At 44.5% G+C, this 71,460-nt stretch overlaps 2 protein-coding genes across 2 annotated transcripts in view; one reads left to right on the top strand and one right to left on the bottom strand.

The window, feature by feature from the left end:
• The first annotated feature begins 14,823 nt into the window (after positions 1–14,823).
• On the top strand, positions 14,824–53,331 carry JAG1 (jagged canonical Notch ligand 1). Its single transcript, XM_007956422.2, has 26 exons — positions 14,824–14,904; positions 15,320–15,625; positions 24,531–24,582; positions 30,954–31,208; positions 32,827–32,887; positions 36,730–36,860; positions 37,192–37,311; positions 37,740–37,853; positions 39,699–39,812; positions 40,360–40,473; positions 40,905–40,951; positions 41,286–41,459; positions 41,914–42,064; positions 42,907–43,071; positions 43,579–43,692; positions 44,234–44,347; positions 44,458–44,571; positions 44,718–44,834; positions 45,318–45,345; positions 45,823–45,908; positions 49,932–50,045; positions 50,897–51,006; positions 51,098–51,331; positions 51,562–51,693; positions 51,879–52,029; positions 52,874–53,331. Exons 1-26 carry the CDS (start codon positions 14,824–14,826, stop codon positions 53,329–53,331), a joined length of 3,657 nt encoding a protein of 1,218 aa, XP_007954613.1.
• Positions 53,332–70,209: 16,878 nt separating this feature from the next.
• LOC103210510 (SLX4 interacting protein) overlaps positions 70,210–71,460 on the bottom strand; it is a 109,517-nt gene continuing 108,266 nt past the window's right edge. Inside the window, 3 exon segments of the mRNA XM_007956427.1 lie at positions 70,210–70,258; positions 70,303–70,675; positions 70,678–70,979. Coding sequence (XP_007954618.1) covers positions 70,210–70,258; positions 70,303–70,675; positions 70,678–70,979 — 724 coding nt within the window.

The raw sequence follows: 71,460 nt of genomic DNA on the forward strand, positions 1-71,460 counted from the left end.
TCTGTACTGATGTCAGTATTGCTGAGAGCCTCACTCCTCCAAGCATCATCAAGGACCAGGCACATCAGCAACACCTGGAAGCTGGTAGGAAATGCTGAATCTCAGGCCTGCCCCAGACCTGTAGAATAAGGATCTGCATTATAAAAAGATGTTCAGGAGAGTCATATACACAATAAAATCTAAGGAACCCTGCTTTAGAGTCACATGGTACTTTAGATCCCCACTAGTCATCCTTGAAAGAGCACGGACTTTGCTCTTGGTGTGACCCTATCTAGACAATAGTTATAAAAGTATGTAACCTTTCTGAATCACAGTTTTCTTATCCATAATATGGTGATCATAATATCAAATTTATAGCATTGCTGTGGGGGTTAAATTGTGTAATATAGGAAAGCATCACTATTGTGTCTGGCACCAAGCATAGGCTTATATTATCTCACTCCTCAACGTACTCTGCCAACTCAATCTTATTGCCAGAACACTGAAGTCAAATCCCAGATAAGAAGAGACATGTGAAGACATTAAATGGGGCTGGGGTTGTACAGGTACGGGAAGAGAAATGTAACTTTAATTGCTTATTTTGGGGTTATTCTTGGTCAGTGATTCTCAAAATTTGGATCCTTGGACTAGCATTAGCTAAGAATTTGTTAGAAATACAAATTCTAGGGTCTGACTTCCAGATTTCCTGAATCCAAAACTCCTGGGTGAAGCCCTTCAGGTGATTCTGATACATGCTAATAACAACAAAATGCTGCATGTTAGACCTTTATTGAAGGCCTGGTCTAAAGAAGTGTTATTTAGAGAGCTTTGTTGGAAAGCTAAATCATTCTGCCAGCTTCTAGATTAGTGATTTTCAAACTCAGTATTGACATACTGACTCTTGAAAACAGGTCTGGTATTGTTTGTGATGTATATTGCCAGTAATTTGCAACTAATTCAACAAATTCTCAAGCACTGGAGTAAAACCTTCTTGAGTGATGCTATCATGACCAGTAATTGGCTGGTTAATTAAAAATGTCAGCTAAAGATGGGAATCATAAAAATATGATATATATATATATATGTTTGGCAGATGATATTTCTATATATGTATTTGAATGTGCTGTAAGAATGTCCATATATATAATAGAGCTAATGGGGCAAGTTATAACTTCTTAGCCATGGCAAAAACCCTGAGGGAGTGAGTCACTGGGCCCACGGGCTGAGGACCATGGTCATGAGGTTTATCAAGCTCAACTGGCATAACATACTACACAAAAACATTGTTCTACATCCTACTTTGGTAGGTAGTTACTGGGACCTTAAAAGCTTGAAAGCAGCCATCTAAGATGCAACAATTGGTCTCTTCCCCCTTCAGAGCAAAGAAGAATAAAGAAAACCAAAGATACATAGAAACAGTTATTCCAAGAGACTAGTGGACCATGCAAACCTCAGCCTACATGGCCCTGAGACCAGAACTAGATGGTTCTTGGCTACTACCATCAACCACTCAGAAAGGGATCAAAATAGGAGTTCTTAGATAAATTGTGGAGGAAAAATGTGGAACAAAATTCAAAATCATAGAAAAGACCAAGCTTACTGGTCTGATAGAGATTGATGAAACCCCCAAGAGTATGGACCCTAGTCACCCTGCAAGCTAGAATTGAACTCACTCCCATGGCTTCCAGCCAAATAATAGACAGGCATATAAGGTGAACATTTACACCAGGTAGGTACACTCCTTAGAACAATCAACCACGGGAGATCAGAAGGGAAGTATTTGCACTGGGAAATAGCTTAGAGGGCAGGAATGCATAGTAAAGAAGGACACAGGGAAAAGGTAAACAAAGAGTAGAAGTGGGAAGAGACTTGTTAAATCATGGAGATTGCAGTCAATGTCATGAAACAGAATGTGTATGAACTGTTGTATGGAAAATGAATTTGTTCTGTAAACTTTCACCCAAATCATGATTACAAAAAAAAAAAAAAAGACACAAATGTTTTAAGATAAAACATGTATGTAGGTATTTATTTGTCTATCTTTTGACAAATAGGACATAGGACTACATCTTTTTCTTTGAGTCATGAGCTTTGCGTTCTATTACATGCATAATACATCATTTATACTTTTCAGTTTGGGTTTTCTTTAAATTTGATGATAGAAGTCACTTGAAAAGGAATCTGAAGACAAATTTTTCAGATATTTTTTTCTCTTCTCTTTAAGTTGTCTTGCTCACATTCATCCTACAAGAATTCGTTTTTACATAAGAGATCAAAAGGACAGAATTAGCACCAGGGTAAAGATCAGAAGGCAGGAATGGATAGGAAAGAAGGACAAAGGGAAAGGATAACCACAGAGAGGAAGTGGGAAGAATGCTGTTACACTGTGGGAATTGCAATTCAATGTCACAAAACAAAATGCATATGAACTTTTGAGTGGAAAACCTATTTCACTTGAATCACAATAAAAAGTTAATTTTTAAAAATTGATTTTAGTTAATCACATTTATCTCTTGAAGTTCTATTCAATTTAGTTTCATAGAAGTAACATCTTTCTTTTAGCATTCATATTTCATCACTTTGTGTCATGTTGAATTTAATGATGAAATTACAATAACAAGTATAACCAGCATGTATAGATTTGGGAACCCATGCAACTGAATATTGAGAATCATCACACACACACACTGTGCAGCAGAATTACACAGGGATATGAGAACCAGGGCTTTGAGCCAGTTGATTAGGTTCAACCTCCTGATGCGAATTTTCATTTCTACCCTAGGTGTACGGATTCTTATGTGTACAGGTGATTCTTATAATATTATAATATTCATAAGAATCACCAGGGGATCTTGTTAAACTGTCAGTTCTGATTCAGTATACCTAGTATGGAAATGCAGGTTCTCAGCAGAGAGTGGAACCAGAACGAACCAGTTTGATGAGAACATAGACTATCAGCTATGAGGGTTCTCCACTCTGTGTGTAGTAGTTAATATTCATAAAAGAAGGGATGGGAAATATTGGTCAATCGAGTGATTAGGTTAAGTACCCAAACCAAACCCACTGGTGTAGAGTCTATTCCGACTCATACTGACACTGTGGGACAGAGTAGGACTACCATATAGGGTTTCCAAGGCTGTAAATCTTTACGGAAGCAGACGCCACATCTTCCTCTCAGAGCAGCTGGTGCGTTGGAAAGTCCGACCTTTCAGTTAGCAGCCGAGCGCTTAAACCAGTTCACCACCAGAGCTCCTTGATTAGGTTAAGTAGAGGTTGTTAAAAAAAAAAAAAAAAACCTCATCATGATAATTTTAGGAGTCTACAAATAGTTTACCTTTCTAAGATAATTTGAAGGAGACATAATATTATTCCTACAATAATGCCACTTTCACTCACACTTCAGCTTACTTTCTAATCAAGTGAAGGTTGTTGAGTTAAGACTAGCCACCAGGCTGTGCTTACGTCACAGAAGTTTACTAGCAGCAATTATCACGCACAGAATGTCTGTGAGCTGTCATTTCGTGATGTTTTAAAATTTCACTCATGGATACTGTCTAAGTTTTCTACTGCCATGATAGTGCTGCATAACAAACCAGCCCCAAAGAACCAGTTGTTATTTCTCACGAGTCTGTGAGTAGGCTGGGAGGTTCTGCTGATCTGGGTCAATCAGGCTGATCTTGGATGATCTTCCTCATGTGTCTGCAGTCAGCTAGTGGGTCAGATGAGGTGGCTGGTCTAGAATGATGTCAGCTGGGACCACTCACTTCTCTCCTACATAATCTCTTATTCTCTAGCAGGTTAGCTCAGCTTGTTCCAGGGCAACAGCAGAACCGTAAAACTAGAGGATGGAAGTGCCTAAGATCACAAGGGGCCTAGCCTTAGAACAGCAGCACCTTCATTTTTTCATTCTGTTGGCCAAAGCAAATCAAGAAGCCAGCCTAGATTCAAGACGTGTGGAAACCAATTCCACCTCTTGATAAGAGATGCAAAGACACATTGCGGAGGGGTGTGGGTATAGGAGTGAGAGGTGAGAAATTGGGGCCAGTTTTGCAATTAATCAACCACCAAAAAGCCAAAACCCACCAGCTACTCCTCAGAAGGATGATTAGACAATCTTCTTCCATAGTGATACCGTCTCGGAAACCCAAGGAGGGGTCGCTATGAGTCGGCTCCAACTCAATGGCAGATATATTCTAATTAGGGAAACAATAAAGGATAGGAGAAGAAAGCTTGAGAAGTAAATTGAAACTCCCTGAAACTAAGCTTATAACCTTATGACTATTATCTATGGAGGGAAGACCTAGGAGAGATCAAGACATTTAAAAAAATGAAGTCCTCTATGCGTTTGATATTCGAGAGCTGTATTAGCAATTCTTCTCATAAAATTTATAGTTATGGGACAGCTAACTGGCTGATTTCACTACTTATGTGCTTGTAAAAGGCTTTGTATAAGTGCCCCACCCCACAAAAATAGGGGCTTATCTGCCATTAGTTTTACTTCCTAGGAAAGGTTTATTGAGTTTCATTAAAATCTGCACGTTTACATGAGAGTCGATTTCAAATGGGAAAAAGAAATTATAATCCTCTGTACTACTGTCCTGGCTAAGTACAACGTGTGAATTGATTTATAGCTACTTCATAGAAGAATGATGGGCTCAGAGAAGCTGTGTTACTAAGCCATATTAGGTTGACCTTAGGGCTGGGCAATATGTACATGGGTTTTTTTGTTTGTTTGTTTGTTTTTTGTACAATAACACCTCTTGTTTAGGAAGTAGTTAAGTTTCTATTTACAGTGATGGAAAATTTGGCAATGATTACTGATGATGGCAGCAAACATGATTAATGTAATTAATATCACTAGATTATACATGCGAAAATTGTTGAACAGGCAAATGTTTTATATATAATCTTCCAATAATTGAGGAAAAAAAAACAACACCCTTTACTGGGAATTTAATCTATGATCAATGTCTGAGTCCCTGAGAGGCAGAAATGGTTACCTATTCACTGAAAGGTCAGTGATTCGAACTCATCCAGAGGCTCAGAAAGGTCTGGTGATGTGCTTCAGAGAGGTCACAGCTTTGAAAACCTATGGAATAGTACACACAGAAATGACTTCATGGCAACTAACAACAACAGTTAATAAAAACAAACTAAAGAACACCCTGAAACTATTGCCCTGAGATTATCTTTAAACCTTGAAACAAAAATACCTCTGAAATCTTAAAACCAAACCATTGCTTAACTAGTGGGGAAAAAAAAAAACATCTGCCTTGAGCATGATGCTCCTTTCAGAACTATCTACATGGTTCTAAATTGATGGCAGCAACTCGAAAGATTCGATAGGAACCTTAAGGGCAGTGAGTTCATGTTCATGGGGGAGGAACAACTCAAGGGGAGGGAGAGAATGGTTCACAACTTGAAGAATGTAGTCAATGTCACTAGATTGTATGTGAAGAAACTGTTGAACTCCTGTATGTTTTGCTTTGTATATTCTCAACAACAAAAAAGTAAATAAAATTTAAAGAAAAAAAAAAAAAAAAAAAACAGAAAAAGGTAAGTAATGGAAAAAAACTCAATTTGTCTTTCTACTCAGTCATAATCAACTTCCTTGTAACCTTACCCACTGAGTCTAGGTCTGCTACTTACAGCATTTCAAGTTGCCTCCTCCTTGCACAAGTCATCCCCTCCAATATCTGTAGACAGTTGCTGTCTCCTTGCCCCTCTTCTCCACATCAGATTCTATCAAGTCCTCCAATTGCTGTGCTTCAAGTTCTGCCTTTTTAGACCTTTCATCACCCTCTCCACCCTCTTCTGGGCATGTCCCAGTTGATCATAAACACTGTTATCAAGTCGATTCCCACTCATAGCAGCCACCATTGGGTTTCTGAGGTGGTAAATCTTTATAGAAGAAGATTGCCCCACCTTCCTTCCATAGAATGGCTGATGGGATTGAGCTGCCAACCTTCTGGTTAGCAATCAAATGCTTTAGGAACTGCACCACCAGAGATCTTTAGTTGATTGATAAAAAACAAACAAACTCAACATTAATATGCGAAATAGCACCACCAATAGATCAAGTACTTTTGAGAAGTGACGCTCTGGGTGATCGGATATTTGATACTTTTCTGCAATTTTGTCAGCATAAGGAGTATAAGGAAGCTGGTTGGTTGGTCCTACTTACACTAGACAAAGTGGTGAAAGAGCGAGATGAGCTCAGAGCTGCTGAGTCTCAGCTTAAGTGCTGTATAAAAGACCTCAGTGCTTCCGGTTGTGCTCTGAAAAAATGCCTTATATCTTCTAGTAACAGAACTGATATTGCTGAAAACCACACCCAGAGTCTTATTGTAAGGGTGGCTGAATTACAATGCCAATTAAATTGCCAACCCAGAATGGTGTCTGATGATGCGATTCACCAATAGGGACCTGCCGAAGACTCCAAACAGCATCTCTATCTACTACAGACACTTCAAGCACCATTGGATCAGCCGGATCATATGGCCCAAGTGGCAGATTGGGCACTCAGCAGTGGCGGTAGCCAAATCAGCCTTGGTCAGTGGGAGTCCATGTTGCTGAGCCCATGCATAACCTCCATCCCTGCCCATGGCCACTTTGTTCATGAGCCCGTTGAGCAATGACAGGAGTAGCTGAGGAAAAAGGATGGCTGGTTTCCACTGAAAGTGTCATCCTATCCACCTGATTGTTAAAGTCCTCCTCTGCTGAGGTCACTTTTGGTGGGCATTCACATGAGACACAAATACCTTCACTCCTTTGGCCCATTCAGAGAGATCTATCCACACACCTCTTCCCCATACATCCTTATCACCAATCTTCCAATCATGCTCCTTCTAAGTCCCAGACCCTTGGGGTTGTGGAGCAAAGCCCTGCCATCCTCTGCAGATAACTACTCTCCTTTTGAGAAACAGCTTTTGGTTTGTTATTGGGCTTTGGTAGAGACTGAATGCTTAACCATGGGCCACCAAGTCACCATGAGCCCTGAGCTGCCCATCATGAACTGGATGTCGTCTGACCCACAGAGTCATAAAGTTGGACGTGCACAGCAGAGCTCCATCATTAAATGGAAGTGGTATATCAGAGATCGGGCTCAAGCAGGACCTGAAGGCACAAGTAAGTTGCATGAGGAAGTGGCCCAAATGCCTATGGTCTCCACTCCAGTCATATTACCTTCCCTGTCCCACTCTGCACCTATGGCCTCATGGGGAGTTCCTTATGATCAGCTGACTGAGGAAGAGAAAACTCGTGCCTGGTTTACAGATGGTTCTGCGTGATATGCAGGCACCACTCGAAAGTGGACAGCAGCAGCACTGCAGCCCCTTTCTGGGACTTCCTTAAAGGACAGTGGTGAAGGGAAATCCTCCTAATGGGCAGAACTTCGAGCCGTGCATATGACTGTTCACTTTGCATGGAATAAGAAATAGCCACATGTGCGATTATATACAGATTCATGGGCTGTGGCTAATGGCTTAGATGGATGGTCTGGGACTTGGAAGGAGCATGATTGGAAGATTGGTGATAAGGATGTATGGGGAAGAGGTGTGTGGATAGATCTCTCTGAATGGGCCAAAGGAGTGAAGGTATCTGTGTCTCATGTGAATGCCCACCAAAAGGTGACCTCGGCAGAGGAGGACTTTAACAATCAGGTGGATAGGATGACACTTTCAGTGGAAACCAGCCATCCTTTTTCCCCAGCTACTCCTGTCATTGCTCAACGGGCTCATGAACAAAGTGGCCATGGTGGCAGGAATGGAGGTTATGCATGGGCTCAGCAACATGGACTCCCACTTACCAAGGCTGATTTTGATCCTGACATATAGCGACCCCTCCCTGGGTTTCCAAAGTGGTTTCTCTATGGAAGGAGCTCTGGTAGCATAGTGCCTAAGGCACTTGACTGCTAACCAGAAGACTGGTGTTTCAAACTCACCAGCCACTTCTCAGAAGAAAGGCTGGGCAATCTACTTCTGTAGTGATACTGTCTCGGGAACCCAAGGAGGGGTCGCTATGAGTCAGTTCCGACTCGATGGCACCTAACAACAACAACAACATCTCTACGGAAGTGGATTGCTCAATCTTTTTTCTGAGGAGTGTCTGGTGGGTTTGAACCTCCAGCCTTCTGGTTAGCAATACTCCTCTAAAAATAGTACCTAGAGCTGAAAAATCTTCCAGATGGGTTAAACCATTGGGACTATGATTTTTCCTTGTTCAGCTCCTGTGTTTTTAGTAGTGCAGCCTGAGGCGATGGGCCCTATTCTCCTTCATTGTACTATTAGGGCACATATAACCTGTAGCCTATTAGAACTCCCAACTCCTTTTCACATTAATTACTGTGACAACCTATCCTCAAATAGTGCAATTGACTTCTCTAGTTTTTCTCTTTCAAAAATTACCACTTTGATGAATGCAATAAGCATCTTTTGGAAACTGAGCTTTCTCTTTCACAGTCATTTGAATTTTTCTATGCCTTAGTTTTATTTCCAAAAGAAAAAGAAGAATCTTTGGTACTCTTCTGAAATAATTTCTGAATGATTCTTATGAAAAGCTGGGTAGGAGTAAACTTACGTTAGGACCAATATCTAAGGATCTACAAATGTATAAATAGTACATGTGCCAGCATTTCTGTGCCCAATCCAGCATTTCTTTATTTAGTCATCTTTGAGCACTCTTGGCATAACAATAATGATTAAAAATAAAATTTACCTCCCGAAGGAAAAATTAAACAGAAGCATTGTGATCATCCACTTTTGATGCTCTGAATAGCTTCTAATTCAGAGAAAGTCATCAATTAAAGAAATCATTGGCTTGAGAACAAAAGTGTCAAACACAGACTCAGTCTTATAATTTATTGAGGAACATTAACACAAACATGAAATACTGTGATTTGAAGCCCTATTGCTTTCGTGCTGTTGGCAGGTGTAATCACCTTTCTTTGACTCTCACATTTATATGTTTTGAAATTTTCTTAGATAATTGCATATGTTTAGCTCTTATTTTCTCAAGTTCCAACAATTATACTTTTTTTTTCCCACGCTTTAGAGGCAGATTCGGGTTTGCATTTTTTTTTTTTTTTTTTAAAAAAAAAAAAAGCCAAGCACAAGAGAGATGAAAACGTGCTCACAGAGTGACTTGTTTTGTGGCAGTTTCCAAATGCTGTCTGCTCCTGGAAGTGTAATTTCCAGAGCCTTTTAGGGGATGAAAAGGCTCGTAAGGGCTCAGTTACACTTTGCAATTATAGAAAATACTTAGGTGTATTTAGAACAGTCAACTGTACAAATGGACTCATTTTTTTTTAATGCCACCCCAGAATATCTATTAGTCAAGTCATTCAGATGCCACTCACAGGACAGGCAACTCACTACATCAGCACCGCACAAAAGAGGGCGAGTGAAACATTTATGGTGTTTTGGAGAATGCCAATTTAACAGCAACTGACACCCAGGTGTAAGTTTTATTTTATTTCCAAAGATGATTCCCAGCTCCAAGAAAAGAGTACCTTTTATAAGTGGAATTTTTTTCCCCTGCTCTAATAAAACAATAAAAAGTCATAAAGACTATTTGGATTAATCCTAAGAGTGAAATGATGATTTTAGTGCCTTGGTTCCTAGATTTTCCATTTTGAGTTTTTTGTGCCATTTTCATGGCAAGCACTCGGCTTGTCAAATAAAATGTCATAAATTTGTTCATCCTGATAGGTTTCCAGTTAAGGACTGTGAAACAGGACTGGGACAGGGCAGGCAAAATCATAAATAACTCAAAGCAAACCCAAAGCAATGTTTAAAACTAGGCTCATACAAAATTGCTGTTGATAATGCAAGAAATCCATAGTTTTGGTTTCCAAGTAAAATTAATTCACCTCCCTTGTGTACGTAAAATGAAGCTTTGAAAAAAAATGGCTACATCTACTAAATTTATGCTTGAATCTATGTATTTGTGGCCTGGTTATGGTTGCTTTGGGAACTATAATCTTATCCTGATATTTTAATGTTTAATTTGTTGCCCATAGTGGTTTCTTTCTTCCTTTCTTTCTGTTACTGCAGAATTTCTTGTGACATAGAAAAATGAGAATAATCCATGGGATAGCTGCTTCCTTGAAGAGTTGGCTTAGCAGAGTTTCCAGCAGACAAATGGGGAACATACCTAAGTTTTGGGGACAGTAATGAGGTGGGACAAAAGAAAAGCTTTAGGACACATAAGCATTTATTGGTTTCACTGAAAGGGACAAAAGTACATCGCATATCTGCTTTTCTATGGAATGTCTAAGGCCAAGGGTTCATGAACTTGTGTTAGCTTCTCTGCAATGTTCAGAGCAAAAGAGGAGGAGGAGGAGGAGGAAGAGGAGGAGGAGGTTTTAGAAACATTTTACATGTCTTTTATAATTTGGAACTTTCTTGCTTACTTATTAGGAAAAAAAAAGGAATTAGGGAAAATAGAAATGGGGAAAGGAACTACCTACCTTCCTTTTGTTCACTATTACAATCTACACTATCGTAGTTCCTTACAAAGGTACCCTTCACTCTGTAATGCTTAATTCCAATATTTTGACGTTGTCCGCCATATTCGCCATGTGCCATGGCACTGTGCACCATACCTGGCAAATATAGGTCTTCATTTTTTTCCCCAACATTTTATAATGAAAATTCCAAACATACAGAAATTTAAAAGAATTATACAGTTAATACTAGTATACCGCCAGCTAGATTCTATTAATAGTTCTTACTATTTTTGTTTTGGAGTCCTCAGGTGGTTCAAACAGCTAAACATTCTGCTTCTACCAGAAAAGTTGGAAGTTCAACTCCATATGCCTTGGAAGGCAGACCTGGTAATCTCCTTTCAAAAAATCAGTCATTGAAAACTCTATAGGACACAGTTCTACTTTCACTTACATAGAACCACCATGAGTGGGAATCAAGCTGATAGTGACAGGACTGGATTCTTGTTTTAGCATCTATCCATTCAGCTATCCTCTATCCATTAACCAGATCTTCTAATTTTTTATGAATTTCAAAGTAAGTTGCAAATGACATTTCCCCTTAAGCATTTCAGCACCCATATAATTAGAGTTGGATATTTGTTTATTCCTTCTGTTTTCTCTTTTGAACATATAATGAAATGCACCAATCCTAAATGCACTGTTTAATTAATTTTGGCAAATGTGTGCACCTATGGAACTCAAACCACTATGGAGATGCAGCAGATACAGGATATCACTCACCTTAGAGGAGGCCACAAGCTTCTTCCCAGTCAGTCACCACCCCACCTACCTCCAAGCAATCATTCTTCTGATATTTTTTTCACCACAAATTAGTTTTTCCTGTTCCAGAATGTCATATATGGATTCTTACAGAATGTAATCTTTTATGTCTTTCTTCTTTCACTCAGCATGTTTTTGAGATTGTACTAATGTGTGTAACAGTAGTTCTCAATAAATACTGATTAGTGACTTTTATCATAATGTTGATTAGTGGTTTCTGTTAACTGTTGCTAGTTGCTGTGGAGCTGATGCTGACTTATGGTCACCCCATGCATGCAGAGTAGAACTACTGCATGGGAGTTTCAAGGCTGTGACTTTTCTAAAGCAGATTGCCAGGCCTGTCTTCTGAGGTGCCTCTGGATGGGTTCAAACTGCCAACCTCTCAGCTTATAGTGAAGTGCTTAACCCTTTGTACCAACCAGAGACTCATTTCCTTACCGAAGTGTATTTAAATACAGTTTAAGTTCACCTGAATGCCTTTTGTTAAGCCTTTCTGGGGGTCAGGACTACTGTTGATGACTCAGTAAAGATGGCACAAGAAAAATGAAGTATTATGTTTTTAAAAGTAAAGGAACTTTACGATTTGAGCACGAGACAGGTCAGACAGTCTCTGACAGATCACAAACATCTTCTATCTCTCCAGTGCAGGTGTGTGAAAGCTAAATGAGGCATTTTTCACACAAAAGGTATTTTGGAATGTCCACTTATACTTGGAGGTCAAGGGGACCTCTCCATCTTTGAGTTCTTTTACCAGCAGTTCCCCTTTCTCAGGGAGGTGACTGAGAACTAGCTGCAAGGAAGTAGAGGATAGAGCTTCCACTCTCTGATGGCTTTTTGGGGGAGTACCAATTCATTGGAAGAGCCCCAACCGCAATTTTTTGCAAGAATCCCCTGTAGCCCACAGCTGTCTTCTGGAAGAGTAGGTTCCCAAGCTTAGAAAGGGTGAGGGACACTGTGCTATTTGGCACAAGAATTTTAAATTAGTGATTTATTTGACATTCCTGCTAGCACCAACCAGCTAGTTTCAACTCCTAAGAAATCCATGTTCTGTTGCTTATTAATCAAAGTGGCTAATCACACTAGTAGTAGCGCTCAATGATTCAGTCAGGTGACTAGACCTAAACTCTTCAAAGAATGGCCTGGCTCCATCCTTCTTCTTAAGGGGCACATAAAGGACAGGCCACAGGGGAGAGAATTAAAACAAGTTTGGATGTGGGGAGTTCGGAAGACAATAGTCCATGAATTACGCTTTTTGCTTTTTAACCATTACTTAGCAGTCCAAGTCAGAGAGATTTGAGGTGTTGGATGGAGGCGATGGATTGGAAAGGAGATGGGGAGACTGACTTGTTTGGAAACGTTGGTGGGAAAAGTCTAGAAGGAATTACAATGGACAACCAGATGCCTAGCAATCAGAAAAATTAGGGGGAAGGGAAAGTTAAGGCACATTAAGAGAAAGACTCAGCCTAAGGCAAGCCATCTTAGCTGCCAAAGTGACTGCAAACTTGTTCTACTTTTAGATGTACAGATTCTGCTTGCAAACTATAGATTCTCTCATCCATGATGATCACAATGGGATAGATTACCATTAAAGCCGCGTCTTTTAGGAGCATTTCTTGGGGTGTTAAAATACCAACATCCCTAAACGTCCTTGATGGGGTTGAACAGATTTAAAGAGGTACGTTGCCTTATTTATTTATTTATTCCTCACCATGTTGAAATCTGAAACTGAAAATATTTTCCCTATTGAGCCTTCCACCAAAAGCAGAAGAGAGATTAATCCCTACAAATATCCACCCTTTTTATGCTCTCACAATTCAGCAAGTTGGAATTATTTTCTCTTGACCCGTTGCAGCCAATCGTGCCCCAAAACCCGGGAGGGCTTGAGCCCCTGGTGAATTATGCTTTTCCATAGGACTACCCAAAACAAGGGGCAAAATGGAAACCTGTCTTTCCCTAAAGCGGTCCCCTCAGACCCAGCAGCAAGCCCTCTGGGAAAAGAGCTGGACAAAGTTCGGTCAGCCCGCGGGTTTCCTTTGACCTTAGTTATGACTGGGAGTGTCGCTGTTAATTGTGAAGAATTACCTCAAGGTAGAAAATAGCATCGGTTTTCCCTGCCACCCCAAAGAAGCCAATTCTGCTGCTGGACGGTGGCGACGAGACTACCTAAGTGAGTGTCTCGCCATCGAGAGATGCTCGGAGGCCGCCTACAGGTGAAATCCCGGCACTGCGACCCGGGCTGGCACTAGGAGGGTGTGTGCACAAGCCCACCGGCACTTCTGCCTCCCCAAGCCTAAGAAGGGCCTCTGCGGGCCGCCGCTCTCTTTTCCTGGTTTCCCCGCGGCTCTGCTCTTGCGCAGTTTGGAAAGGAAGCTGGGAGCGCTCCGAGGCTCCGCAGACTTGGTTTGAGAGGGGGTGGGACGGGCTGAGACTTCCCCTCGAATCTGCGGCAAGCTTGGCTCCGGGAAAGTTATGCAAAGTTCCCAGCAGCGCCGGCCCAGGTCGCCTCCGCCGGGCAAGCAGACGGCGGCGAGCGCGCCAGCCTCGCTGCCGCCTCTGCCGCCAACAGCGCTCTCTGGGAGGCCCGTTCGCTCGCGGGAAGCGGGCCCGGCTCCCAGCGGGCAGGCCCTCCTCCTGGGGCAAAAGCCGCAGCTGACGCAGGCGAGTCGGAAGGCGGAAGCAGCCCAGCTCCGACCGTTCGGGGAGGACCGCGACGCCTACACCTGAGGCCCGACGGGCGGGCAGAGGGGCCTGGCTCGGGACGCCCGAAGGGTGTCTACCTGGCCCCGTGCAGCCCTAAGTCACCAGCCCCTTCCAAGTTTCTCCCCGCGCGCCCTCCTTCCCGGCTGCGACCCCTCAGTGGTGCCGGACCCAGAACTCCCGAGAGCAGGGGTCTGTGCGGGGACCCAAGACGTCCACACAGCCCAGAACGTCCCTGATCGCCTTCCAAGTTCCTCCCCGGGATCCCCCAACCAGGGCCCCTCCTCTCCAACACCCCGGGAGGGAAGGGGCGTTTCCTGGACGGGTCCGCCTCTCATGAATATTAATAAGCGCGCATGCGCCCTACCCGCCGCGCTGGGTAGAGGTAGCCAGCCCGGGCCGCGGCTCCCAGACGGGCTCTCCGGGTCCTTCTCTGAGAGCCGGGCGGGCGCGCGTCATTGTGTTACCTGCGGCCGGCCCGCGAGCTGGGCTCGTTTTTTTTTTTTTCCTTCTTCTTACCCTCCCCCTTTTCCATGCAGCTAATCTGAAAGGGAATAAAAGGCTGCGCATAATCATAATAATAAAAGAAGGGGAGCGCGAAAGAGGGAAAGAAAGCCGGGAGGTGGAAGAGGAGGGGGAGCGCCTCAAAGAAGCGATCAGAATAATAAAAGGAGGCCGGGCTCTGCCTTCTGGAACTGGCCGCTCTTGAAAGGGCTTTTGAAAAGTGGTGTTGTTTTCCAGTCGTGCATGCTCCAATCGGAGGAGTATATTAGAGCCGGAACGCGGCGGCCGCAGGGGCAGCGGCGACGGCAGCACCGGCGGGAACACCAGCGCGAGCAGCAGCGGCGGCGTCCCGAGTGTCCGCGGCGCGCGGCGCAGCGATGCGGTCCCCACGGACGCGAACCCGGCCCGGGCGCCCCCTGAGCCTCCTACTCGCCCTGCTCTGCGCTCTACGAGCCAAGGTAGGAGCCCGCCGGGCCTCCTTCTCCCTTTCCTCCCGGCGCCCTAGACTCCTGAGGTTGAGCGCGGCGGTCGGCTCGCGGCCCTCGGGCGGCTGGCTCCGGGGTCAGGCCCTTGCGCCCCAGCGGCCACACCTGGGCTGAGCGCATCCGCTGTCTTTTTGGGCGCCCAGGGTAGTTTTTCCAGGCTGGGCCAGGACTGCGTCCGTATTGCTCCTGCTCCCCGCAGTCGGTCATCTGATTTCTCCCGCACTTGTGCATATTATGCCTGAAATCACGTTAAACCCTTGAACTCCGTTTGGCAAAATTAATTTCACTTGGCGCCGAGGGCTCGTCGGGGCGGGCAGGGAGGGAGTCACCATCCCACCTCGAAGAACACTTTTTCCCTCGCTGACCTGCCTCCCTCCCTCGCCGGCAGGTGTGCGGGGCCTCGGGCCAGTTCGAGTTGGAAATCCTGTCCATGCAGAACGTGAATGGGGAGCTGCAGAACGGGAACTGCTGCGGCGGGGCCCGGAGCCCGGGGGACCGCAAGTGCGCCCGCGACGAGTGTGACACGTACTTCAAAGTGTGCCTCAAGGAATACCAGTCCCGCGTTACTGCCGGGGGGCCCTGCAGCTTCGGCTCTGGGTCCACGCCTGTTATCGGCGGCAACACCTTCAACCTAAAGGCCAGTCGCGGCAACGACCGCAATCGCATCGTGCTGCCTTTCAGTTTCGCCTGGCCGGTGAGTGACCGACGCTGGGGAGGGAGGCCTGGGCAAGGCTTGCCCCAAGCCTGACCGAGTTCTACTTTCCTCGGGAAAGAGCATTTAAAGGGCCTCGGCTGGAAACTCGGTGCTAACTGGCGATGCCTTTAGGAGTTGGGGAGTTAGTGAGCCAAGACTTTACAGTTAGACTTCGGTTGGACCGGACAGGGCAGGCCCCATCTTCGTGGCTCTTTGCTGGGCGCGCAAAAGTGAGAACCCTGGAAGGGGTTGCGCAGCAAATTGCCGGGTAAGGCCGGTTTAAACTTGCAACTTGAAGGCCCCAGAGTAACTCCCGAGCCATGAGGTCATTAGAGGTGGTCTCTTTGCTTAATCAATTAAACCTGGTGCGCTGTGGATGAGACTGCAAGCAATTCTGGCCTTCGAACGCCGTCCAAATTGGCATCCTCCCCTTTTCCGTGAACTGCTGGGAGAGCGGGTGTGTCCTTCCTGGAGGGGGTGGGGGGAGCTCTTTTCCCGCTTCTCCCTGGGAGTTTTTGATGCATGCGGGGGCGCGCTCCGGACTGGGCCCACGAGCCCTGGCGGCTGCCACTGAGAGATCGCGGGGCCCTTGCGGGGGCTGACGGTTGGGGCGCCCCTGCCCCCTGCTGGCCCCTTCCTGCCCCCGCTCGGTGCAGCCCTTTTGGCCTCGCTTCCAGTGGTTCCTGGGCTCTGGAACAGCTGTGTTTGCAAACTTCCCGGGAAGGGCGGGGGTGCGCCCTTGTCGCGCGGGCGCATGGCCCCCACAGGCCTTCAGGGGCGTGCCAAGGGTAAGGAAGGGGCGGCCCACTGGAGATACTGCCTTCGGGTTCAAGTGCACAGACCTTCATCCCCCTCCTCCACTCCCAGAGCTGCTCGAGGCCTGGGCCCAGCTGGACTACCCTTCAGCAAAGAAAGCCCTTGCAACATCCCAAAATGGGTGGAAGGAAGATGGGTGCGATTACAGAAAGGGAGGAAAGGGAAATGTTAGGGGTGTCCTCTGCCCAGCTCCCGCTGTCCAGGAGATGTGACTCATTGCCAGAACTGGGGCTCAGCCCAGCATGGCCGGGGAGGGTGGGGGTTGGGGTAACTGGGGCTGCAGAGGACTGCTCTCGCCACGTGCTCTTATGGGGTGGGTGCACTCTGCTGCCTCCTACCCGTGGGCTCAGTCTGTGATACTCAGATCCTGGAGGGAGGGAAGTGTCCGGCTAGCTCTGCTGAAGCTTGGAGTGGTTCCAAAGGCCCACATTTACAGGAGTTGGCATTGTAGTGTCCTCTGCTGTGTGTGAGATAAGACACTTATCAAAAAATAGTCCATTAAATGGGAAAGGGGCTTATAAAAGCCTGTGGTGTGTGGAATTGTCTGAGATTGAAGGACTGCTTCAGTTAGGGGATTTAACTTTTCAAAGAATGTTTATCTTGTTTGTTAATCCCCAATTAGGGAGAATTTCTAAGCTAAAGAAGTTGGACACTTTTAAATCTGGCTGGGCCCACGTGGAGTGGGAATACTGACCACCCTTGAATGTGTGTTTGGAGCTCATGGAGAAAAGAGGCCTGCAGGTGGTTCCACCATCCGGAGGATCAGTCCGGAGCCCCTCACTTTTCACAAGACCATAAAAGGAATCTTATTGGTGATGTGGAAAAGCAGCAGGCCTGGCTGAAGTTCATTTTGGAAAGAAGGGTCAGAGGATGGTTTGCATGAAAACTGGGAGCCTGGCTTCCTAGACTGGCTCGAGGAAAGTGACCTAGAAGGTGTGTCTGTCCCCTTTTGACACTTAGTAGAGAGGCTTCACGGGGAAAGAATGGAAGAGCGTGCAAGGGCCGGGGAAGCATTTGATTTGCTTGTGTTCTTCTGTGGTTTCAGGCCCCACGGGTCACCGACCATGAAATAGGCTGTCGGCTTTTCTAGAATGGGAGACTGCTGGGGAGACACCGGGTGTGTGGTTTTTTTTGAAGTTGGGCCAGATGTGTGTGTATCACTCATAAACAAGTCTCTACCCCCGCCTCCTCTAAAAAGCCCTCCTTCTAAACATAAACCTCACTTCCCAAGTGAAAGTTAGGAGATTAGGTGTATTGTTTTAGTTTATTTTCCTGAATGTGGTTGGAAAAACACCATATGTGTGTGTGTAGTATGTAACTCTCCAGAATGATTCCAGGGTATGTGTCAACTTAAGTGAAAGCACCCAGGTAGCTGAACAAGGATTAAAGTAGATAGGATAGCTTGCTTCTGTTCGGCAATTAAATACTTATAATTAGTATGTCTTGTAATAACTTGTTTCCTTGATTAGATAATAAAAACTGAACTTGGTGCAGAATTCAAGAGGTGAAAAGAGAAGTATATATTGTTAAAAAGAAATCTCAGAACCAAATTGTACTCTCAGCCACGTAAGGTCCTAACCCATGGGCAGCCATAGTTAGCAGTTTTCACCGGTCCTCCCAGACTCATGTCAGTTGGTAGGGCTGTAGTGTGGGGCAGGTCACTTTAGAAGGTTGTGTGCTTTCTGTCTTTGTTCAGAATTATGACCCCAGTCAAACAACAGCTCCATGTTCTGGAGTGGAAGGGGAAGAAACTATTTGGGCACGTATGAAACACAATCCGTATTGTCTGAATGTGGGAAGCGCTATAGAGGTGGGCCCAGCTTCTGTATCTTACCTGATGACACCAACGTAGTGTCCACTGCCCCAGACCTAGTCTTGTGGTAGTTTTTTATCTGTTGTTTCTACTTCTATCAGAGCTGTTTTTAGGGGCTTTGTCTTGAAGCAACTGGCCTGATTTATGATCTTCAAATTGGGGGATTGAACTGATAAGAACATGGCTGTGAGAGGTAATTGGGCTCAATGGGAAATGATATGGAAACAACCATTTACAAGTCACTGAGATGGTGAAGTTGGCACCTCCCAAAATTGGAACTAAATCCCAGTTGTGCCTGCTTATTAAAAATACATTAGCAAAATTACTACTACCCAACCCTGAAAGCTTTTAGGAACCCTGGTTAGCTGTGCTGAAATTGCTGGCCCTAGAGTGAAAACAATTAAGAAATTTTGGGGAAAACAATTTGGGGTGTCTGATCTCTTCACATCCTATTTAAATACCATTTCTCTTGTGAAAACACTTGCTGAGATTAACTTAATTTTTTTTAGGGAAATCCAATGAAATGTGACTCTTACACACGAGAGGTTATTTCGGCTTGAACCCCTTCACACTTAAACCCTGAATGACTCAACTGCCAGAGATTGGAGTAAATCAATGCCATATTTGCCACAGAATGACTAAGTAATTAGATAAATCTTTGCCTTAATGTTATCTGCTGTCTTTCCCAGTCTCTGTGCCTTGCTAGATGTGGTGTGGACACATGGAAGGCAGAGGGATGGGATTCTCACTTGAGCTGGCTCTTTTCTGCCACCAGCATGTAAGACCCATGTCATCAGCATGTGTGCAAATACATAGCACATGTGTGTGTACATGCTCAGAGCAAGGGACTTTTCTGTGGGTGGAGAAAACTCCCTTTCCTCTAAGAAACCTGTCTGAAACTAAAGCAATGGAATGACATGTCTGCATTGCAAAATGGGGCTTGGAGGAAAGTGGAGCTGTGCTTGCTTTGCAAGGGCTGTACTGTCTGCAGAATGGCTGCTCCCCAAATGGAATCCCTACTCAAGGTAGTCAGTTTGCAATATTTTTTTCTCCTGTAGTTATAACCTTCTGTGTTTTTTTTCCTCGTTGTCGTGTTTCTTAGCAACTTATTCAAACCTCCAGTACTTGGGTGAGTTTGAAGCCTACCAGCTGCACACCCATAATTCTATAGGAACTTAAAACATTTGTAGAAAATGGGGGAAGTTTTTGGTAGGGAGGCTACTGGGGGAGTTGAGCAGGTAAAGAGAGGCAGCAGTTAGTGATGGCAACTTAACTATGCGTGGAACCTCCCAGAAAACTCTCACTCTGAATGCTACCTACAATGCTTTAAGCCAGTAGTGCGTTGGAGACCTTTTGTAAAGAAAGCATATGGAAATTTAGCGTGGAGAAAAAGTTATTCACAAAAACACGGAGCCAAGGCAACAAGAAGTCTTCGTGTTCCTGATCTGAAAGCAGGAATGCAAACGGGGGCCTTAGCTGAATTCATAGGCAACACTGGCCATTGTGGAACTTGGTTCCAGTGTCAGGCTTTCGAGATTAGTTACTAGGTAATGCATAATCTCTGGATGTGCATACAATTAGCATGGTAATCCGTACAGGCAAATACTCTTGATTGTTCCCCCTTGGTAAACTTCTGGATGCATGTGTTATTCCCCGACCCCCCAAGATTAGGTCTTGAGTTTGGAGCTGTTGAGGGAGGTGATGCTTGGTTTGCTTTTATAAAGTTAGAGTGAGAACCAAACTCTGTAACCGTTTCTCCATTTTAGGAAGGTGTGTGAAAGGAAAGTGAGGATCTTTATATTGTCTAGAATGGCAGTGGAGGGTGGGCAGGGCCCTGGGTTCAGAAATGACTGACCTTTATCTTGGTACATAGAACCAAGTGACTGCGATGTGGCTTCCTTGCTGGTTTCTGATCACTTTGTGGACCACAGCAGCCTTTTGACCCTTGTGTTTGTAGTGTTGATGACATTCATCACTGGGATAGTAGTGTGTGTACAGGGAAGAAATTCTGCACATTGGCTCCCAGTGATTCAAAGTGGTACACAAATAGTCAAACACTCAGAGTCCTCTACCAGCTCAGCCCAGTTTTTGTGCACTTTTGTGGTTAATAAGTAGAAAGGCTTCTTGTTCAGGCTTGCTCTATGTGAACTGGACCGTTGTGCTTGGCTGGCTTCTCGGTATTCTATCTATTAACCTCGCCACCCTTTTGTAACTGGTGCATTTAATTATCAGTGGGATGCTTTTCAAACAGGTAAGGGTAATGATGGGAATGGGGTGGGGGCATTTCATTGAGAGTCTCAACTCTGGATCTGAGGTCTGGGGCCGCTCGGTGAGTCTTTGAGGTGGGCTTTCATGAGAAACTCACTCTTTGTAACCAGATCGGACTCTATTGATATGTTAAGCCCTGTAGACTGAATTGCTTTCTACGACTAATGTTGCCTTAGCTTGGACGCTTTCGAGTAGTTGTCCCGTCTTATACTTTACTTACCTTGTCAAAGCCCTGTGATACGTGCATTTTGTGTGTGTGAGTGTGTATGTATGTGCCCACACATGAAATCTCTGGAGACTTTTCAGTTTAATAAATTCTGTGATTGCACTCTGTTATGCTCTGGCCACCCAGATGCAGGCAGGATAATAGTGTGGCCGAATTGACTGAACTGAGGATTATAGAGAATAATGGGGCCTCTCCAAAAATAATGCTAATGTGGGGCAAGCGACAGGAAGCAGCAGTTGAGTCAGCAGTGCACAGGCCTGGACAAACCCGAGTGCCAACTGCCTTCACAATGGTCACGTTGGCACGCCAGGCATTCCCAGGATGTGCGTTAACACTGGTGGGCCTGCCCTGTTGCCGCACAACCTGGGTTTTTGGACACCGCACGCGTGCCGTTTGGATGGTGGTTTGTTTTTGTCCGTCAGCTTGGCAGGAGGGGAGGCAGTCGCTTCTTGGGGCTTGGTTTGGCTGCCACTGTTACCAGGAAAAGGAAGCTCCCAGCTGCCAACACAATTACCTTTGTTTCTTACATTCCCCCCTTCTTAATGTGGCAATTAAGTGCTTACCACTCTGCCTGGTGCCAGGGAAACCACTGTCAAGTGGAACGAGGCACAGAACACAATCCTGGCACAGCTGAATGCGGGCAGGGCAGGGCGGGGGGTGGAGGGGGGCAGCCTTGGCAGGGTAGTGGCTTGCCAGGATACTCCTTTAGGCAAAATTCCATGGAAATCCTCCCCAAAGGTAACTGAAAGAAGCTGACCACTACTCTTTCTTACCACAAAAGAATGGGAACCAGCCCTTGAGTTGACAGATTCCCTTGTGCCTGGAGCTGGAGCTAAGAAGGGGCAGAAATATGATTCCCTTGACAAACCTAAACTGAAAATATGTTAACTACCCATTCTTCTTAGGAGTCTCTGGGTGGTGCACACAGTTAACTTTTTGGCTACTAACCAAAAGGTTGGTGGTTTGAATCCACCCAAGAGGCACTTCAGAAGAAAGGCCTGGTGAATGATTTCCCAAAAAACATCCATTGAAAACCCTATGGAACACAGTTCTTTGACACATGTGGGGTCACCATGAGTTGGAATTAACTGGACAGATAATTCCCCCCCCCCCCATTTTTACATCTCCATCCTGCTTTTCCTCTAGGTTATTCTGGAAAATTTTAAGGAAAATGAAAGACACATGACCTCATAGACTCTTTATATGGATTCCCCGCCCCCCAACCCCATAGCTTGAAACTAAGAAAAACTCAGGTATTTGGTAATTTGGTTTGTTTTGTTTTGGAGGGCAGTGAGCTTACTAAGTTCCAACACCCTATGCAGTCACTTTGCCTGGTACCCCTTTCCAGCCTCCCTCTGAGACTCAGCCTCTGCTGAGGGTTTTTCAACGGCTAATTGGGTGTGACAAGATCATAGAGGATTACTGATTTGTGGCCTGGTACCCTGCTTTGATGGCGCAAGGTGTGCGTGATCTGTGATTTCAGTGTCTGAATGTATATCCAGGGATGTGCAAAGGTCAAGTGTGGGCCTGGGAAAATTAAAGTTCCCTAGCAACTAATAATCATTGCTGAATTATCTTGATTGTCGATCTATAGTATAGAGATGGAGTGGGAGGGTAGGAGTGCCTCCTAATAGGAGCCTTGCAGGGAATCCTTTTCTCTAAAGACTCAGCAGGAATAATCCTCCTGCTGCAGGAGGCGTGTCCCAAAGTCAAATTCATCCTCTGAAGCTTGAGAGTGAGTGAGTCCAGGCTATTGTGGGACTTTTGGCTGATGCTGCAGCCCCCTGTCTCCACCTCTGAGAATCCAGGCGTGTAGAGCTGTGTGTGCTTTGCTTCTCTCCCTGAAGGTGGGGTGGTGTTGGTCAGCACCTTCGAAGGTCTGCCCAATTCTGGGGAGGATGAGCCTGGTAGACAACTTGGCTTTCCAAGTTCTTGTGCAAGACCTACAGATGCCTTCCTCCTTGAGTGTTAACCAGAGTTAATACTGGCATGCCAGCTCAGCCCTGCCTTCCCTTACAGGGGGGTTCTGGGATTATGTGTTTAGTGCTTGTGCAAGTCTGTCAAAACTCGTGGTATCAATGCATTTAATCAGAGGATTAATTACAGCAATATTGTTGAAGTGCGGGACATGGGTCTCCACATTACCAGCAAATGAAGGGCTTAATTATACCAAATCACCCCCACATCTGGCCCCTTTGACTTGGCCGTCACCACAAATCAGGCAAGAAATATTATTTCTTGCTGCTCTTTGGGAAGAACCCTGTAATTTGTAGGAAGTCCTACAGGAAATGTAAAGAGGCTGTAAATAAGGTGTAACTTTCGCTAATAAAATATTAACGAGGACAGCAATGAACTTAGTCTGATGGCCACTACCTAGAGAGGGCTGAGTATGTGCCCTGGCTTGCCCGGTTGTGCTTGCTTTTCTGAGCATTTTCCCACAGTTATCAGTGAACGAAATGGAATCCTCGTCTGCTTTGAGTATGAAACATATTTCGGCTGAATTCCAAGGCACAGTCTATCACAAAATATTTTTATATTCCAAGACGACCTGCAGTGAGGGCGGTGAACTTGCTTTTGAGTTATGAATGAAATTCCCTTTTTTGTTCTCTTTTGGTGGTAGCATGCTTCTGGCGGCGTGGTGTTTAACCAGTAGACACTACTGTTTCCAAGATACTGGTAGCCTATGGTGGCAAAACAAGGATTCGTGGTCTTTTTCTCCTCAGTGCCAAGATAGCAGAATGTGTTTAGCCTTAGAAATCTTACGGGCCAGTTTTACTGTGCCCTACAGAATTGCTATAAGCTGGAACCAACTCCATGGCATTGGGTTTGGTTTTGTTGGTTGTTCTGTGAGACTGACCTCATTTTTAATTGCAGATGAAGATTTGAGTAAAAGTGAGAATTTGCTAATGACTTGGGTTTTGGGGAGAGGTGGAATTCTGCAGTAAGGATGGAAGGTTAAAGAGGCCTTTGGTATAATGGCTGGCATCTTGCCAGTATCTAGGGGATTTGTTTAGTTAGTGGCTTCTGATTATTCCTGGAATGTTAGATCTTATGGACAGATCAGTTCATCAATAAATATAATCCTGAGGTGTGCAGTTATTTCTCCTTTTGTACTTTCTTCCCCAGAGTCTACCCTTCACTTCCCCTCCCACCCAAGTTTGGTTGCCTTCTTTGTCTTACAGAGTCTGTTTGCACCTACCCCCTCCAGCTTCCTAGAGTTACCTGATACTTGTGGGAGCAGTGATGGTCTCACACAGACAGGGCTTTCAAAGGGGTTCTGAAAAGGAAAAGGGGGCCTCCCTGGGGAAAGCCCTAATGAAGCCCAAAGTATAGTCTTAGCAACTCAGTTCTTCTCATTGGATGGGGACACCCCCTTCCCCCACCTGGTACAAATACCTGGTTAGCTTAGACTAAATTCTTTGTGTTTTTCATATGTGCCAGGGTTGGGGTCTGGAAAGTTCTGAAACACTCTATGCTAAGTGTCCACATAGATGATGGAGGTGGCATTTCCTGATAAAAGACTGAGGTGCCCTGAGTGGTGACAGCATTGGGCCTCCAGGTGAAAGGAGTCATTTGGCAACCTGGGAAGGGTACTTAAGAGGGGAGGGGAGTTGGTCTGGATTTAAACAGACAAGAGTCTCAACTCGGTGGCAAATAATGATTTTCACTTTGATTTTATGCTTTTATTTGGCAGAGGGGTGTGCGGGAAAGCCAAGAAAGTATGACATTTGAGAGGGGGGCTTTATTTTGAGTGACTGAATGGTGGTTTATCTGTTTTGCAGAGGTCCTACACTTTGCTTGTGGAGGCATGGGACTCCAGCAATGACACTGTTCGTAAGTATTACCTCAGTGGGCTTTTCTCTGAATGTGTGGAGCTGCATGGCTTGGTTGACAGCACTTTTCAGAGCTGGAACCATCCCTTGCTGCTGGCCCCCCAAGTGGTCTCTGTTCTAGAACTAGCCTAGAATTTTAGCTTGGAATATTAAGTGGCCAGCACAGATGCCCAGCTAACTCAGTCCCTGAATATAGGCCTGAGATTATCTTTAGGATAGAGATCTTAATGGTTTTACAACTTTAAAGCCTTGTAGACTGCTAAAGGATCAAAGTGTAGTGACTTTTTAAAAGTCCATTTAAACTTTAAGTGAGCGTGTAATCTCCCATCAGAAAGATAAAGCCCTTAAAGGTGGTGCTGGGCTCTAAAGACGACCTTGAATTTCACTTAGTGGGCAGGTGAGCTCCAAGCCCTTCCAGGTTTCCCACACTGCACCCGACAAGCCTTCCATTGAAGCCGAATTCCAAAGCTTCACAGCCATTACCTGCCTTGTTCCTCTCTGAAAGATAGCTCTGTTTGCAGCACAGGTTGCTTTTCAGAACTGCTAGGGGTGGCTTTTGGTGGGGCTGCACAGAGGATGTGCATTGAAATAGCAGTAGTCTGGCTTATCAGGTAGTCTTGCTGTTTAATTGGAACTTAAAAGATATATTTTCCCTCACTAGCCAAAACTCTGAGTTCCCTTTTTGCCAGTTGGGCCTATGTGGGTGTCATTGGAAAACTTGATCTAAGGTGAAATGTCATGGTTTGTGTGTGTGTGGAAGAGTGTGAGGGTGGACCGATTTCAGGCTGTGGCTGGCTATTTGGGCTATTGCTGCTCTAGAGCCACTGAATCATTACTGAACCCTAGTGGGTCAGAGTCTCCCAGGCCTTGGGTCATTGCTCTTGCTTTGGTATCTTGGACCCAGCTCTGTGGCCATCATCTTTTCCTGAGGGGAATCTGTGACAGTTGAGAGCCTGAACTTCCCTACCCTGCACACGTCCCTGTCCCACTGTGGCATGTGGAGGGAAGTTACTAGAGGGACATACCAGCCTTGGTTGCAACTGATGCCAGTCAAGGTTAGAGACACCTGTTTGTTCTCCCCTCCCTCTCTCCCTCCACTACACAAACGTTGGGGATTGTGTGAGCGTTATGTCACTGTGACCTAGTACAGCAATAACCGAACATTAGGAAGATAGGGTGTGGGGTAGAAATCAGCTCTTCAAATCATTCTGCTGGTGCAGGTGTGGTTTCTCCTTCCCCTCCCTTTTGAATATTAAAACAATCCATCTGAACACACGTGAGGTTGACCCTGGCTGTGGGTAAGAGCCTGGGGGTCGGAGTGGGTGGGGTGGGGGACACACTTGGCGCAGTGCTGGGGCCTGTCACTCTGTAAAGGCTCTGATGAGGCTCTCGTAACCCACAGGTCAGGTAGCAGGTAGCTTTGCCCCCTGGGAAGCTGAGATTGCCTTGAAGGCAGGACTGGGAGCCTGGGGCCCATGCAGAGTTGTTCACCAAAGCAAAACCATTGCTATGGAGTCGGTTCTAGCACATAGTGACCCCATAGGTCACTATGAGACATGCCCCACGGAGCTTTCAAGGCTACGGTCTTTACAGAAGCAAGCCACCACATCTTGTGGAGCAGCTGGTGAATTTATGCTACCAACCTTGCAGTTAGCAGCTGAGCATTTAGCCACATTTCAGGGCTCTTCAGCTGCCTGTGGTTGTCTACATTTGAGGGCTTTGGAGTCCTGATGGTGCAGTGGTTAAGCACTCAGCTGCTAACCAGAGGGTCATTGGTGTAAACCTATGAGCCGTTCTGTGGAAGAAAGATGTTGGCAGTCTGCTTCCATAAAGATTCACAGCTTTGGAAACCCTATAAGGCAGTTTTACTCTGTTCTCTAGGGTTGCTGTGAGTTGGGATTCAACTTCATGGCAGTGGGTTTGGTTTTTTGGGGGCAGGCATTGGGGCATCTTACCTCTTGCTGGGGGGTAACCAAATAACTGGAAGGGGACAAAGAAAACTGTGAAAGGTAGGAATAAAATGCTTCCAGACCTTTGCTTAAATAGAGGTGATGCAAAGGCATGTAATGCCCATTGTGGGTAATTACAACCACTTTGTGAACCCAGATGAAGAGGCATGTGGATTTCTGGGAGTGGTTTATCCATTTGCCTCTTTCTTCTGAGGTACCTCAAGTTCACACCCAAACCAGACTCAGGCTATTTCCTTTCCAAAAGCAGTCCCCTTCCAAGGATCCCTTCTGGTTGACTGACACCAACATTAGAACACCCAGTGCTTTAAGTCAGAAATCTGGAAGGTACTGTGTGTACTCCCTGTCTGTTTGCATCCATATCTAATCATCTCCCAGTTCTGAACATCTTTTCTCCAACTCTCCATTCAAATCTGCTTGTTCTACTGTCTTCCCTGACACCACTCAAGTCACCATTCACTTTTGTCTGGATTCTTAGAGTAGCCGCCTAACTGGTCTGCCTATATCTACCCTGGTCCACCTTCAGTGCTTGTCCATTCTCTGCCAGTGTGGTCTTTTCAATGCATAACATCAAATTGTCAGCTTTCCTGTGTAAAAGTGACCACATGATGACTTTCTGTTGCTTTTGGGACAAATTTTGTGTGGCCAACAAGGCTCCCCACAGCTCAGCCTTAGCTCTCCGCCAGCTTTATCTCACAGCCCACATTGTTGTCCTTGACATCTGCATTCTAGGTAAATCTCAGCAGTCATCTTTCAGTCTTCATACGCATTGTGTTCTCTGCTGTCTCAAGACTTTTACGTGTGCTGTTTGCTCTGCATGGCATGTCTTAGTCCTTACTCCTTTACCTTCTGTCCATTCCAATGTACTGTTCTCCAAGAGGGCAGAGGATGAGGATGCATAGGAACCCAACTGAAGTTGACTGCCCTTTGAGGTCCAAAGCAAGCTTCGAACATCCTGCTTTCAGGTGTAAATTAGAGGTGGTAGAGCCCTCAGTTTTGGGACAGAGAATTCCCTCTAACATTGGAATGACCTGTCACTTGCAGAGCCTAGCCCAGATGCTGTTTATGTATTACAAAATATTTTCTAAGGCTGGCCCTCCTGTTGCCAATCTTCCAAAGTTTATTGCATTTCCAGGTCTCTGTATAACCAGAAACCAAACTCAATGCCTCGAGTTGATTAGACTCACAGCAACCCCTCCTTGGATTTCCGAGGTGGTATCTCTATGGAAGTAGATTGCTCAGTCTTCCTTTCAAGGAGTGGCTGGTGGGTTTGAACTGCCAGACTTCTGGTTAGCAGTCAAATGGCTTAGGCACTATGCTACCAGAGCTCCTGATCTCTGTATATAAGGTTGAAATTTTTCTTTATCACCTAGAGCAAATTATTTCACTTTACTGTGATGATTAATATGTAATCACAGGCACACTTAATGCCAGGTTTTCCTCGTAGCTTAGCTTTCTTGGCTTTTGTCTAAGTTTGTTGGTTACTGTGTGGTCTCGCTTGGCTCAGGATCACCTCAATTTCCTTCTCCTTGGGCTACAAGGCTGTTTCAGATGCTTGAAGACTGCTGCTCTTGCAATTGAAGGTTGCAGGAAGGCAGGGTAGGACACTTTTCTAGTCGCAAGACTGGACTACAAAGTAAACTACTCAAATATATATGCATATGTATATATGTGTGTATGTAAATACGTTTATGTCCCAAGCTGACTGTTGTGTGCCATGGAATTAATTGCGAATCATAGTGACTCATCCTGTAGGATAGGGTAGAACTGCCTCATAGGGTTTACTGGGCTTTCATCTTTACGGGAGCAGATTGCCAGGTCTTTTTATCTTGCAGAGCAGTTGGTAGGTTCAAACCTTTCAGTTAGCAGCTAGGCACTTAGCCATTACGCTAAGCCTTCCTTCCCAAGCTGATTTAAAAAACCAAAAACCAAACCCACTGTCATTGAGTCGATTCCGACTCATAGGGGGACCCCCATTGGGTTTCTAAGGTGCTAAATTTTTATGAAGCAGATTGCCCCAGAGCAGCTGGTGGGTTTGAACCTCCAACCTTCTGGTTAAAAGTCAAATGCCTTAGGCACTATGACACCAGAGCTTCTTTCCCAAGGTGATAGGAACTATGTTTTAGGCAGCTTCTAGAAACAGGCAGCAAACTTTCTGTCGCCCAGACACCTGAAAGAACATCACAGACACTGAACTCCCTGCCTTGGTTCAGTGAGGAAAACTCTGTCATGCAAGTGTGAAGTAATTTACCCTTATAGATATATATAATGCTGAGATGGTCCTTTCACAGCATCTCCTGGAAAATCCATAGAAAGCATATTCTCACTCCTGAAAATGTAATGGAAGCCTGCATCTTTGGGGTTGTGCTGGACTCTGAATTGTTTGCTGTTGATTCCTGCCTGCGAGCAACTGGTGGCCTTTGAGCCATGGCTAGTGTGTTTAAATAATTCCTTTATTAAGATCTCAAGAGTCATGATGCCTTTCTTGTAACCACATGGTAATAACCCACTACACTTAGTTGAACCAGCAGAGCAAACATGCATTTAATGGAAGGACATTTTTTACATTCTTTTGCGTTTATTTGCAAAACTTTAGTAAAAGTGTTATCTGCAAGTGGTTCTGTGTGTTCTGTGGTGTAAGGCTGCAAGTATGTGGGCTTGTTGAAGGCTTGTCTTGCCTATACTGAGTTAAACCAAGAGGGTGAGCACTGGGGCCGCGGGGAAGAAAGACGTGTGCACGGGAAGCCGCCAAGAGTTCCTCCTAGCCTGGTCACCTACAGAGCTTGCATAGCCATGTGAGTGAGTCCAGGCCTGGGGCCTAGAAAAACAGGGGTGTGGGTGGGTAAGAATCACAAAGACATTGAAAGTAGGGCCTAGCACTGTCTCTCCAAGGTGGCCTTGTATTTGACAAGGTGGTGAAGGGTTGGTGCTGGCAGATTTAAGAAAACAAACACAAAACCAGGCTGGGGTGCTGACTTAGTGTGTTGCCGCCTTTTCAAGTCCCTCCTCTGAACTCCTGGCATCTGGTGTTTGGAGCTATTTTTGTGCCTGTCTCTTCTCTCAGACTAGATTATGGGTGATCTTGAGGCAGGGACCACTTCTTAACTCCTCCTGAGAGCTACATGAGCTCCAGGCATTTCTTTTCCTCAGTAGGAACATGGCTTGGCTTAAAAATAACTCATTCTACCTGTCTCTAATCTGGGGTGAACTATTTTTCCCATTTGCCTCTGGGCAAAGGTGAAATGTATTAAGTTCATGGCCTTGTTCTTTAAATGCCAGATTAAAAGGTGGCAAAGTTTACAATTAAAAAAAAAAAATTTGCAGTAATTTAATATATTCTCTACTCTAGCTTCCACAGAAGAGAATAGCTTTGAAGCAGATAAAACTTTTCTAAGCAAAACACAAAACTCTGAAATCAAGAGAAGAGATTAGCTTTCACATGGAATATTTAGATTTCTGGAAGAGCAACATTCCATACAGGGCACCATCCATAATATGTAAAGAGCAATTGCAAAACAGTATGAACAACAACAGGACAGAAAAGTTGGCAAAGAAGAGAAACATTGCATTTCACAGGAAACGATTATGGATGGTTTTGTAAACACATGAAAGGTTGTTCAGCATCACTCAATTAAATGTTAATTAAAATGAGAGATACCTCTTTACCTATCAGGCAAAGATCAGAAAGTTTGATAATATACAGTGTTTGGCACTGCTATTGGCAAACCCAGTTTCCAGTGCTGGTGGGAGGACAGATGACAGGGCTGCATTAGTGGGTAGCTTGTGAATGTATGCACACAGAACCACCTGGTGCACACGTACTCTGATTCAGCGCTTCCACTTCTAGGAAATTTTCCTATTGCTAGAGCCACACCCATGGGCAAATATGTTCAAGGATGTTCATTGTGACTTTTCTGAATAGCAAAAGGTCAAAAACAACCTGAATGCACATAATTCAGGAACTGGATAAATTATTTAATAGTACTTCCAGACAATGAACTACCGTAAAACCCACGAAAGCTGGAACCTGTGTAAGGCAGAAATATGTCAGAGAAGGAAAACTCAATTTCTCCACTAATAGCGATAGAAGTGATAGAAAAGTGTTTAAGACTGCATGCACCCTGTCGAAGGCAGAACATTTTGAGAGACCCGGAAAAACAAGGCAGTGTCTAAGTTCTGGTGCTCACAGGTTTCACTGTACTATGTACCCATTAAGAAGGGTAATTAAGTGGTAATAGCCATTGCCTCTGGGTGGGGGGGGGGGACAAATGTTTCATTTTCTGCCCTCTTGTACAGTTTGAACTTTGTACCATGTGCATGAGTTTTTATTTTAAAATAACCAAAATGGTCAGGAAGGGAGGCTCCGTTGTGAATGTAATGAAGTTTTTTATCTTTTTGCCTCTAGAACCTGACAACATTATTGAAAAGGCATCTCACTCGGGCATGATCAACCCCAGCCGGCAGTGGCAGACCCTCAAGCAGAACACAGGGGTTGCCCACTTTGAGTATCAGATTCGAGTGACCTGTGATGACTACTACTATGGCTTTGGCTGCAATAAGTTCTGCCGACCCAGAGATGACTTCTTTGGACATTATGCCTGTGACCAGAATGGCAACAAAACTTGCATGGAAGGCTGGATGGGGCCTGAATGTAACAGAGGTGTGTGTGTGCATGCACACGTGTGCCAGTGGGGTAGGCAGCTCCGAGTGGTGTCCCCTTTGGTGCCAGACATTCTCACCCTACTAATGGTTGGGTGGCATTTTGGCCATTATCTAGGCCTGCAGCATGACACTGCCGAGTATAGAAGATGCCACTGGTGCCCTGTCCAGATCCCTTTCACCTGGCACACCCTTACCTAGTTGCGGTGAAGGATTGTCTGCTAACAGCTCAAAGATACTTCTCCTGAGAGGAGCCACTTTGAGGCCCCATTGCTCCAGCTCAGAGTCAGGGAATGACTGACATAGGGGTACAAAAGTCAGCCTCCTTTCCCTTGCTCGGTGGTCTAGTCACACTCCAGAGCTCCCTTCTGGATCAGGCTGAGCCAGACTCCATCTGAGGCCACATTCTTGCTCAGCTCCTTTCTCTGCCCTGTCTGCTTCCTTGTCTTCCCCCTGTATCCAAGTTCCCTTCTCAGGCTCTGCTTCTAAGGAACCTGACCTAAAACAGATGCCAGATGGGATGGGGTTAGCCAATCAAATTTCAGGCAGTCCTGTAGGAAATGACAGCCCCTGAGGCTTTTCCTGGGCATCTTTGGGGGCTATGGTGTGGAGGGAGGCAATTGCTGGTAAGCTTGAGCTGTCTTGCTTGTGTAGCATAGAAAGTAAGTAATCTACTTTCAGAGGTACTGCCTGTTCTCCCAGCCCCTCCTTCTAGAATTAAGTGATTCTTACTCATTGTGACTTCATGGGCAGTTGTAGTTAACTGTATAATACTCCCTCATGAACATTAATGTAACTCTGCGTATTATACACAAGTAGATATTTTCAATATAAACTCAAATTAAATGAATTTGTTTTGAAATGTGACAGGACAGGGAAAGGAGTGAGGAGTTTGCAGGTCTTCTGGGTGACACTTTTTTTTAAACAAGACAAGCGTTTAAAAAGGATGGTGTTTCTAGAATCCAAATGAAAAGAGGAATTGATAGGTTAAATGTATTTTTAAGCAGTCAATGTTTTAAAAATCCGTAACACTTAAACTAGCTGATGTTGAATATTTTTTAATGTCTGCACCAAATTTTTTAATGAAAGAAGCAGCATTACTTTGTGAGGTTGCTTTGCAGATATGCCATCACCAGGTCTGGCCACTCCATTAGCCCAGCAAATGAAGCTAGCCTGCTTGGCTCTGCTAGCCTCACGGGATCTTTCAGACCAGGCATTTGGTGGGAGGTTAAGGAGGCTGAGTGTGCCCTGATGGGACAGCATGGGTGGCGTGGGATAGGATTAGCCATACCCTTTCTTCTTTTGGTGAGGGTGGTCCATGGGCCTGGTGGAAAGTGAAAGGCATCGCTAAGGGAGCAGGGTACCTATTGTTTTGAGAGGCTGGATTGAAGGCTCCTATCAACTTGCCTGCATTTTGTTCCCAAACACAAGATCATGTTTTGAGGCTCTCCTAACTGTGGCCTTGAAGTTGAAAGCTGGGTTTGTTATGTGGGCACCTCCCATCTTCCTTTCCTTATAGTGGTCTTGATATGAGATCTCTTAAAATCATGGATTTTGTAGGCTTAAAGTACTAGGCTATTCTCATGAAACGGGCTGATGCATCCTTCTATTTTTTTCAGCTATTTGCCGACAGGGCTGTAGTCCCAAGCATGGGTCTTGCAAACTCCCTGGTGACTGCAGGTAAACAACTACACACTGTTTTCTGAAAAATTTTCTCCACTAATGCAAGTGGGGGGATTGACTTTTATTGTGAATATACCTCTTTTTCTTGGGAGGACAAGAAAGCTTTTAAAAAAAAAAAAATCACATCCGAAGCTTATTAAATTATCCCAGCTGTCTGGTGGAATGCACACATTTCTCTCTTGGGGGGGGAGGGAGGGGAGAAAAACCTTATGGGCATAGTCAGTGACTTCATGTATTAACTGTTCTGTAAATTGATAACACATTTTTATAATCTTCAGCTTTAAAGTGCTAATGGACTAAATGGAGGGCTGTGGGCTTGTTTCCTCTGTGTCTCGCCTCCCCGGCCTGGTTTTTCCTTGGCCTGCCCTCCCCCACTTTTCCCATCAATAGGAGAGAGTCTAGCATTCTTTAGAATGGGATTAGTACAATCTCCTGGCCCCTTTGCAGTCGGAAACCAGGCCTTTGCTGAGAGGTTAATGGCTGCACTGGAATCTTGTCAGTTGAGCCTGATGAATGTAGACTTTTGCTGCTGGCCTTTGAAGTCGCTTCTTTTATGGTCCAGGACAATGCAGAAGCCAAACTGAGACTTACCCACTCACCCCCAGTCACTTCATGATGAAGGTTTGGGGAACTTTTTGAAATATGCATTACGCCAATTTTGGAAAGGCTGGTTATACAAAGCATTGTTGGTGTCTGTGGCATTTTGACACACACACACATTTTCCTCGCCCTCCTCCTAAATTTTAAGGATTAACAGATGTAATCTGACACTAAGTGGGCCCTTTGGGTCTGCCGCTTTGTCCCAAAGCCACTCTGGTTCAGAACTCTGGTTCTGGTTCAGGGAACTTTGTGAACTGAAACCAGTGTGATTCGAACTGTGGCTCTTGTTAAAATGCAGATTCTGCTTGCTTAATTCTGAGTTGGGCATTTCTAACAAGTGTCTGCATTTTTAACAGGCTCCCAGTGATGGCTGATGTTGCTTGGGGAAAACTTACCCCAAAAGCATCAATACTCAAAGTGTAATACACAGAATTAACTGGAACTCTTAAAATGCAGGTTCCTGGGCTCTACTCAAACCTGCTGAAACCTAATCCCAGTTTAACAGCCTGGGAATCTGCCTTTTGACAGACTCACACCATGATTTTGCTGCTCAGTAAATTTTGTTGCTTTGGGGAGATTGTCTGTGATCTTAACTTGAAGATTTCACCACTCTATCTGCTTACTACCCCTGCAAGGGGAGTAGTGAACTCTGAGGCTTGAAGCTAAATTGGTATCCAAGGCCGCTGGAAGTCAAAAATCCTGAAATTGTCATCTTACACATCAGAGCAAGACTTTTCTGGAATGCTCAGGGGGAGTAATCGCCCTGCTGGTTGGAATACTTACCCCATTGGAGGCAGCCGACTGTAGCATTTAACAGCACAGCTGTCAAAGGTTGAGCAGGAATCCACCTACATTAACTGCTAATTAAGGGTGTTCTGGAGAAAGTCAGATCTGAGGTGCTGTTAGTGACTCTTGCACTTGCTCAGATGAGTATCAGCTGAGGCTCACCGCGATTTGTGCTACTGTCATCAGAATACGCACATGGCCTCGAAGGGGAGGACCCTCCTAGCTAGAACAACAGGCTTTGTTTCTAGAATTGAGCCCTTTCTCTTTCGAAGTCTTCCCTCCCACTCCCTGCCCAGACTTGCACTGGTGCCCTTATTTACTTAAGGTGCGACTTTCCCACACGTCATTTGCATAGTCTTCTAGCCTGATGGGTCCTTCCTACCTTGAAAGAAAATAAAAAATGGAACCTTCTAGCTAAGGAAGTTCAGGGTGCATCGTGCTCCAGAAATAGTTGAATGGCAAGTTACCTGTAAGTTGTCTTCTGGATTTTATGTATTACATTTTTTCTTTTTTTTAAATGTGGGGAAACTTTACTGGTTTTGTTGTTCTCAAGCGGGCACAGACTCCCTTTCTGGGCTCACTTTATGGCGAGCCTGCCAATAATATCAAACTTAATTATGAATCATCATATGAGGAAAGTCACTTCAATTTCTCATGAGAACTTTAATCATACATTATTAAACTGGGATAACTTTGTTGGATACCTCCTTTAGGGTCAGTATTTTTATTTGTTTTCTTTTGAAGTCATCCATGGCCTCTTGTGGTTCCTTTTTTATGCTTGGGGATTGAGCTCTCATTAATTAAGAGGTGAGGTTTGGTGCTCAGCTGCCTTGCTTTTATTAGGCAAATTGAAGAGATATAGTGATCCTTAATTTGGAAGAATGAGAGAAGACTGCGAGGACATTGCTTTTTCCAGATCGTTCCCTCTTACTATCTTTCAAGGAGTTCTGGGGGCATAGTGCCTAAGGCACTTGAGCTGAGACTGGATCTTTATAGAATGGGTTTACCCACCTCCCACTAACTTGGATATCCTCTTTTATTTTTAAAAATTTCTCCTAGACTTATTTTGCTCTTGTTTTCCTTCTCGAAATAGTCACTTGCCATTTAAACTGCTTTACATTTTGCATAAACTAGAACACAATGTGATTAGTCTTAAACCACATCTTCTGGTGGTTTTTTGGGTGTGGATGGCTTGCTTAATAGAAGTTAGGAAGTGGTTAGTCAGTATTCTCAGGGGTTAAGTTGATTCTGGGCCCAGGGTGATTAGCTATTTGCTAGATCCCTATAATTTTCCCATGACAAGGATTTGCTCGCCTGACTCCAGCTCTCTGGAAACTGAACGCCTCTCCTCCTGTGGGGGCTTGTTTTCCAGCGTTACAGCTGAGCAACTTAAGGGAGTGATTGGTTCTGATGGTGGCTTTTCCCAGGTCCTGTTGTGGAAATATTTTGCTCACCCTGTTCCTGACTTGCCCCACCTGCATTCCTAGTAGTAGGAATGCCTCCCCTTTGTTAAAACTTGGTTTTTGAGAAGGCAGTTAAAATTTCCCAGGACTTGAAACTTGAGGGTGAGAGTGGTTTGAGACCTAGCCCTCTCTCCCACCCCAAGTGAAGTTTGTTTGTGTTTTTGTTTGGGGATCAAAGGCACCATTTTGGCTTTGATAGAATCTGATAAAACAAAGTGCTTATAAAGGAAACTTGATTCCCTTCCCCAATACCAGATAAACTTAAGTGATTTTTTTTTTTTGCAAAATGAGAAATAACTATTCAATAAATTAACATGAACATCATTGGTAACAGGTCATAAATATCTGCTTAATTGGTTCTAAGGACTGGTGCTTCCCTCACCCTCCCTACAGAAAAGATTGTACCCTTGTCTTTGCACAAGGAGGGTGCCCCTTTCCATCCCTGTTTGTTTGGTTTTATAAAGCAGCAGCATCAAGCAGGCTCAGCTTCCTCCAGCACTCGGTGTCTTGTTGCATTTTTGTGTGCTGGGGTCATGACTTGCTGTTGAGACAAAGAGGCCAGCCAAGCTGCGGTATCAAAATGGCTGCAGATGCTGCCTTTGCAGAGGCTTTCACAGGACCATTGTCACCGGAGAGTCCTTTCCTTCTCTGTCTATAGTCTGTGTAGACAAAGTCCTGGGATTGATTGATTCCACACCCCCACCCTCGTCTCATTTGTGTGAACCCTAGAGGACAGTGGCTTTGTGATGGGCAGTCCCATGCTGGCCTCTCCCCAAACAGTCCCCCTTTTGTCAGGAGTCTGCAAGGAGGAGACCATGACCCAACTGTTAAAATGTTTGTTTATAAGGAGCCCCAGACAAACCTTGACAATTTATTCTGCTGTCACCACAAGCAAAATAAAACAAAGTCCTGGACAGTACTGTTTTCTGTGTTCACTGAGCACGTCTCCCCTCGTGCTCCAGAGGCTAACAGGGTGCTGTCTCTATCCAGGTGCCAGTATGGCTGGCAGGGCCTGTACTGTGACAAGTGCATACCACACCCGGGCTGTGTCCACGGTACCTGCAATGAACCCTGGCAGTGCCTCTGTGAGACCAACTGGGGCGGCCAGCTCTGTGACAAAGGTACACCCAGCAAGGCGGGTGGCGGGCAGAGCATGGGCCTCAGAGGCAGGATATCTTAGGGGGCAAGGATGTGGGAGCTTGGTTCTTTTATTTATTTATTGGTTCTTAATTCTGAATCCACTCCTCAGAAGATGAGGCAATCTACTTCTGTAGTGATCCTGCCTCGGAAATCCAAGGAGGGGTCTCCATGAGTTGGATCTGAATCTGTCTGAATTTACCTTTAATGCTATGGGGTTTGGTTTTGTTTTCATTTTAAATGGAGTGGGACTTAGGAACATGATGGATTGACAGTCTTTAAAGTCTTTCGTTGACTTCGGGATCTTCTTGGCAGATCTCAATTACTGCGGGACTCATCAGCCATGTCTCAATGGGGGGACTTGTAGCAACACGGGTCCTGACAAATATCAGTGTTCCTGCTCGGAGGGGTATTCAGGACCCAACTGTGAAATTGGTAAGTGGTCCAGGCTCAGTGATATCCCTTTGTTTAATTTTTCTGTATACTCAACTTAAAAACATTTAAGTCCTCATAAAAATATGAGAATAGCCTCCAAAATTAAGACTAGCTATCTCAGCAGCTCCAGGAGTCATTAAAACTTCTTTGTGAGTCCCTAAAGTTATTTTGGTGATACTGATTAGTTAGTGTAGGAGATGGTATGAGACGTGAGTGACCCCAGCCTCGAGATGTCTTGGAATGTGGCTGAAGACAGCTGAGCAAGTAGGATGACTCCTTTCATCTCCATGCACACAGCAGAGCTGTATCACAAGCTTTCTTTTATTTGTGAAACATACTTGAGGTGGTCCAGGTGTGGGATTTTGGGGTGGAGGGGTGTAGGTAGCACAGATCGGGTGTTTCTTAATGACTGGCATCCTGTCTTGCAGCAGAGCATGCCTGCCTCTCTGATCCCTGCCACAATGGAGGAAGCTGCAAGGAGACCTCTCTGGGGTTTGAGTGTGGGTGTTCTCCAGGCTGGACCGGCCCCACATGCTCCACAAGTAAGTCAGATGTGTGGCCCAAGTCCTTTCCAGATGATTGCTGTGCCAAGACGCAGGGTTACGGGGAGAGATGCTTGGGCTTACGGTCCCATGTGAACATCTCAGTGACACATCATCTCAGTGGGAGCAGGGTGGAAAGGCTGGTGGCTTAAGCTTCTAGCTTGTGCATCTTGAAGTCTTCCGTACTACCATCCTACTCCACTAGGCTAGTATGTTGTTGTTAATTGTTGTCATTTCCACTCATGGTGGTTCCATGTGTGCAGAGTAGAACTGCTTCATTGGGTTTTCAAAGTTGTAACCTTTTGGAAGCAGATCACTAGGCCTATCTTTTGAGGCTCCTGGGTGGATTTGAACAGCCAGCCTTTTGAGTAGTAGTTGAGTGCTTAACTGTTTGTGCCATTCAGGGGATCCTCACTAGCCAGTATCTATTATTGGAAGAAACACATTCATGGGGGAGCTTCTTCCTTTACATGTGCTTCTCAGAGCTCATCTGAATCATGGTTAGTCTTGCAGCAAGGAGAGGCCACCTGCAGGAGAGTTTGTCACCACTGCTGACTTTTACCATGGGAGCAGGTGTCCCTGAAAAAGCAACCTGCAAATGTATCCGTGGCTGTGCTGTTACCAGGGCTGTGAAACCTGTCTATATGTCAGAACCTCCTGTGGGGCTTTGCACGCAGACTTCTTGGCCCCACTTGCCCTACCCTGAATCAAAGGGTCCATATTGTTTACTAAGCTGCTGGGATTCTGAGGTGCAGGCAAGCCTGAGGACCGTGGTTACGCAGCGCCCCACAGTTAAGCAATTTACAGCAGGGTTGAAGACCTGAATTCTGACCCAGGCGGCCTGGGCTCAGGCTCGCACCACGGCACCTAACCTCCCTTGCTCTAATTAAATGGGGTAATAACAATTCCCCTCTCCTTTAGTTGTTCCAGGAACTCTGGTAGCGTAGTGCCTAAGGCACTTGACTGCTAACCAGAAGGCTGATGGTTCAAACCTGCTAGCCACTCCTCGGAAGGAAGATGAGGCAATCTACTTCTGTAGTGATACTTCCTCGGAAACCCAAAGAGGAGTCACTTTGAGTCGGGTTCAACTCGATGGCACATAACAACAACAACAACTAGTTGTCCCAGACACTAAAAGGGCAAATTCATGAACTAAGCCCAGCACATCCTGGGTGAATTAGTTATTAAGAGGCCTCTATAATCCAGTAGAAGAATCCTTGGGTGGTACAAATGGTTTAACACACTTGGCTTTTAACCAAAAGGTTAGAGGTTCGAGTCTACCCAGAGGCACCTTAGAAGGAAAAGCTTGATGATCTACTTCTGAAAAAATCAGTAATTGGAAACCTTGTGGAGCACAGATGAGTCAGAATTGATTCACCAATTGGGTGTGTTTTTTTTTGTTTGTTTGTTTGTTTGTTTTTTTGAGTCTAGTGTGGAAGCAGATAGGATTTTCATCTGTAAAGAAGTATTATTTCTCCTCACCTCTTAGCTACCTTTGCGTCATGATGAAACTTTTCTTCAAAAATAAAGATGAGGCGGATAAAGGTGCCCTGTGTTGCTAGGTAGTTGATGCTCAGCGGTCTCCATTTGCCCCCCAGTGCAACCACCCACCCACCCTGTGCCTTCTCCACCTCCACTGCTTAGGTCAGGGATTAAGTGAACTGGGGCAGTGGAGGATTTAAAGCTAAAATAAAGACTTCAAGCCTGCCTTCACACCACCTTGTCTGTCTGTAGCTTTACTTGCACTGGCTTATAAGTGAGGTGACCTCACTTGAGGGGTGGTATTAAATCTAATTGTCAAACAGATTGAAATTAAACCAATGCCTTTCCCTTTTTGTTGTACAGACATTGATGACTGTTCTCCAAATAACTGTTCCCACGGGGGCACCTGTGAGGACTTGGTTAACGGATTTAAGTGTGAGTGCCCTCCCCAGTGGACTGGCAAGACGTGCCAGATAGGTAAGAAAATTCCTGTACCTGTAATTCCTGTACAAAGGGTGTTGTTGATAACCAGAGTTATCCAGGAAGATGGTTAGCTATGAGCAAGTACTCCATCATACTAAGCAGTCACTTATTATCAAGAGTCTAGTGGGCCTGGGAGAGAATCTTGAATGCAAATGGCTTGGCCCTTTTAGGCCCTGTGGGAAAGTCACCAGATTCCTTGAACCATGTCAATCGTCCATCTGAGGAGTGTTCACTTGGATTCCACATCGTGGATGATCTCATGAGGAATGAGCTGTCTTGCATTCTTTTCGCCACATTTAAATCCCAGCAACTAGGCTGACTCGTGCAGAAATGCCTGTGGCTTTCTGTTCTTTTGGGGACCTGGTGAATGAGCATTACTTACCAGCCAGAGAGAGTGCTCAGAGACTCCAGAGTGAACCTAGCATCTCTTAGTTAGCTCGCTTATTAAAATGTCTCATATTTCAGACAAACTATTGGCCTGTGGGCTTTGGAGGGAAGGTTGAGGGCAGAACTCAGTCTGCTCATCCTTGTGTTCTTTCAGATGCAAATGAATGTGAGGCCAAACCTTGTGTAAATGCCAAGTCCTGTAAGAACCTGATTGGGAGCTACTACTGTGATTGTCTTCCTGGCTGGACCGGGCAGAATTGTGACAGCAGTGAGTGATTGTTTCGATTTTGCTTTTCACCAAAGCTTGGATGGTAGGCAAAGCATTGGTCATACGTGGGCGCCAGCTCTAAGGCTAGGGTACTTAGAGAAGGCTAGGGTATTAGAAGGAAAAGTTCATAGTGGGAAGTTTTCAGAGAGGGAGTGGTCAGCAGCACAAATGAAAACAAGGGCTTTATCAGGCTCATTAGTTGGTAAAGGCCGTGTTCTGATAAGATGGCTAAAACAATGATGTGAAGTTTCACCAGCTCAGGCTAGAAGAATTAGGGAGAGTTCCCACCCAGTGCAGTAACTGTTATCTCAAGGGAAGCAGAAATCTGATTTAGAAGCTTTTATCTTTCCTGAGTAAAGGAGACTTTTTTCAGTTAAGCCCAATTTCAATGTAAATTGCCTCCTTAATGGGATGCTTTGTTTATTTTTTAGATATTAATGACTGCCTTGGCCAGTGTCAGAATGATGCCTCCTGTCGGGTAAGTAAATCTTCACCTCCATCAAAACTTTGACAATTGAAGACGAATCTTAAGACTTTTGTGACTCTGGGAAACTTGGTTCCCTCAAGGTTTTGAAAAGTTAGGTGAGAATTGAGTCCATGGATGTTTCACCAGGGCTTATGTTACTCCAGCCACCTGGGAGTCATCTTAAAGGCATGCTAATAGACGTTCCCGAACACATTTCAAGAGTTTTGCATTCAACTGCTTCAGTGAATCAGCTGAACTGCAGCCCTCCTCTATGCCCCTGCTGCCCTGTGTTTTTGTGGAGTACATGGGAAAAAAAGCATGTGTTTCTCCCCTCCTTCTCCTCCAGGATTTGGTTAATGGTTATCGCTGTATCTGTCCACCTGGCTATGCAGGCGATCACTGTGAGAGAGACATCGATGAGTGTGCCAGCAACCCCTGTTTGAATGGGGGTCACTGTCAGAATGAAATCAACAGATTCCAGTGTCTGTGTCCCACTGGTTTCTCGGGAAACCTGTGTCAGGTGAGTGGTGGTAAAACCTCAGATGGCCAAGTTTTGACAGCAGAGCCTACCCTTCATCCCTGCCTCCTGGCTCCTCCTCTTGACTCTGGTCTTGAGTTTGTGCGAAACTCATTAACATTGCTGTTGACTAGGGATATCTGCTAGACAAATGCTGATGGAAAAAGATACTGATGAATGAATTTTTTTTTTACATGTCTGTCTGTAGCCAATCTCTGTGGCTTTGTGTTCCATTTCACCCCTACCACCCAGCTTTCTGACTCTGCCCATGGATTTTAAATGCTTACTTGACAGTGGCCATTCCTAGGGTCTAGGTGTGTATTCTGCAGTGAGTTCTCCTAATAGAAATGGATGGAAGGGGGTCACGTTCCTGTGTTGGCTGCCTCAGAGAACTTATAAATATACCTTTGTTTTACTTTGATTCCTCTCCTCTTTGCCCTCTTCCTGATACTTGCAGTTAGACATAGATTATTGTGAGCCCAATCCCTGCCAGAATGGTGCCCAGTGCTACAACCGTGCCAGCGACTATTTCTGCAAGTGTCCTGAGGACTACGAGGGCAAAAACTGCTCACACCTGAAAGACCACTGCCGCACAACCCCGTGTGAAGGTACTGCCCTCCCTGCAGGGCCTGGCTGTCCCCATGTCTTGCTCTTCTTTTCTGTTTGTTACTGCCCCTTACTTAGCCCTCTTAGAAGCAGTTTAGATGAGGAGTACCTCTGGGTAGAAAACCCCTTACCTGACTGCTTAGAGAAGTCAGAACATGTGGAACACATGGAAACAATCTATTTAGGCCCGCCTGTGGGAGAACCATGTTTACAAGTAGCCAAGGGGAGAGAATGTGAAGTCCATTTGTCACTGCTTTTCTGGGGTGGGCTGATCTGCAATGCTGAAACAGATTCCTTACAGCAGCGTGCTGTCCAATAGAAATTTCTGCAGCGGTGGAGACGTTCTCTATCTGCTTCCAGTATAACAGCTGTCAGTTTACATGTGGCTATCAATAGTTAGAATGAACTAGTGCAACTGAGAAATTGACACTTTATTTCATTTAAATTTAAATAGCCACATGTGGCTTGTGGCTACTGTATTGGGCAGCATTTGTCCTTCATTTAGCCTTAATCATAGCCTATTTAAGGAAATGAAGTTGTTCTTTTCTCCTTAGCAAGCTTCAGCCAATTGGGATAGATGTCAGACAGGATGACAGATTGATCTGTTCTTGGAATTTGGCTACATATGGAGAAAATACTTAAAAAAACAAAACAAAACTCTGGAGTCACAACTTTGCTTGTCACAGTGGGACGTGGCAAGTTGCCAGAATCTTGGCCTTGGCTATCTCTTGACTTCTCACCATCGTTAGCCAAAGGGTGCCCATCCCAGGAAAGCAGGCTTGGCTTGGGAATGCTGTGTGTTTTGGGTCCATGGCTGCGATCTGATCCCAAGTCTGTCTTCTAGTAATTGATAGCTGCACAGTGGCCATGGCCTCCAACGACACTCCTGAAGGGGTGCGGTACATTTCCTCGAACGTCTGTGGTCCCCACGGGAAGTGCAAGAGTCAATCGGGAGGCAAATTCACCTGTGACTGTAACAAAGGCTTCACTGGAACGTACTGCCATGAAAGTAAGGACCCCATTGGGTGGTGGGGCACAGGTGGCCCACTCTGTATTTCCCAGCTTATGGGTCCCTTGAGCTTTGCTGTAGGCAGTTAGGAGCAGTAAGAGAGGGAGACCAGTAAAGGTATTGTTACACCTGGGATTGTAAGGCAGATGTTGTGTCTAATTTGCCAGACCACCCTAAATGCCTCTGAACCTATAGCATGATTATTTTGGAATGTTCTGGAATCTTACTAGTTTGGATGGTTCCTATTTCTGTAGGCATTTCTTTGCCACTTCTGCCAAGTAGCTTAGCTTGTTGAGGGCATTAAAGAAAATGTATGAGGCACTCTGGAAGCCCCTGCCTGGTCAGCCTGCCCATCTCATTGGAGAAACAGTCCTTCAGGAGTGTAAAATGTTATGGGTACCAGGTGTATTCTCTAAGGAAGCAGTTGTGAAAACCATAGTGCTTGCCTATGTATTCCTTGTGCTTCATTTATTTTTCCACTTTTTTTTCCCCCTCTCCACTACACAGATATTAATGACTGTGAGAGTAACCCCTGTAAAAATGGTGGCACATGCATCGATGGTGTCAACTCCTACAAGTGTATCTGTAGTGACGGCTGGGAGGGAGCCTATTGTGAAACCAGTGAGTCTCAGTGGTCCTTTGGGGATGGTGTGGGGTTTAGACCGGGGAGGGCATTAATCCCACTTCAATTTGGAGGGGCCTCCCTCTTTAAGAAACTGCTGGAAGTAAGACCCACAGCAGTTTCTGCCCTGAGCAGCGTTACCTATGTCCTGTTTACAGCTGTTGGTGCTGACAGCAGCTGGGAGAGATCTTCTGCTGAAGAGCTATAGAATTAGAATGTATGATGAGGATAATAAATATCATTGCTTGTCAGGAAGGGGTCATCTTTCTGTTTAGATTTTAATTTGTCTTGATATTTAGTTTTCCCGGAAGTTACAGAGGCTTGCCGTCATGTTGCCTAACTTGTGGCATTAAAAGTAACCCAGTTGGGAGAATCTTTTACTCCTAGAAAAGGGGTCCTTATATTTAAGTCCTGAGATTGTTGACTTGTTCTTGGAATTCAAGGACTGAAAAGCAGGAGCTTAATGTGGTAGAAGAGACTTCTGTGTATTGAGAATAGTTCTGGAAACATCTTCACTGAGTGTCTCATCTTTCATTCTAGATATTAATGACTGCAGCCAGAACCCCTGCCACAATGGGGGCACGTGTCGGGACCTGGTCAATGACTTCTATTGCGACTGTAAAAATGGGTGGAAAGGAAAGACGTGCCATTCGCGTAAGTGTGGGCGGGGGGGCTTGATTCAAATGACCTCTTCTGGGACCACTCCTTATCGTCTGTGAGATGGGACCTGCCCAGAGGCTCACGCTGAGGCGTTCCTCCTGCAGGTGACAGCCAGTGTGATGAAGCTACCTGCAACAATGGCGGCACCTGCTATGACGAAGGGGATACCTTTAAGTGCATGTGTCCTGGAGGCTGGGAAGGAACAACCTGTAACATCGGTAACCTTTCTGCCCTACACGGGATGCACAGCGGGGTGTGGTCACTGAGCATATCTGCTTATGATCCTTTTCCTGGGTCTGGTTCTTGCCTCACCAGATGGTCTGTATCCTCAGAGAAGGTGGTCTTGTCTGTTCTTGTCTTGTAGCCCGAAACAGTAGCTGCCTGCCCAACCCCTGCCATAATGGAGGCACCTGTGTGGTCAATGGAGAGTCCTTCACATGTGTCTGCAAAGAAGGCTGGGAAGGGCCCATCTGCACTCAGAGTGAGTATCTCCCCCTTAGCTTTCCCAGGGCAGCTGGAGCCTCTCTTGACCTCCTCAGGGACTCTGAATTGAGACCAGAAGCCACGCTGTTTGATGTCTGTGTCTTCATCACCTGGGTCTGCTCTAATGACTTGATAGGCTGCAGCCCTGACCCGGGCATGAGAAAGGCAGAGAGAGATAAGTGGAGACAGATGGAGTCTCGGTTCCCAGAGCTGGTTCCGAACCAGTAGCCTGTCACCTTCCATTCTCACACCCCCTCCCACTTCCTTACCACAGCCTCTTCTCCCACAGCCAGGGAGACCAAACATGAGGGAAACCTGGTTCTAATTTGTTGTAGTATTCTATGGATTCTCCTGGTTTTAACTACGACTTTATCATTTAAGCATTAAGAAAATAAAAGGTGTTTTTACTTACGGAGGGTTAAGACCCCTTTTCCCTTTTGGTCTTTTTTTTTTTTTTAATCAGTTCTCTTTTTCTTTGCAGATACCAATGACTGCAGTCCTCATCCCTGGTAAGAATGCTAACCTTTTAAACCAGTACTTGTCAGACGAACGTGCATGTGAACCTCCAGGGCCCTTGTTTAAAATGTAGCTTCTGATATAGTAGCTTTTGGGGGGAACTTCTCAAGACCCCACATTTCTAAGAAGCTCCCACCTGATGCTGATCCTGTTGGTGGGGGTAGGGGCATACTTTAATTAGCCTCATCCTGTCTTCATTTAAAGCAGTGACTTGCAAGCTCACCACACACGTGAATCACCTGGGGAGCTTTTAAAAGTCCCAGTGCCCAGGCTGCAACCCAGATCGATGAAATTCGGATCTCTAGGGTGGGATCGAGGCATCGGTATTTTCAAAGCTGCCCAAGCAAATGCTGGTGCAGCGAGGGTGAGAGCCACCACTGATTGTAAATGGCATTATTATGGAGACATGAGGTGATTGGCAGCTAGAGTTGGGAGGTTGGTAACTGACAGCACCCTTGATTTCCTCTTAGTTACAACAGTGGGACATGCGTGGATGGAGACAACTGGTACCGCTGTGAATGTGCCCCGGGTTTTGCTGGGCCTGACTGCAGAATAAGTAAGGAAGGGCCCTATCTGGGTCTCTACATGGCTTTATCCCCACCCTTCAGTGTGAGACTTTCTTCATCTTTAAAAGCAATTAATGCCAGAGTTCCCTTTTAAGTGGCACTGAGAAAGCAAGTCATCTCCTGCCTCCAGCTGGGATTAAGATGTCCCTCTGCTGGCTTCTCCCAAGTACCTGTTGGTGGCTGGTGGCACAGCCCTCCTGCTTCCAGCGGGGAGAGTTCCAGCCACAGAATGGACAGTTCATCCACACTGAACCCCCGAGGGGAAGTGTGTGCTTTTCCCCATGAGTGACATGAAATCATGGGCAAGTAAACCTTTGCCATAGCTTCACTGATATGGGACAGGGCTAACTCATGTGGAAGAAAACAGGCTGTGGTTTCCAAGGCTGGACTGCGACAGGTTTTATCGGGTCCTGGAAAAATGATTAAAACGGGATGGCGGTAGGGATAGTATAGGTTTTTCAAAGTTTATTCCTTATTTCAAACATTTTTTCCTTATTTTAAACATTTTTTCCTATTTTTCTGTGTGCCCCTTCTCTTACAAAAAGTGATAGAATAGTTGTATTATTTTTTGTTGTTGCTCTCAAATTGTTAGGACTTGTACTAATGTCTGAAATCCTTTAGTCTGATTTACTGGACTTCAGCACTAGATGAGAGGGAGAGAGAGTTGTACCTGATCCTTGTTTCTGGATCAAGGATCGCTAACTTCAGCCTGGGGTCCAAATCTAACTTGCTGTCTGTTTTTGTAAATAAAGCCACATTCATTCATTCATGTACTATCTATAGCTGCCTTCACAGTGACAGAGTTGAGTAGTTGTGACAGATTCCCTATAGTCTGTAAAACTTGAGATTTATTATCTGGCTCTTTACAGACTGTGTTAGGCTGGGTTCTCTAGAGAAGCAAAACCAGTAAAGTTTATATACATAGAGAAAAGAAGAGAAAGAACACAGAGAGAGACAGAGGGAGGAATTTATCTTGAGGAAAATGGCTCACAGACTTACAGAAGCTGGCAAGTCCCAACCCCTTGGATCAAATGTCAGGCTGAGCTTGACTACGCAGCTGCAAGGGCTGACGAGCTCAAGGTTGGCAGGCAGTATACTGGCTCTTGACTCCAATGAGTGATGAATCCAAGATCTCCAGCCCAAATGGTAGATTGTTCCCTCACAGACAGTTGTAGTCAGCACAACAGGATACAGATCCACAGAAGAGTGCCCCTTTTCCCAGGATGTCCATAAATATATCGGAAGCAGACCACACCCCTAGGGAAACTCCCTTTTCAACGGATTGGCTGCTCACAACATACATATCTGATCTCATCATGGGAATAACCCACATCACAATTGCTTAAACCACACAGAATTGTGGTCCAGTCAAGTTGACACACAGCTCCAACTATCACAGTCCACCCACCTCTTGTCAACTTCGCAGTCGTACACATCTTCTTAACAGTATGTAATCTCTAAGGACAATAATAAAGTCATGCTTGTGCCTCACATGATAAATGCTGACACATGTACAACTGAAACACGGACAGTCGTAGGCAGCACAACAGGATTCCAATCCACAGAAGAGTGTCTCTTTTCCCAGGATGTCCGTAAATATACTGGAAGCAGGCCACACCCCTAGGGAAACTCCCTTTCAGTGGATTAGCTCAAAACATATACATCCAATGCCATCATTGGAATAACCCACATCACAATTGCTTAAACCACACAATTACGGTCTAGCCAAGTTGACACACAGCTGTAGCTATCTCAGTCCACCCCTTGTCAACTTGGCAGTTGTACATATCATCTTAACCATATATAATCTCTAAATACAATTACAAAGTCATATTTGTGCCTAACATGACAACGCTAACAGACGTACAACCAGAACACATTAATCTTACTTATATTTCACAATTCATAACAGAGGGAAACAAAAATATTTGCACATATACAATGAAGAAATAGAACACTCACAGTCTTCATTTCTACAACTGGTCACGTGGTCATAGCTGGTATTCAGAACTTCCCCTCTTCCACCACTCATTCTGTATTTCCTTTGCCCTCAGCAAGCATCTCAGCCTGGTCATGGTTCTTTGCCTGGTGGGGTTAACCCAAACCTACCTTCCTGAAGGGTCTGAGCCATTAGTAGTCATATCAGAATTGAGTTCCTGTAGTTTTCTATTGACTTTAATCACAGGGCATGGTAGTAGTAAGAGACATCCTGAAGAATTTCCTGTATTCCAGACATGTTCTTTACCTCCATTATGTAATGTCAATCCAACTTCCCCTAGGTAATCAGGATCCCATTTTTTCCCAATCAGTATCCTCACTTTAACTTCAGATACCATTCTGGGTTGTCAATTCAACTGGCATTGTAATTCAGCCACCCTCACAATGAGACTCTGGGTTTGGTTTTCAGCAATATCACCTCTGTTGTTAGAGGAAATAAGGCTTTCTTTCAGAGCATAACTGGAAACATTGAGGTCTTTTATATAGTGCTTGAGCTGTGATTGAGCAGCTCTGAACTCATCTGCTCTTTTACCACTTTGTCTAGTGTAAGTAGGACCAACCAACCAGCTTCCTTATACTCTCCATACTGACAAAATTGCAGAAAAATAACAAACATACAATGACTCAGAGGCTCAGTTCTGAAAAATACTTGATCTACTCAAAAAAAAAAAAAAAAAACCAAACTCACTGCCATGGAGTCAGATCCAACTCAGTGACACCTCCTTGGGTTTCCAAGGTGGTATCACTATGGAAGTAGATTGCCCAATCTTTCGGAGGAGTGGCTGGTGGGTTTGAACTGCCACCCTTCTGGTTAGCAATCAAATGCCTTAGGTACTATACCACCAGAGCTCCTCTTGATCCTGGTGGTGCTATTTTGCATATTAATGTTGCCACCTCAGCTACAGATTAGCAGGGCCCTCTTTACTAATGGAGGCAGAGTCAACAGTGCCTTTCCGATTAATCAAATTGGAAAACCAAAACAGAATTGGTGAGAACCAATTAAGGAAGCCTATCCTTATGATATTTGTTTTTCTAGAACCACTCCTGGTATCAAATGTGTTAGGCTGGGTTCTCTGGAGAAGCAAAACCAGTAAAGGTTATATATGGAGAGAGGGGGTGAGAAATTTATCTTGGGAAAATGGCTTACACACTTACAGAAGCTGGCAAGTCCCAAGTTCTTGGATCAAACGTTGAGCTGGAGGCTTTCCCGACTCACTGAGCTGCAAGGGCTGATGAGCTCAAGGTTGGCAGGCAGTATACCGGCTCTTGACTCCAGTGAATGACCAATCCAAGATCACCAGGCTGAGTGGTGGATTATTCATTCGTGGGCAGTTGTAGGCAGCACAACAGGATCCTGATCCACAGAAGAGTGTCATTTCTCCCCAAAACCAAACCAAACTCAATGCTGTGGAGTCGGATCCGATTCATAGTGATCCCTCCTTGGTTTCCGAGGCAGTATCACTATGGAAGTAGATTGCCCAATCTTCTTTTGAGGAGTGGCTGGTGGGTTTGAACTGCTAGCCTTCCAGTTAGCAGTCAAATGCCTAGGCGCTATGCTACTAGAGCTCCTAAGATGTATGTAAATATTGGAAGCAGGCCACACCCCTAGGAAAACACCCTTTCAACCGATTGGCTGCTTGAAACACACATATCCGATCCCTTCATGGGAATAACCCACATCACAGCTGCTTAAACCACACAGAATTGTGGTCCAGCCAAGGTGACACACAGCTCCAACTATCACACAGACCTTGCTCTAAATGGTACTGTCAGAGAAAACAACTAATTTAAAATGCTGTCAAGATAGCAGAGATCATGGGGGCAGGGCAGTGACCAGATGTGAGTATGGTGGGGGCTTTCGAGGCATTGATACTTTATTGATACTTATGGGTTGTATGAGTGAACATTCATGAAGCTTATACTTGTATGCTTTTTTTTAATCTGTATGTGTCAATAAAAACGTAAAAATTTTTTGTCTCCTATTGGAGCTTAAACTTGAACTCCATTTCCCCTAGATATCAATGAATGCCAGTCCTCCCCTTGTGCCTTAGGGGCTACCTGTGTGGATGAGATCAATGGCTACCGATGTGTTTGTCCGCCAGGGCATAGTGGTGCCAAGTGCCAGGAAGGTATGTGTGCCAGGGCCCAGCTGCCCATGTGCCATGTGGGGTGAGCGGACATTGCAGTTGCTATTGTGACTGTTCACAAGTGGGTGTTGAGCTTAGGGAACAATTCACTGTGGGCAGCAGGGGAAGCGGGGAATATGGAGAGTCTCCTAAAGACAGGGTGGCTGTCAATTGGGCTTTTGTTTTCAGGCAGCTATTGTTGCTATAATGCTGTGTAACAAACTATCCCAAAACTTAGTGGCTTACAACAGGCGTTTATTTTTATTGGGTGGGTACAGTGATCATGAAGTCCTGGGTGGTGCAGACAGTTAATGCATTCAGTTCCTCAATAAAGGTTGGAGGTTCAAGTCCACCCAAAGATGCCTTAGGAGAAAGGCCTGGAAATCTGTCCCTGAAACACCATCCATTGCAAACTCTTGGGAGCAGCAGTTCTACTCCAACCCATTTGCAGTCGCCACAAGTAGTGATGACTTCATGGCAACTTATTTTCTTAGTGTGATTATGGTGTGGGTTGGAGTCAGGTTGTTCAGTGTGCCCCCACCTCATGCCTGAACTGAGGGCTCTATTTGGGGCATGTTCTTTTTGTGACAAATGGGAAGTGCAGGAGGCTAAGTTTAACCGTGAGAGCCCAGTTGAAGACTGCTCATAGGTCGTTGGCTAACAGGCAGTGGCTAAAGCCAGTCAGTGGGGGGTGGGGTGGGGAGTGCACTGCCCACCATGGGAGGAACTGTGTTGTTGCATGACAGAGGGCATGGGTGCCATCGTTTCATAACAGGAGGGAGTGAAGAGCTGAGGACAACGATCAAGTCTGCAGAAAAGGAAACTCCTAGTATTCACGCATCTCCACCTTCTAGTTTCAGGGAGACCTTGCATCACCATGGGGAGTGTGATACCAGATGGGGCCAAATGGGACGATGACTGTAACGCCTGTCAGTGCCTGAATGGAAGGATCGCCTGTTCAAAGGTGAGGCGTGAGGGCTGCCATGGCTCTTGGGTGTTTAGGGTTGTTAACAGTGCTTTCCCTAAGCCTACGATTCCTGTCTGTCTCTCCCCAGGTCTGGTGTGGTCCTCGGCCATGCCTGATGCACAAAGGGCACAGTGAATGCCCCAGCGGGCAGAGCTGCGTCCCCATCCTGGATGACCAGTGTTTCGTGCGCCCCTGCACTGGTGTAGGGGAGTGCCGGTCCTCCAGTCTCCAACCAGTGAAGACCAAGTGCACTTCTGACTCCTATTACCAGGATAACTGTGCAAACATCACGTTCACCTTTAACAAAGAAATGATGTCACCGGTATGAAACAATTTCTTTTCTGATTTGTGCAGTGGTGGGTGTCTACATGTGTTGAACTGGAAGAATCACAAACTAGGATCTAGTTTTCTTTAGCTTCAATTCCAGTTTTATAGGAAAGCAGCTGAATTTAGCCTAACTTCAAAGAAAACATCCGTTTTTTGCCTTTGGGTTTGTTTTTTGTTTCCTTATTTGCTTCTTACATATGTGTTGACTTTTCAAATTTGTTTTAGGGCCTTACCACTGAACACATTTGCAGTGAATTGAGGAATTTGAATATCTTGAAGAATGTTTCTGCTGAATACTCAATCTACATAGCTTGTGAACCTTCCCTGTCAGCCAACAATGAAATTCATGTGGCCATTGTAAGTATAAGTAAGACTAGTCTACCCTGGCCTGTGCTTACAAGGTTGCATGCCAACTCAGCCAGTCTAAAAGTTGAATACATACATTGACAAAGAGCTTTAAGTCCACATATTATCAAGGAATTTTGTATAAAGGCTACTGTTGCATATCTGTTGACCTTCAAGACTAACATTTCTTTTTCTAGTCTGCTGAGGACATGCGGGACGATGGAAACCCTATCAAGGAAATCACTGATAAAATAATAGATCTTGTTAGTAAACGTGATGGAAACAGCTCTCTTATTGCAGCTGTTGCAGAAGTAAGGGTGCAGAGGCGTCCTGTGAAGAACAAAACAGGTGGGTGTGCAAGTGAAGACTGGGTCCCCTTCTGGGATGACAAACTGATTTTATCACACTGTGGAATAAAATCATTAGGCAGCGAATTACCTGACAGTTCCTCTCTTAGAGGAACCCCTCATTTAACTAGTGCGAAAACGGTTTGACCAAGATGATATGGCTGATGGGGGGCAGGGTAAACCTATGTTTTCCCTCCAATAAGCTTTAAGTCTTATAAAGAGGCTGCCCTCAGAAAATGTACTGTTTCTCAGTCTGTCTTAAAGCCCTGGGGCAGAGTGTCACTGTGCCTTGGGCTCAAGGCCATACAAAGCCTGACTTGGTGTCCTGGGGCCCAGCCTGAGCACAGGGAGCCCTTAGTTTGATAGCCGTCTTGATAGCCCCTGAAGGCTTCCAGACTCCCCTTCTGACTGTCTTGCTTATTAACATTCTAGCAAGCTGAGAAAGTGGGCATGTAACCATGGGTCACTTGAGCCATGCAGACATGCTGATTCAAGTTTTTCATAATTTTGAAAATCTGATCCTATAATGAGCTCCCTAAGAAGCCAGACTCCCCTTGTCTTACCCAGACACCGCTCTCCCCATTTGGAGTCGGAGAGCCTGTAGGAGCCGCTGCTTTACTGGCCTCTCAGGGGACCAAAGAGTCAAGGTCTCTAGGCCCCTGATCCCAGCCTTTGCTTATCAAGCTGTGAATTGACAACTTGTGGTTGTGAAAAGGGACTTGTCCCCATGGCATCCCTTTTATAGACTAAGGACAGGCAGCATCACTGTTGGTATTCTTTTGTTCCTGTGATGGGATTTTTTTTTTTCCTTCTGGGAGTTAATTGGTTTTGTGCCTGCCTTACAGATTTCCTAGTTCCCTTGCTGAGCTCTGTCTTAACCGTGGCTTGGATCTGTTGCTTGGTGACGGCCTTCTACTGGTGTGTGCGGAAGCGGCGGAAGCCAAGCAGCCACACTCACTCTGCCTCCGAGGACAACACCACCAACAATGTACGGGAGCAGCTGAACCAGATCAAGAACCCCATTGAGAAGCACGGAGCCAACACCGTGCCCATCAAGGATTACGAGAACAAAAACTCCAAGATGTCCAAAATAAGGACACATAACTCCGAAGTCGAGGAGGATGACATGGATAAACACCAGCAGAAAGCCCGGTTTGCCAAGCAGCCGGCATACACCCTGGTAGACAGAGAGGAGAAGGCCCCCAATGGCACATCAGCAAAGCACCCCAACTGGACAAACAAACAGGATAACAGAGACCTGGAAAGTGCCCAAAGCTTGAACCGGATGGAGTACATTGTATAGCAGACAGCAGGTGCTGCCGCCTCACGGACGCCACCCTTAGGTAGTGTTTAAAGGCACCCAGGGCTTGTAGTTCTTTTCAACTGTCATGTCATGTTTGAGTCTAAGGCTGTTACGGACTTAGAATCCCTGTGTTAATTTAAGTTCTGACAAGCTGGCTTACACTGGCAAGGGTAGTTTCTGTGGTCAGCTGGAAAACGCAAGTGCTGCATTTCACAGCTATGCAAAACCAGTCAAAAGTGCCCTCATATGGGTTCCCCTGCAGCCGACACGCCATGGGCTGGGCCCGCCAGGAGACTGTCTCGCCCTTAGTCCTTGAGCTTCCACTCCTGCCAGGTGTCCTGATGGTGATGCAGTCTTAGGAGGATAGTTTTATTTATATTTATTGACTCTTGAGTTGTTTTTGTATATTGGTTTTATGATGACGTACAAATAGTTCTGTATTTGAAAGTGCCTTGCAGCTCAGAACCACAGCAACTATCACAAAGGAGTTTATTATTTATTTTTTTTATTGTATTTTTTTTGGTGGGGTGGGGGGACTTTGATGTCAGCAGTTGCTGGTAAAATGAAGAATTTAAAAGAGGAAAAATGTGTCAAAAGTAGAAATTTTGTACAGTTATGTAAATAATTCTTTTTTTTTTATTAATCACTGTGTATATTTGATTTATTAACTTAATAATCAAGAGCCTTAAAAACATCATTCCTTTTTATTTATATGTATGTGTTTAGAGTTGAAGGTTTTTGATAGCATTGTAAGCTTATGGCTTTTTTTTTTTGAACTTATTTTCTTATTACATGTTGCCTATAAGCCAAAATTAAGATGTTTGGAAATAGTTTATTTTAAAACGATAGGATGGGCTTCTGTGCCTGAATACTGATGGAATTTTTTTTTTTCCTGTACGACGTCAGATGTTGAAAACACCTTCTATAGCATCACTTTAAAACACATTTAAGGACTGACTGAGGCAGTTTGAGAAATTAGAACAGGTTCTTTTTTTTTTTTTTAATTCTGCTTTAGACTTGAAAAGAGACAGGCAGGTGATCTGCTGCAAAACAGTTTTAAGGGATAAAGTTGAACTTGATGTAGCCAAAATGTGAGTGGTTGAATATCATCATTAAAAATATCAAATTAATTGTGTGGCGTTGGAAGCACACCAATCTTATTTTGTAAATTTTGATTTCCTTTCACCATTCATATGTAATGCTGAACCACTTGTAGATTTGATTTATTTTTGTTGTTATCTACTGCATTTAGGGAGTATTCTCATAAGCTAGTTGAATACTTGAACCGTAAAATGTCCAGTAAGATCACTGTTTAGATTTGCCATAGATTACACTGCCTGCCTGAAGTGAGGAAATCAAAGTGCTATTATGACGTTTGAGATCAAAAAGGCTTATAAAACAGAGTAATCTCGTTGGTTCACCGTTGAGACCGTGAAGATACTTTGTATTGTCCTATTAGTGTTAAATGAACATTAAAATGCATCTTTGATGTGTTGTTCCTGGCAATAAACTTTGAAAAGTAATATTTATTAAATTTTTTGTATGAAAACATGGAACGGTTTGGACTCCTGACCTTCAGTATTTGTGCTTGGCTGTGCCTTTGCCACCCCACTGGCTCCTTTCTGATAATCGGGTAAAACAGGCAAGTGCTTGACAGGGAACCGAGGCTTCACTGTGAAAGCTTTTTTCAAACAAAATTCATCTGAAGTTCTCAGAAACTGGAGCTGGAGCAGACAGAGCCCTGGTCCCAGGGGGCCTTGCTTCCCTTGGTAGGCTGTTCTCTAACACTCAGAAAGGGGTTATTCAACAGCAAGTGGGAATACGGCTTGAATAAACATCACTGGATTAAGGTTTGGTAGCAGGGAGGGTGAATTGTTTGCGGGCACTCAGGAAGTGCCTGCTGCACTAAAAGGGTTTGAAATAGTTGGGAATTAGGGATGAAGAGGAAATGTAATGCTCCCTCCCACCCCCCGGCTACTTAGATTAATATTAATGTACTGTTGTCATTATAGGCCACACCCTCGTGGCTTTGTGCACCATGAGGCCCCCAGGGCTGGCTGTTTCCTTGCTGCACAGGAGGTAGTAGTTATAAGCTGCTGATGTTAGGGACCCCCCATCTGCTCATCACCTTGTTCCCAGGGAGGGAGTGTCCAGCTAGCCCGGCTATGTGGTCATGAGTGCTGGGTATCTGGCCTTCTGTGAAGTTCCAGAATCCGGCACTGGAAGAAGGGCGGGAGAGCTGTGGATCTTTCACTTGTGGGGCCTAGGCCCCACCTTGTGCAGCAGGGTATGGGGGAGCTTCGTCTCCGGTCCATCTACAATGAGGGATGAGCTGTGGTGACAGGCGCCTGGATGGCTTTCAGCAGCCTTCCTAACCCTGCTGCTGGTTAGGAGGCCAGAGTTTGCACCTTTTCTGAGCTGTTCCCTAGCACTTTAGCATCCAGGCCTGTCTACCCATCTGGTTTTCACGGTAAATGCTCCATCAACAAACTTTGGAGAAAAAGCTGGCAAGGGTGTTTTTCTTTTTTTGTTCTTGGGAAAACTATTTTCTCTTTTTGTACCAGGCTAGGAATTGTGTGCTCTGATAGGCATTTGTTTAAGAAAGGATGGTAGGCTTTGAATGTCCCTAACTCCTTGGGCATGAGCCAGAGCCAGCAAGGGACTCAGTGACAGCCCAAAGAGTGGCCACAGTGGTCTTTAGCTTGTTTCAGAGGCTGCCTGGAACACCTGGGCAGCAGTAAGCCTTGAGTTCCATGGCATCTCAGTGACAGTATTGCTACACCGGGGCACAGATTTCTGCTGGTAGACAGCTGGTTTCTGCAAGGTGGGGTCAGAGGGGGATGGGTCCTACTGGGACAGACCCACCTGGTCAGGACAACATCCAGTTTAGCAGTGCTGAATTCAAACACCATCCTGAAGCAATACCTTAACTCTGGTGGTTTATAAACTTGGATTGTGCAGGACCTCAGAATTCCTTGGATAGCTGCCAAATGCTTTTGTGCCAAAAAAAAAAAAAAAACTTTAATGGACCTCTGCAATTCTTTATTCCAGCAGGGAAGTGATCTTGAGATTCATATGTGTTGACTTAACAAGCCTTCTGCCTGGGACACTCTTGGCAGTGAGAATATGTAGATCAGGCTCATCTGGGCCCAGCTCAGAGCCAGGACATTAATTGCAAGGAGTGCTTTCCTCCTTTCTGCAGAAAGAAAGAAGCAGGTAGTGGAGCCCCGGTTGTCCTGGTTAGAGAAAGGAGTATGTAGTACCTTTACTATTTCCCATCAGTGTTCTGGGCCCTTTAAGGGGGGTCCCAAACACTAAAGAACTTTCAGTCCAGAATCCTGGTGACTAGAACTGAAGCATTAGAATATGCCATGAAATGTCAAAGAATTAACTTGAGGCTGGCTGTCTCAGGATAGGTAACTGCCATTGAGATTTTAATCTGCCTTGAAATTCTGGATTTGTAAAGTGTAGAACTAGGATTTTTTTAAAAAAGGGGTTTATCATCTTAATTGACTAAAAGCCAAGGGGGTCTGAAGTTAAGGGGATAACTTTCAAGTGGGTTTCTCTTAACTGCAGACTCCCAGGGCCAAACCCAAGACCTACTAGACCAGACTTGCGGGATTTGGGCCTGGGAGTCTGCATTTCAACAAGCTACTGCTCCACCTCTCTGCTTATGTACCTTGAAATCTGAGAACAACTCTGCCATAAAGTACCAAAGGGTAAGCTCTTCATTAATTACAATGTTTTGCCTCTTTATTATGGAATTAAGTAGCCTGGAAGCCGGTTTGTTGCTAAATTGCCACCTGACATCATTCTTAAATAATTACACTGCCCTGTGAGCAAGTTGTGGTCTGGATGCTTCATATTAGCTGATCTGAGGATTCAAGTGAATCAAAATTAACTCACTTAGTAATTTTTCTTAGCAAACTAAAGGGTGGGCTCCCTATCTTTCCAAACAACTTGACACCTGTCTGTCTAAAAGTGGGCAACTGAAAACCAGTTGCCTTTGAAGAAAAGAGACCTACAGACCTATTATCTTCAAATAAGGGTTTGAAACTTGGGCTGAGCACTGCTCCATCATTTCCGTCTCTACTGCGGGTCTTTTTCTTGCATCTACTGGGAATGAGAAACAGGAGTTCAGAGGTTCCCAGTCTGGGAAGACACACAAGCAAATGGGTTATGGGAAGCCTCCTCCTGCTAATGTGTATTTACACTTTGTAAGCTCTGATTCATCCAAGCGTTGGAACAGAAATCTGCTTCCTGAGGTTTTGTTTTTAAATAGATAGTTTGCAAAAACAACAATTATTTTTCTTAACTTTTTTTTTTTTCTTCCCCACCGCACAAGCAGCTAAACATCCCGGTCAGGCTATGTCAGCCTCCAACAATGCCAACAAACAGCATGGTGAGCTGAGGGAGAAGGGTGCCCTGAGGCAGTTCTTCACCGTTCTGGCCCCAGAAGTCTTAAAAGCAGAGTTTAGAAACCATTAGGGCAATCTTATTGCATCACTTCAAATTCATGCAATATTTCTGGGTCCATTAAAAATAATGAATTTGTCTTTGTGGATGGTTGCCTTCCAATGGTTATTAAAATAAAGGTAAGAGCAGTGGTCCCACTGCCTGCCAGCCAAGGACTCAGAACACCTGCATGGCACCCTCTGAAATTGTGTCAAAAGGGCGTGGCTCCCTGGCTTTGGACATTATACATTATACCTGTGTTACTTGCTCTTGCAAGCTGGCACAACCTTCCTGGCTTACAGTGTGTTTCTTTCATGTCCAAGGAAGCTTTTACAAGTCTCAAATTATATATCATTATCCATGAGTCCAGTATTAACCTGCGATACACAAGTCAGGAAAATTAACTTGGAGAGTCAAGGCTCTTAAATCCAGTAAGAATCTTGAACCAGAGAACTGCCCGCTGGCCCTCCTGCAAATATCCACAGCAGGGCACCCAAGTGTTGAATTATCCAGAGAGCAAAAGTAGATGCCAGCAACATGAAAGTACCAGCTTTGTTTGAAAGAGACATTCTCCCGGCAGGACCCGGGGGCTCCTCCGTGATCCCTGAGGAAAATGCATTTGCAGCTGTCTTCATAATGAGTACTCAGGTGGCCAAACAGTGTGGCCCCCTCTCTGCGGTACACCTGAGGAGTGAAAAGCTGCTTGATTTCATCCTTGCTGAGAAATGTGCAGTTGAAAAGCCTTCATCTTAGACTCATAGGATGATAAAGTAATTGGGGACCTTGTAGATCAAACAGGCCGACTCTATTCAGTTCCCGTCCCAGGGAGAGAGGTGCAGAGACTTGCCTGAGGTCATGCATAGGTAGCAACAACCAGGACTTGACTTTGGGGCTCCTGTTTCCTGGGCTGCTGTGTTTTCTGCCTCTTCTAGGAATTTGCTAGGTTTATGCCTGGGATCCTGGGCTGGCATGGTTTTCAGAGGTGAAGCACTGGGAGATTAATTAGCATATCAGCACTGAACACAAAGGGACCCAAGGCTCAAGGAAAGCCATGGAGGTGATGGAAAGCAAAGAGGGGGTCACTGATCTGAGCTTTGCTTTCTCCAGGTTTTGCCTAGAAAGTGGCGTTTTTATAAATCCAGGAGTGATAGGTGTTTTCCAAACCAAAGGCCTACTAAGTCCTACTGCTTGTGGAGGTAGTTCTTTTGTTCTTGGGCAGTTTCATATTTTTTTTAGGTTTGGCTTCATGGAATTGTAAAATGAATCATGCGAAAAGAGGTTCAGAAAGGAAATTGACAGGCCCGTTCTTCATTGACCACATCCTCCTTTCCCCGCTCAGACGCGTTCATTCACATGCTTGTACATGCATGTGCTTTACAGGTGTTTTCAGGACGAAGTGCTGCTCTCCATGGCTGAGACATAGTTAGGATGTTCCTGGCCCGTTGCTGGAGGACAGCGATGTAATTAGGCCTCATCGCACATTCCCTAGCCACTCCTGCTTCCCCGGGCAAGTTACTTTCAGGTTATCGCTGAAAAATCACCTGAGCATTTAAAAATACTGAAGTCTAAATTGCTTAAATGTGATGAAGTTCACCACTTCCAGTGTGTGGCTGGGCCAGCACAGACATATCTGAGAGTTTCTGGAACTGCCCCTGGGCAACTTGGTTCCCTCCACCCAACACCCCAAACGGGTAACTCCCCCGTGCTCTCCCCGCCTGGCACTGATGGATTAGGAACACATCCCACAAGTCATCTTTAACCTGTTTATCATGTCAGGGGAGGCCAGAATTAACTGTTGTGCAGAAGTTTCCTATGGGCTGAGGCACCCATGCCGAATTACTATGGTGGGGTCATCCTGGAGACAGAAACTTGAAGCCTCCAAGTTCAGGACATGAACAATTGGATACCCTCAGGGGGCTCTCTCTCCCGCTTTGCAGTGAGGTTTTTTCTTTTTTGGAAAGAATTCGAGGCATAAAGCAGAAAGGAATAGTGCAAATGTGAAACAGCATACAGGTTTGCACAAAATGAAGAAGTGCCTCTGAGGTGAAGGAAAAGGGTGTGAGAAGGGGCCAGGGAAGGAGGAGGGTAAGATCGCATCACAAACTCCAGCTTTTTCCCAGGGCTTCGAACCAGTTCAGCCCAGTTTAGTCATGGCTGACAAAGCCACAAACCCAAGTTTTTAAAGCGCAGGTGAGCCACATCCCTGTTTCCCGTGTGTTGTTTGTCTGACCTTGGTGGCTGCAGCGCAGCGAGCAAGAGGCCCTAAACATTTCCTCCAGAATGTTCTGCCTCCGCATGGCCTCACTGGTCGCTAGGCTGTTACGTTCAGCTTCAGTGTGTGGAGTGTGGCTGTTTGCAGAGTGGCCAAGGGCCTGGGCTCTGGAGCCAGACTTCCTTGATTCCAATCACATCTCTTCCTTCCAGATTCCTGGCAGGGACTTTTTTTCTTCCTGTGCAGCATTAGGCTCACGCAAGTGCAGCATGACAGCAGTGTTTCTGGGCTTTGGGGCTGGACAGACCTGGATTCTAGGCTCAGCTCTGCCACACACTAATGTGGGGCAGTTTCTGAACTTCTTTATGCTTCAGTTTCCTCATTTGTCAAATGATGGTAATAAACATGTGTCACTATTCGTGAAAAGGGCTGCAGGAAAGAGAAAGAATGCCGCTCCCACTATTTCTCTAAGCATCTTGAGATGTGATGTTGTTTGCCACTGAATCAGCCCCAAATCATGGCGGTCCCATGCACAACAGGATTCGGCTGTTATGCTCCACAGAGTCTTCCTAGGCTGATTGTTTGGAAGTGGATTGCCATGGCCTTTCTTCCTAGTCTTAGTCTGGAAACTCCACTGAAACCTGTTCAGCATCATACTAACACACAAGCCACCACTGACAGATGGGTGGTGTCTTTGCTTGAGTTGCACTGGCTAGGAATTGAACTCAGGTCTTCAGCATGGAAGGCAAGAATTCTACCAGCCAACCACTGCTGCCCCTGTGTTACGATACAGGATCCATTAAAGATCAAGGAATCTAGCTACTTCATGTGACAGTCTCTGTTTTCACCATTAAAAGTAGGACCACATCAGGGAAAAGCAAAGGGCTGTTGGACCTTGTGGTAGGCAGAATTCTAAGAGGGCTGCCACATATTCCCAGCCCTTGCTCACTTGGTGAAATAGCTAATCTATAAATTTCTGTGAAGGAAACTATTCAGATGTAATTAAAATCCCAAATTAGTTGACTTTAAATTACAGAGATTATTCAGGTAGGCCTGATCTAACCGCATGGGCCATTTAAAAGTTGAGAGTTTTCTCTGGCTGGTCACAGAAGAGGAAGCCAGGAAGATTTGAAGCTTGGAAGAGATTCACTGCAAGGCATGGTCTTCATTACTGAAATGGAGGGGGCCCCATAGCAAGGACCTGCGAGCAGCCACTAGTTGCCTGAACCTCAGTCCTCCAACCACAAGGAACTGAATTCTGACAACAACCCAAAGGAGCGTAGATGAGACATCTTTCTCCAGATGAGGATGCCGCTGATCAACACCTTGATTTCAGCGTTTTGTGATCCTGAGCAGAGGACCCAGCTAAAATGTGTCAGGAGCTGTGAGATGAAAGATGTGTATTGTTTTAAACTGCTGAGTGTGTAATTGTTATGCAGCAACAGAAAACTAATAGAGGTCTCTTGTAAAGGGAGTCATACTACGATGTGTCACGTGTAGGTGCTTTATTGGTTCTGACTATACAAAATGTCAACTCCCGCCCTGATCGATTCAGTGCCTGCTACCAGTGTAACAGAAAGAAAAACTTGTTCAAGATAAGAATAAACTTAAAAAAGAAATCAAAACGGTTGCCATTGAGTTGATTCTGACTAATGGTGACTCCATGTGTTATAGAGTAGAACTGTCCCATGGCCTCTTTGGGCTGTAATCTTTATGGAAACAGATATCCAGGCCTCTCTTCCATGGATGGCACCACTAGGTAGGTCTAAACCACTAACTTTTAGGTTAACAGTCAAATGCAAAAACCATTTTGCAAAACCTGGTGCCCAATTAAATTCTATAGCAGTGTGTGGTCTTGGGAGTATAGATAGCTGTCTACCCCACTGCCGTGCAGTTGATACCAACTCAACAGTTCTTTCCTCTCCACACCCCCACCCCTAGTTTAACACAGTTAGGGCAAATGAGGTACACACAGGTATAAAGCCTTGGAGGACTCCAGGACACATAATCTTGGGCCAGTTTTCTCTCCTTATGAAACGGGATAATGTTTGACTCTTACTTTTTAACAAGATTTTCTGTGGATAGGGCATTTCAGAAATACTTTGTAGTTCCCTTCTCCCCTAATAAAGCAGCTTTTCCCCATAGGAAGTCCCCTCTTTGCTTATCCTCATGGCCTTTCATCTGGTCGACTGAGAAGCAGTGAAATGTCAAGTCCAACTTTCTCCCCCATCATTTCCTTTAAGTTCTCTTTCATATGACAGACAGCTAGCCTAAGCAGACATGCGTTAACTGGTGGCAGAATGTTAAGGTATTCTTTGAGTTCAGTGAGATTTTCTAAAATATTACCAGGATCTGGAAATTAGACCTGAAAAGATGTGAAACAAGAACCAAAATTGTTTCTAAAACCAGAACCCAAAAGGACACTGGTTTAATAAACCAGTTCTATAAAATGCTATCTATCTTTAAGAGAAGGGGAGGCCAATTTGCTGTAGAAAATTTAACTAAGTAGAGAGAGTGCATTTGTCTTTGAGCCTGTATAGAGATTTTACGTGAGATCTTGAAGGTAGATCTCTAAGGAGATTCTTAGTAGTATCAAAGTGAAAACCCCAACAGCAACACAAATCTCTTGACACAGAGAACTCTTCCTCCCGGAAGTGCTTTTGGGTTACTGGGCTCTTTGCCTGGTGAGCAGTCTGAGAACCCTTTTCTAGATGCCCATGGCTCTGGCTTTAACTCTTTAGTCTGCTCTAGACATCACCACCATGCTGAACAGAATGGCACTGGGAAAAGGTTCACTAGGGAAGAAACTTAAGAATATACAAATCAAATCAGTGTTATAGTTTAACAAGCCCCAGTTCACTCTGGCGTCACTGGAGGAAGGTCCTCCAGGCTCCTCCTCCTGGGACACTTTCCAAAGTCTCCAAACCAAGTTTCCCACATCCTGGTTGGAGGTGGTCTTAATTTACAATTCCACCTTCTCCCTCTGACAACAGGAATGGATGGGCTTGTGTGAGTCCTCCCAGACACCCACAGGGGGTTTGGAAAAAAGCCTTCTGCATTCCTCTCACCAATCAGGCATTTTAAGGAGACACTGAAAAGGCCTTGAGAGCCACTGGGCTTAGGAAACTTCCTAGTCAATTCATCTCACGCCTCCTCTGGAGCAGGGTCCGTCAGTCCATTCCAAGTTTCACAGGCAGGTAAAGAGAGGGCAGTGAGGCAGGAGGAGAAAAAGAGCTCTCTGTGTGTGTGTGTCTGTGTATCTGTGTGTGTGGATGTGTATGTGACTGTGTGTGTCTGTGGGTATCTGTGTGTGTGAGACAAGGGCTAGTAATAGAGTCAGAGAGAGGGCGTGGGAGACTGTGAACTCATTTACAAAAGCTCTTCTGCCCTAAAGCAAGTCAAACTCCCTGCTGAGGAGTTGCTTTTTCTTCCTTCCCTTTGAGTCCTGTGTGCCGAACTGACCTCCCTGGCAGAGGTCAGTGCTCGGCTCACCCACACGCTTGGCCTTCTGAAGCGTGGTGGCCTTAGAAGCCTGAAGAGAAGTGATTTCTTCAGCTGTCTTTGTGAGAGAAAAGCTGCAGTAAACCTCAGAAAAAAGCAGGTCTGCAAAGATTTGCCTTAAAGAAATATATGTACATTCTGATAAAAAGATTTCTGGAACTGTGCGAAAATGAAAAGCAAACATAAAAACTGTACATGGTCAAAGAGCCCCCTCCCACAGTCTACTTTACTTACCTCCTAAAATAAATCAGGCTGGGTAATGAATGGGGTTTTAAGAAATGTGACTGAACTTAAAAACACAAGGTCAGTGTCTCATCCTAGGTAACCCTATGGAGAATGAGAAATTCTCTTGATTTTCCCACAGGCTTATCTCAGAATCACTTTCTGAGCCAAAATATCTTAAAAGCGTTCATTCTTCCATTGCCCTGACGAAACTAAGCTTGAGATTCACATGCATTTTTAGAGAACCTACTAATGATATTAATGATCACGGATCAAAGCCAAACCCCAGAGGTTTATGTATAATGTTCATACAATTATTTAGGCGCTTTTAAAACTCATCTTCTGTGCAAGGGTAACGATTTCTCAGTGCTGGCAAAAACAGCATGCCATGTTTTTATGTAGAGGGTCCAGAGCAACAGAACTAATGTCGATGGCTTTAAGAGCGAAGCACATGGCTTTGTATGATTAAAATGTGTGCCTACTGATACCTTGTCACCAAAGCCTTTCAAACTTACTTCAGTCTGAAAGTAGGTAGGAAGGCCCCCCCCCTTTAAAAATTTTCATTTTGACTTGGATGAAAGTCCACAGAGCAAATTACTTTTCCATACAGTAGTTCATACACATTTTGTCTCATGACATTGACCGCAATTTCCTACAATGTAAGAACAGCTCTCTCCCCACTTCCTTCCCATAGTTACATCTGTCTTCCCTGTATCCTTCCCTCCCATGCACTCCCACCCTCGAGCTGTCTCCCTGTGCCAACATCTGTTTTACCGTGACTACTTGCTCCAAGGTGTGTATCTACCCAATGTAAATGTTCACCCTATATGTCTGTCCATTGCTTGGCTGGAAGTCACAGGAATGAGTTTAATTCCAGACCTGATGGGTAACTGGGGCAATAGTCTTAGGGGTCTCACCAGGCTCTATCAGACCACCAAACCTGTTCTTTTATTTTTTTTTAAGATTTTGAGTTTTGTTCTACATTTTTATTCCTCTGCATTCAGGATGTCCTACACCGATTCCCCTCCAAGTGGCTGACAGTGGTAGCTGGTAGAAAGCCCCTCTTCTAAAGGATACTCAGCACTTAGCAGACCTTGTCTCTTTTAACATCCAGTACACACTGCCCCCCACACACAGAGTCCCTGGGTGGTAAAAATGGTGAAGCACTTGACTATGGACCAAAAGACTGGTGGTTTGGACCCACTCAGAGGGGCCTCAGAAGAAAGGCCTGGGGATCTGCTCCCAAAGGGCCACAGCCATTGAGAAGTCTAGGGAGCACTTCAACTCTGCAACAAGTGGGTGCCATGAGTTGGAATAAACTCAACAGCAACTGCTTCTGTCTTCTGGTATACACAGAAACACTACAAACACCTATAGCTTTCCCATGAGAATCATTTGACAAGGTTTTAAAAATGCCCATGGTGGAACCCCAAACTGGATTCTGATTTAACTAGATGTTACTCAAGGAGGGATTCCAATGTGTGGCTAGTGCCAAGAACCCATTTTAAATAGCTGGAGAAATTAATGCACAGCAGTATGTTTACCTCAGGACTCCACAGAGTTAAAGGTGACACTTAAAATGCTCAGCAGCATTTTATTTGACACATGAAGAAACTGAAGGGCAGGAGGTTAAATGACTTGTCCAAAATCACACAGACTAAACACTGCCAAAGCAACAGCCTAAACCCAGGACTCTTTATGCTAGCCCAGACCCTTGGCCTAGGGAGGAAATCCCTAGACTGGGACATAAGGCAAGCTGCCATGACCAAAAAGACACTAAGAATAAAAGACTGCTTCATCGAGCAAGGGCAATGGTTCTCAGAATTTCATGCACAGCTATGCAAATACATTATTCCAAGCTGACATTGAAATGCTTCTGTAAAATTATGTATAGGATCTGGAGAGAAATAAATTTATAAGTGACCAGAGAGACTTTGGGGTACTGATTACAATATAGAGAGAGTCAGCCTAGGACTTCATCAGTGTTGAATAAGGATTAGATTCACTTAGGAAATGGAAATGAATTCACTTGGGAAACCTGAAGATTCTCTGGAAAGGAGTCAAGGTCGCATGCTTATTTTTAACCACTTATAAGAGGTTTATCTAAGTTCAAAGTTGAGAGCAGAAACAGGAACAGCCCACAATTTAAGGAGCATTCCAAAATCTTGAAGGCCAGTTTAATCACAATGTTAATCACTGGGTTTTTCATACCCAAATTGTTAGACTCAATGGTTCAAATGTTAGGCTCCTTTAATTATTTTTAAAAAGTGTTCAAATCCTCAGAATTGCATTAAGGAGGAAGAAATTTCTAACAAATGGAACATAAGTTTAAATAGCATGTTCAGAAAAGGTGTTTTAGACATATTGTGGTTAAGTCACTGGTTTTGAAGAACAAAATTGATACACACTAATGCTATTTTTAAAACAATTCGGCTTTTTATTCATAAAACAGGATTGTGTCCATTACATGTAAATGTCATTCTGTAGGCAAGTACCACTATTTACACTATTTAAGTAGTTATAACAAACAAGTTAGAAGATAAGGCCAATGGGGAAAAAAGCACTCTCCTGGTGATTACCACTCTGCCTCTACCTTGTCTGCAGAAAGCTTTTCTGGGGATCAATCAAATTCACACATCAGTTACTTGATTAGTTGCTTTTAGGTCAAATGTATGGCTTTTTATTTTCTGGTTTAAGAACCAAGATTTTTCAATAAAGAACTGTAATAGCAATTACAAGGCAACACATGGTAGTACTATGCTGCATAATGAAACGTATTTGAATGTGATTAAATTCAGTCCAATATTGAGTGATTCCAGACAATTAAAGAGAATAATTTCATTTATTCAAGTACCCTCTGGTGAACTACACATTGACATATATTTGTTCCCTGTGCTGGTAAATAAATATGGAAACCAAATTAGAGGGAGTTCTGCAGAATTCTGAGAATTTAATTATACCCTTAAATCGTACTATCCAATGATATATATGGTCAGACTTTGTACTGAGTAATTACCTGAATTAACTTCACTTTACAATGCTTAATTTATTTTGTACTAAGGAAGGCTTTAAACTATTTAAAAGAAATCAGCTTAATTTTTATTTTTTACTTGCTCCAACGTGTTTCAATTCATTAGTGTTTTAATAACAAGCAATGAACTCTCCTGTCTTGACAAACCGAGCATGGAAATTTCCTCATAAGAGAAAAAAACTTAAAATGATTTCCATATTCAAGTCAAAGCATGCTGAAGAGACAGCTTTTTAGCTCCAGGCAAGCTACTTTTTACCTCAAAAGGATGGCTACTGACAAAAATTTCATGGAAATATTACAGTGGGACTTGCCACAATGGAGTTCAAGGAAGCGGGGATTCACGACACTGTGATCCCAGGCCATTCTCTTGGGCACAGAGATCTCCTCCCCTTCATGTGCCCTGCCCTCCCCAAGCTCCTTCTGAAATCAGAGGCTACTGAAACGCTATACACAACAATACACACTAAAATCCAAATATGACGCCAATAACAATTAAATGTGACCCCAGTCTTGTCCCAAAGGTCCATCTTGAGATATTTCATTCAGAGATATGCTATATTTTCTATAAAACAAAACAAAGAGGGTTTTTTTTAATGACTCTTGGCTTTTGTAAAATGAAATACATTTTCCATATTTCCTTAGTAAAAGAAAAAAATGGTAGCATTCACCACCCCCCGCAAGTTTGCTTCTTTGTATTTAACAATTTATGTACTTATCTGGATGACAGTTAATCTCCAATGGCAAAGACAAGAAAATGTGTAAGAATATCATAAAGACTGTTCCCAGACATTTCTTGTTTATGGATATGAAAATACATCAATCTATTAAGAAAGTCATCTGAACATTAATCAAGTCAGCAGTATTTCCTCCAAGCATCAGAGTCACCAGTATTTGAATATAAATTTGATTTTGGATAGTAAGTGGCTGAAAAACTTGGGTTTTTCTGACTAAGAATACAAACAGCATCTTAGATTTTTAGATGCTGAATTATTATGATTATTAAGAGTATCAAAATACATAACCATTTTCAACAGTAGGGAACCCTTCATTTCCCTAATAAGTAATCAAAAAAAAAAAAAAAAATCATTTAATCACTGAAGTAACAAGAGATCCTGGGGTGTTTCAGACATGTGGAAGGAAAATATTTAAAGGCAAAATTCTTCAAACACATACCACTGTGCTCCTGAAAGCTGTTCCCCACATTAAGTCCCTGTTTAAAATCCCATGGAGATGATGGCTGTGAGAAAGAACACGTTGATCTCACAACCAAAGATAACATTTCTCTTTTAGATAACAGGAACTGTTATATCCACATATACACCAGAACTCTAAAGCCAAAAGCTTCTTGAATGAAAATTATTAAAAGTATTGGCTTTAATTACCAGGCTTGGTTAACTAATGAAGTAAAAACTTTCTCTGGTGGCTGCAGTTCAAACATCTCCTGCTAGTTCTGGGGCAGGCAGCAGCTACTGTTTTGGTATGGCTGTCTTTCAGTCTAGACTTTTCCAGGGAGCTTATTGTTTCTTGGCCTGTCACCTAGCTTATTATTTGTGACCTCCCTGTTTAAACTATTCCAACATTTGTTTCTATTTAAAAAGATTCAATGACACATTGCAGGCCCGTCTTCAGTGAAGAGCACACCTGGGATATTGGTCACTCCATCATGGGAACCGATGCTCTATCACGCTCTCAGAAGGTTTGATTCTGCTCAGCCTACCCCTGCTACATGAACATAAGCAGCTCCACTGTGGTCAGCATTCTGCTGGGCTCTCTCTTCTCCTATGGAATTCTCTGACTGGAAACAGTTGGGGGCAGGTGAAAAGTAAGAGGGAAGAAGAAAGGATATAGATGGCAGAGGGTCATGTTCTTTCAGGAGGTGGTAAGACATGGACCACAGGAGGGGGATAGGTTTTCAGGCAAGGGTTGGAAATCTAAGAAACAGACCTACTTCAATGGCCAGACTTAGAGACCAAGACTGCATTTCACAACTCAAAATGGTGCCATGAAATATATGGTTGGCTCCTAATGAGTCTTACCCTACAATATAAGTGGGAGGAGGAGACATGGGAGAGGCTAAATAGAATGAAGTGAGAGAAACCAGTATTTAGTCTCAAGCCTGAAGCTACACTGTATCTTTTTTATTTTGTTGGGCTTTTTTCTGGGTTATTTTTCTGCTAATTTCAAAACTTTTAGGGACATATTTGATTTTCTTTATTACTAGAGGAGACATTACTTCAAAAGACCACCCACTACTGGGCAGGAAAAAAGAAATTTATTTGTTGGGTGGCCCGTGAATATGGTTTCTTTCCTATTTTAGGATGGAATTAAGTTAAGAAAATCGTTGGTAACTCTTCATCCAAGTAAGTCAGTGTTATGATTCACCACCTGACATCTTAGCAAGCCCAATGAAATCATTAGTGGGTGACACTGCAAATGGAAGGCTATGGTCTTGAAATTTCAACTACACATGAAGTCTTTCAAACGGAAAACTGAAAACTCTGGCCACTACATTCCCCTTGGGCTCTGGTCCATCCTGAATCTAAGCAATATCCTGGAGGTGGTGGCGAGGCAGGGACAGGCACAAGTCTGAGCTACAAGAAAGAGAAGCCTCTTTTATCACTTCCTGTAAAGCTAAAACCAATTATCTACAAACTTCTGGCAATTCTAGGGGTAACAGCTCCCTGGATGCTGTGGCCACCACGCTGTAGAACCCGGGAACAGAATGTCTCATACGCTGGATCCCAGGCACTTTAGAAATCTGAGGGAATACAAAGGTGTGTATACCACACACATGGACCCCAGCTGATTAGCATGGTAGCCGGGTTGGAGAAAGTAAACACCAGAGAATCTCCAGTTAGTCCAATGGTTCTCAAACATGAGCATGCATCAGAATCACCCAGAGTGTTCCATCCAGTAGGTCTGGGATGGAGTGGGAGAATCTGCACTTTTAACAAGATTCTAAACAGTGATAGTGGTCCTGGGACCATGGGGTGAGAACCACTAGCATGTTTCTTTGCTGCTTCCCTACTCAGGTGGAGGAGCAGAGGATAAATTGTCAACCCTTCCCCTGCAGAACTGAACAGCAGCACTGTGGCACCATCTTGTATTACCTGGCCCAGGGCATGGATGGCACAGTGAAATGCCAAGGAGGCACATGATTGGTTTCTCCATTCAATCATTCCACAAACAAATGTCATCACTCACAGCATAAATCCTCTTTCTTTTTCACTAAAACAATTATCTGAAGACAGTTATAAAGCATGATGAGAAAGTAGCAATGCTGTCCAACATGCAATGGCTTCCTAGAAGTGACTGCTCTGAAAGTAAACCCTATTACAGATAGACACTTTCTATTTAAAATAATTCTAATTCTTTTAAAACCCACACTGTCTACCCTCATTGCTCTCCTTTCACAAGGTTGGCCATTATATTCTCATCTATGACTTTGCAGTCCTCTTTAATGGCTGTGACCTCTGCAGTATTCTTTTCTTTTCTTGGCTCATTTGCTCCTGAATGTCTGCAGTCTGCATCTAAGTGAGAGAATATAGGCATCGTGGATAATCTTTCAGTGTTCATGGCTGAATTGGTTTGCTGTATCTGCCCTGGGTTATTTTTCATGAGATGTCTGGAGGAGAGAGTTTCCAAAACATGCAACTCTTCATTAGACAGGGTTTTTGCCAAATCTTGTTTCAAAAGTAACCCCGGATCTGACAATTCTTAATGTTGGCAAAGCCCTGACAGCCTTATTTTTGCTTTTTCTACTATTATTTCTCTTGGGACTAATTGATCACTTCCAAGAGAAACTCTCTTGTGGTGGTCGAAGTCTTCTACAAAGCCGCAGTTCCTGCATTTCTGTTGTGCCTTGGCCGATCGTGGACTTTGTTTTGGACTTGGTTATGCTGACTCACAGCTACAGTCAGGCTCCTGCTTAGAAGCTCTGTCTTTAACCGCTCCCCACGATGAGGTTTTTGCTGGCTGCTAGTATCTTTTAGCTGGGTCTGATGAACATTTTCCAGTTTTTGAACAGGAAGCCCCCAGTGGCTTCCAGCTGCCTTTATATAATCCCTTACTGGTTCTGTGGATTTCGAAGGGGGACTGGATGAAGCTTGACCACCTCCCAGACTCCTTCGTCTTTCGGCAGTCACTGAGTTACTAGATGTTCCCACAGTGTCCCTGATGGTCTGTGATTTGCTCAAGATGCTGCTTTTTGTTTCAGTTCTTTTCACACTAAAACAAAAAAGGATTTCGTGTTTTATAAAGCTGTAATGGCATGGTCCTCCAAACTCCCTTTAACACATTTTCTATACCTGAAAAGAGAGCTTCCCACCCTGCAAATCTGGAAAAATCCACTAGCATATGTTTAAATTCACACAAGACCAAGTAATAGTGTTCATATTTTCCAATACACTAGAAAACATTTTATTTATTGATCATCGTGTTATCAATGGGGCTATAATGGAGCTCACATTTGAACTAAGGTGGGTAGATACTCAATTCAGATATTAAGGGTCAATATTGCATATGTTTGATATATTGATTTTTTTTCCCTAGGAGTAGATGCTCTAGTGTATCCAAAGCATACATTGTGTGCATGTATAGGTATGTACATGCATGTACACACATGTATACATTTTCATTTGTGAGTAAAGAATAATCTTCAGGAATTTCTTTCAGTCCATTTCAAGGTATTATTCAACTGCAATCACCA

The sequence above is a fragment of the Orycteropus afer genome, unplaced genomic scaffold (genome assembly GCF_000298275.1).
Source record: "Orycteropus afer afer isolate SDZICR_OR568_19922 unplaced genomic scaffold, OryAfe1.0 scaffold00620, whole genome shotgun sequence".
Classification (NCBI taxonomy): Eukaryota; Metazoa; Chordata; class Mammalia; order Tubulidentata; family Orycteropodidae; genus Orycteropus; species Orycteropus afer.

Bases quoted from the DNA above. Each gene is read 5' to 3' on its own strand.
- JAG1 (XM_007956422.2), top strand. From the start codon at position 14,824: ATGCGGTCCCCACGGACGCGAACCCGGCCCGGGCGCCCCCTGAGCCTC. The intron at 41,460-41,913 runs GTGAGTGGTGGT...TGATACTTGCAG, and splicing joins TCTCGGGAAACCTGTGTCAG to TTAGACATAGATTATTGTGA. The intron at 44,348-44,457 runs GTAAGTGTGGGC...TTCCTCCTGCAG, and splicing joins AGGAAAGACGTGCCATTCGC to GTGACAGCCAGTGTGATGAA.